Below are 72,089 nucleotides of genomic sequence, written 5' to 3'. Positions count from 1 at the left end.
AAAAGAATGTATCAATGGAATGAGAAAACAAGATTCAACGTATTACAAATATACATACAAATGTTTATTCAACTGAGACTGTCCTAAATACACTTTCTTTACGCACCATGCCATTCTAAAATAAATAAATAAACAAAATAAGATTCTTATTAAGTGTATAGCTGTGTTTATTTCAATGTTCTTCTAAAATGCAAAGACTGAATAATGTATTTTTGTGATGGATTAAAACCTCAGTGTGGATTTCCATTTCTCCACTAGCTGGCAGTGACACACCAGTTATTGAACCAGTCTGTTCTACAATGTAAGCAGTGAAAACATACTGTACTGTATATGATTGGGCTTATTATAATCAGTGTAAATTTCTATTTCTCCACTAGCTGGCAGTAACACACCAGTTATTGGACCAGTTTATTTCAATGATCTTAAACAGGGGTCTTTAAACTTTCTAAACAAAAAGCCAGTATAACTTTTTCATTGTGATCTCTCACATTATATTATTTATGGTTATAGAGCTGACAATATCTGCAAATGCTTTCCTAATCTTCACATGTCTTAATGACCTTTACTTTCTCATAACCTTGTGATGTCTCATCTTACATTACTCTGGCCTCTATGCATCTCTGTACATTTATTGGACATAGACATGAACTTTTACTGTTTAAACACCGAATAAAACTGTTTCAGCATAAACAAAGGGCAGTTTAATGTCCTTCAAATTTTAGGAGGGGCAGACTGTGGCCAGCAGGAGTAGAAATTGTCTTGGTGCCAGTGGTAGTAAACAATGTTTTCTTTTTGGTAATAGGGGGAGGAATAGTACTGCATTTTTGGTGTCAGTGGGAGGAATAGTGCCCCATCACTGGTATTAGTGGGAGGAATAGGGCCTCATTGATGGTGTCAGTAGGAGGAATAGTGCCTCATTGTTGGTGTCAGTGGGAGGAATAGTACTCCATTGTTGGTGTCAGTGGAAGGAATAGTGCCTCATTATTGGTATTAGTGGGAGCAATAGTGCCTCATCGATGGGGTCAGTGGGAGGAATAGTACCTTGTTGTATGTGTCAGGGGCAGGAACTAGTCCCCACTGTAGCTGACAGTGGGGGGTATAACGGCCCATGGGCTGGAAAAAAACAAGCAAAGGGTTGGATCCAACCCCTAGACCACAGTTTGGAGACCACTAAAATGAAAGGTGTGAAAAATACAGTATATAATTGTGATGAATTGCAACCTTAGTGTGAATTCTTATTCCTCCACTAGGTGCAGAAGTAACGCATTGTTTATTGAACCTATTTATTTAAATGTTCTAAAACAGAGGTCTCCAAATCTTCTAAACAAAGGGCCAGTTTACATGCCTTCAAACTTTAAGGGGGGGGGGGGAGCTACTGCGACCATTGGGAGTAGAAAAGGTTTCAATGTCAGTGTGAAAAAAAATGCCCCATCGTTGGGGTCAGTTGGAGAAATTGTGCCCTAAGGGCTGGATAAGGGCAATCAAAGGGCCGCATCTGGCCCCTGGGCCGCAGTTTAGAGACCACTGTTCTACTATGTAAGGCAGGGTTTCTCAACAAGGGGTTCCTTGCGCAATGAGTAGTTTCTGCCTCTCAGGTAAGTTCCCACTGACACCATTGATCTTTTTAGCTATCTGTAAGGGGGTAATTCTTCCTAATGGTATAGAGGTGGTCATCCTGTGCCCTACCTGCAATGACCCCAAAAAAAGTGGCCGCAAACACCTGACTATATTCCCAAATAGTGAAAACAAATAAAAGAATGAAAGGGTGCTGCGCTACTTAGTGTATGAACAATGCGCCATAAAAACATAAATAGAATATGTACTGAATACAGATATGCCCCTCATCCAAGTGTAAACATAACATATCCAAAAAGCATGTGAATGGGTGCAAACAATGACAAAAACGGCAGCACACTATAATGTGCTGGTGACAGGGGTGAACATAATAATAATGATGATGTGTATAATGGGATAAAAAATACCAAAAAATACCAATAAATAAAGTGACTCAGTCCCAAAAATATGACAGTCCCAAAACACAGAAAAAAAACACAGTAAATCTTCAGTGCACGCTGTGAAACATCCAGTGCTGCAAAACTATACAAAAATATCCTCCACTAAGTAGGGCAGCACCCTTTCACTCTTTTAACTCTTCCCAATGACCACAAGTGTAGGGAGCATTCTTACCTCTGACTATCACACTAATGTATCATGAATTGTAACTAAAGTCCTTTTTAGCAGGGGTTCCCTGAGACTGGAAAGTTATGTCAAGGGTTCCTCTGCATTGAAAAAGGTTGAAATAGGCTGATGTAAGGAGTGAAAAAACATAAAGATTGTGACATATTATTCCCTTAGTGTAATGTCCTATTCTTCCACTAGGTGGAAGTCTCATACCAGTTATTGAACTAGTTTAAATATTTCAATGATCTTATAAAGTAAAAAATACAGTACTGTATATGATTATGATCTGATGGGGGGCACAGTCTCTGATGGGGGTGCTGCTTCAGATCGAGTGCGGCTTAGAACGAGTGCATAGAAGAAGCAGTTAAACGCAGCAGTTGAACTAAAGCAGGAGAACTCAAGCAGCAGGAAGACACAACAACAGCAAGAAGCTCTACTGCATGCTGGAAGACTGCAAGCAATCACCCTGGGAAACCTCTTACATGCCTGAGACCCACTCCGTGTACCTTTATATAATACACCCCCTCTTCTCCTTATCATATTACTATCCTCTGTTCCCAAATCTCATTTCTTTACCCCTCTGCTCCACCCCACAACCTGTACATCTCCCCCTCACTGCTATCATCTCCCTACTATTGCTCTCTTCACCTCCCCAAAATGCCTCTTCCACTCCTCCTTCTCATTTTCCTCTCCTCCGTTCCCAAAATCCATTCACTATATCCCTCTGCCCCTCCCAAACAATTGTATATTGTGTCCTCACTGCTTCCTTCGCCCCTCTATGGCACCCACCACCTCCTCCTATTACTCCGCTCTCCCACTGACCCCAACACCTCCACTAGGAGTTTCTCATGCTCCTGCACATCCCGCTCCCATGCCACCTTTCTCACCCTTCTCCTCCTCCTAGCCGCGGGGGACATCTCCCTGAATCCTGGCCCTCCACCTCCCTCACCCGCTCAACACCCTCCCACGTCCACGTCCTACTGCAACCCCCGCAACTTAGTATCTGTCCCCCTGCTCCCTAAAATCTCCTTCCCCCCCGTTTTCATGTGCACTCCTGAACGCCCGTTCGGTGTGCAACAAGCTTACCGCCATCCACGACCTCTTTGTTTCCCGCTCCCTCAACCTCCTAGCGATCACGGAAACCTGGATCCAGCCCACTGACTCTACCTCCCCTGCTGCACTCTCCTACGGAGGTCTCACCTGGACCCACTCACCCAGGCCTAACGGTCGTAAAGGTGGTGGGGTTGGTCTGCTCCTGTCACCGCAGAGCACCTTCCGAGTCCTCCCAAACCCCCCCCTCCCTATCCTTCTCCTCCTTCGAGGCCCACTGCGTCCGACTATTCTCCCCAACCCCCCTGAAGATTGCTGTGATATACCGGCCTCCTGGATCCATACCCCGCTTCCTGGATGACTTCTCCTCCTGGCTACCCTTCTTCCTCTCCTCTGAGCTACCCACCATCATCCTTGGGGATTTCAACATCCCTGTCAACCTCGACAACCCAGACACAGCCCGTCTCCTCCACCTAACCTCCTCCTTTGCACTTGCACAGTGCATACAATCCACCACCCACTCCGACGGAAATATCCTGGACCTTGTCTTCTCCAACCGCTGCGCTCCCCACAACCTCACTAACACCCCCTTCCCTCTCTCTGACCACAACCTGATCACCTTCTCTATCTCCTCGTCCTCCAACGCCTACCCCTCCAAATGTCACACTACTACCAGCCGTAACCTCCGCAACCTTAACCCTGCCTCCCTCCACTCTGCAGCTGATCAACTCCACGACCGCATCCTCCCCCTGTCCTGCCCCGACTTGGCTTTGACCGCCTACAACAATGCGCTCTCAACAGCCCTTGACTCACTAGCGCCTTTAACCACACGCAACATCAGACCCCGACCGCTCCAGCCCTGGCAGACTGATCACACCAAAACCCTCAAACGACAAAGTCATGCCCTGGAGCGACTATGGCGCAAAACCAAATCCCAACAAGCCTTCACCAGCTATAAATCTGCCTTCCGCACCTACACCTCCTCCCTCCATGCTGCCAAACAGGCCTACTTCTTGACCCTCATCAAGGCCCTCTCCTCCAATCCTCGCCGACTCTTCTCTGCCTTCAACTCTCTACTCTCTCCACCCCCACCTCCACCCAGCACCTCACTCACTGCCCTTGAGATTGCCAATCACTTCAAAAACAAGATTGACACAATTCGCAAGGACATTGCCGCAACTCACACACCCTCTCAACCCGTCCCCTCTCACACAGCTACCCCCTTATCCCCCCTCCCCCTCGACATAACCCGCAGGGACTTCGTCGCTGCTCAAACTCTCTCCAGCCCCTTCACCCTCACTCAGCTACCCCCTCATCACCCCTCTCCCATGGCCCCACCACTGCTCTGACCTCCTCTTCCACCCCACCCTACATTCCTCATACTGAAGCTCCCCCCACACTCCGCACCTTTGACCTTACTACCATCGAGGAAGTCTCCAAGATCCTCTCTGATGCCCACCTCACCACCTGCCCCCTCGACCCTATCCCCTCACAACTCCTACAACCTTCCTCCTCCTCCATCCTACGCTCCCTCACCCACATCTTCAATCTCTCCCTCTCCTCAGGCACTTTCCCCTCCCCTCTGAAACATGCACACATCACCCCCATACTTAAAAAGCCCTCCCTGGACCCCAATGACCCGAACAACCTCAGACCCATCTCCCTGCTCCCATTTACATCTAAACTCCTCGAGCGCCTAGTCTACACCCGCCTATGCTCTCACCTCAACGACAACAACCTCCTCGATCCCCTACAGTCCGGCTTCCATCCCCTACACTCCACCGAAACCGCCTTACTCAAACTCTCCAACGACCTGCTAACCGCCAAAGCTAATGGCCACTATTCAGTGCTCCTACTCCTTGACCTCTCTGCGGCCTTCGACACAGCACCCCCTCCTCCTCAAAAAACTACACTCCCTCGGCCTCAGAGATTCTGCTCTCTCCTGGCTCTCATCCTACCTGTCACAACGCTCCTACAGCGTTACCTATAATGCTACCACCTCCCCCTCACTCCCCCTCTCTGTTGGGGTCCCTCAAGGCTCTGTCCTCGGGCCCCTTCTCTTCTCCATCTATACCTCCTCCCTTGGCCAACTCATACACTCTCACGGCTTCAACTACCACCTCTATGCCGACGACACACAAATCTATCTCTCAACCCCCCACCTCACCCCCTTGGTCTCAGCCCGAATCACACACCTACTGAGCGACATATCAATCAAACACAGATAATAAACAATAAAACAGTGACTGTGTGCTAATAGAGCCACTGGATGGTGGCTATGAAGTGAAGGAAGTGAAACAGTCCAATGGAGGAGTGCTCTTAAGATCCAGGATGATCCTCAGACGTCCAATATTAGGAACCGTCAGGTGATAAAAAATGTAAAGACTGCGCACTCACCAGATACGCAACCTTTATGCGCATTTGTGTATAATATCACTGGACCTCCTGTGTCATCATCCTGGTCTGGTCAAATCTGGTCAGCATATCCTCCCTTGCCTGATATCCGGATAGATGCAGCTATTCCATGGATCTGGCTGGCTCCCACCAGAACTCAAATAAACAGAAAAGGCCACATAGTGTGATATCCTCAGGTATCTTTATTGTAGGCAAAGGATAGCAGGAAAACCAACATGTAAAAAATTACTGACCCAGATGCAAAATCAAAGATGGCCGCCGGGGCCCCTCGTGGTGCCGGCGGTGAAGCGTCCAACCTGCTGTAGCTCTCCCTGACGCGTTTCGAGCGAAGGCTCGTACTCATAGGGGTGCAGCTTACAGTGGTGGACGCAAATGACAATTTTAAATACGAGCGATGGCGCATGCGCAGTACGCCGTGCGCCATCTTTCCTATGCTGAATGTCCGCGCGACGGGCGCCATTTTATTGTAGCCCAACCCGATGGCGCATGCGCAAACGCCCTGTCGTCGGGTACGCAGAGACAACCAGCAGAAACGAATGCTATGAGCACCAGGGATGACTCACTCATATGCTATAAGCGCCAGAGATGATCAAATCAATAATTTGACGCTATAGATCATCTATCTAGACACGGAAATTAATAAAGTACGAGAGAAACTCATTCCATTTAAAGATAGGAATGACTATCAATCAGAATCTGAGAAACTCAAACAATTTTTAGAACACACGGAAAAGGAACAAAAGACAAAAAAATGTAAGAAATACATACGTGATCATAGGGACTATGCCGAAAATAAAGTTTTTAAATGGCAAACAGACTTAGATGAACCCACGAATGAGCCTCCTATACCCATGGAGACTAATTCATATACATCTAAACCAAAGAAAAATAATAAAGGCGGGAGGGTCCCCAATCATTCTCGTCATACATATCATCACCAATCTCAGCCATCTGGGGAAACTAGGGTCACCTATAATAGTAATATACCCACGTCCAACCGTTTTGAACCACTGAGGTCTATGTCAGACAACAATATAGGCTCAAGAAACTATGATTGGTATCCCAATCAAGGTTATAGGGATAACCAATTCAAGAAACCATTTCAACAACAGGGTACTGGACCCCCCAACAATAATTATAACAGAGGGTATGGCAATTATAACTCCCCGAGAAGGAATTATGGAGCCTCATATAGACAGGATGAGTTCAGGACACCTACACCTAGAACACCTCAGCAGTCATTTAGGCAACCACCATATGCCCCACCATATAGAAATGATACTTACTATCCTCCTACAACTAACCATTCCACATATCAAAATGAGAATTGGAATCCCACTCCGGTTCATTTTTTAGACCAGGAAAGCTCACGCAAAAGAAACGTTCGAGCAGGGGAAAAAGGGGAGGCAAAAGGGTCAACAAACCCAAAAAAGAGGAAACTATAAAGGGTAAAGGGATTTTTAATCTTAGTGGGAAAATATTAACTTCCCAAGAGTTGGATTTATTAGATAGGGGATTAAAATTTGCACCAAATAACAAATTGGACAAATTCCATACATATATTGACATACATAGATTTGTAAGATCAATATCTTTGAAAAAATATTTTCACTCGAACCCTATCGCTAGAAATAACACTAGCATGAACACTTATTCTAACCTAAGGAATGCTTCCCTATTCAATCCTCCCCCACAAAATTATAGTTATATTAATGCCTTCAAAGAAACGGTACTGAAGGATTTAGCTGCTGTGAAGGTAAAGAACCATAAAAATCAGCATGGGACTTCCAAAGCTATTAACTCCCTCCTTGACCAGAAAGACCTAGTCATAAGGCCTGCGGATAAGGGAGGAGGAGTTGTACTAATGAATAAAGATAGCTACAATAAGGAAGTATATAATATTCTTGGAGATGTAGACACATACTGCCGTTTACCAAAGAATCCTTTGAGTACATATAAAAAATCACTTAAAAACATTATTGCCAAAGGCTATTCGGATAATGTTATAAATAAGAAAGAGAAGGAGTTTTTATGTCCATCGGCTCCTAGGATACCAGTTATGTACATTCTCCCTAAAATACATAAGAACCTAGAGAACCCTCCCGGTAGACCTATCATAAGCGGTATTGGATCTCTGTGCTCTCGAGTAGGACAATACATAGATTATTTCCTACAACCGCTAGTACGGAAAACGCCATCCTATCTGAGAGACACTAAACAAGTGTTACAAGACATCCAAGGTCTTTATGTTGATAAGGATACATTTCTAGTTACAGCTGATGTGGCTTCTCTGTACACGAGCATTGACCACACAGAGGGTATGCAAGCAGTGGATTTTTATCTTAATGAATCTACTTTGCCTCTTCTTCATAAAAAATTTATACTTACCCTTCTGGATTTCGCTATGACTAGAAACTATTTTTGGTATGACAGTAATTTTTACCTACAAACTAGGGGCGTGGCTATGGGAGCGAAATTCGCTCCAAGCCTGGCAAATCTGTTCATGGCTAGATGGGAGGAGGACATTATATATGCCAGGGATTGGCCAGAATTATACTTCTATAGACGATATATTGATGACATACTGCTTATCTGGAAAGGGGATGAACAAACATTGGTTAACTTTTTCGGTACCCTTAATAACAACACTTTAAATATTAAATTAACCTTTGACTACAGTAAGATTAGTGTGAATTTCTTGGATCTGACATTAATGAACCAAGAGGGCACCCTAATAACCTCCTCCTTCTTCAAAGGAACAGATCGGAATGGATACATTCCCATTAGCAGTTGCCATCATCCACTATGGCTTTCAAACATACCGAAAGGGCAATTCTTAAGGCTGAGAAGAAACTGTACCTCTGTTGATACCTTTTTGTCACAGGCATCTATATTAAAAAATAGATTCTTGGAAAAGGGATACGATGAGATATGTCTTACTCGCACTATGCATGAGATAGGAAATATGGATAGAGATTCTCTGCTTGTTAACAATACCTCACAAAAGTCACAAAAAATCTGCCCCTTTGTTACTACTTTTTCTAGACAATACAGGACGATTTCTAGAATCATTAATCAGAACTGGAAGATTTTGAAGGCGGATCCAGTGCTAACTAATATCCTTCCTGATAGACCTGAGATTACTTATAGAAGAGCACAATCTCTGAGAAATCTTATAGCCCCAAATATTATCGACCCTCCTAGGAACACTTCCTTTTTGAATAATATTACTGGTTTCTTCCCATGCAACAAGTGTATTATATGCACCTGTAATGGCAAAAGGAAAAAGAGGGTCGACAATTTTCTATCAACTAGTACTGGCAGGACATTTAAAATTAAAAACTTTATATCATGCTACAGCAAAAATGTCGTGTATCTTTTGCAATGTCCGTGCAAAAAACAGTACGTTGGGCGCACCATTAGAAGACTTAGGGATAGACTCCGTGAACACGTTAACAACATAAAAAAGGGCTTTAAAGATCATTCTTTATCATTACACTACAGGACCCATCATAACAGGGACCCATCTTCATTGCAGTTTGTGGGTATTGACACAGTGCAAGCCCATTGGAGAGGCATAAATAAGAAAAGAGCAGTCTCGCAAATGGAAACGAAATGGATATTCCAGATGGACTGTATGCGCCCCAATGGACTTAATATAGAATTGGATATCAATAGTTTCATTGATAACAGCTGATTGGGACTATCTAGATATCTTTCTATATACACATATGTATTTTTGCCATTGATCCTAGTGTGTATTTCACTTAATATTATATAACTTTATTTCTTTGTTATTCTGATGATATATTTTTGTTATTCAGGTAATTTTAATATTTAATGTTTTATTATTCTAACTTTCTACATGCACTAATGACCGATGGGTCTACAGATGTATGTATTATTTTATATTTGTATTGATTATATATACTGTGGATTTATGTATTTTTGGATTTTTAGTATTCAGGTATAACTTTATATATATGGGTACTTATGTTTGGCAGACTTTTTGCCAACGTTTACATATGTATGACCACCAGGTTCTCACATGAATATAATCTTTTAATTTTTTAACTTAATAATTTTTTAATTCATTTATGTGAATATAGTTTTTCATACGGAGTATCTATACATTTGCATTACTGTTGTTGTGATAAACACGGGCTATATAACATGAATTTGGATCTGTTCATTAAGATCCATCTTTGTTCTTGCCCATAATTATATTATCTTGGTTGGTTTCCACATAGGTGATCTATAGCGTCAAATTATTGATTTGATCATCTCTGGCGCTTATAGCATATGAGTGAGTCATCCCTGGTGCTCATAGCATTCGTTTCTGCTGGTTGTCTCTGCGTACCCGACGACAGGGCGTTTGCGCATGCGCCATCGGGTTGGGCTACAATAAAATGGCGCCCGTCGCGCGGACATTCAGCATAGGAAAGATGGCGCACGGCGTACTGCGCATGCGCCATCGCTCGTATTTAAAATTGTCATTTGCGTCCACCACTGTAAGCTGCACCCCTATGAGTACGAGCCTTCGCTCGAAACGCGTCAGGGAGAGCTACAGCAGGTTGGACGCTTCACCGCCGGCACCACGAGGGGCCCCGGCGGCCATCTTTGATTTTGCATCTGGGTCAGTAATTTTTTACATGTTGGTTTTCCTGCTATCCTTTGCCTACAATAAAGATACCTGAGGATATCACACTATGTGGCCTTTTCTGTTTATTTGAGTTCTGGTGGGAGCCAGCCAGATCCATGGAATAGCTGCATCTATCCGGATATCAGGCAAGGGAGGATATGCTGACCAGATTTGACCAGACCAGGATGATGACACAGGAGGTCCAGTGATATTATACACAAATGCGCATAAAGATTGCGTATCTGGTGAGTGCGCAGTCTTTACATTTTTTATCACCTGACGGTTCCTAATATTGGACGTCTGAGGATCATCCTGGATCTTAAGAGCACTCCTCCATTGGACTGTTTCACTTCCTTCACTTCATAGCCACCATCCAGTGGCTCTATTAGCACACAGTCACTGTTTTATTGTTTATTATCTGTGTTTGATTTATCATTTTGCTAAGATGTAGCGCTGCACCCCCCCCTTTTTATATTTATGTCCCTGAAGGTTTGATACGGTGCCTTTCTGGTGTACAGCCGCTGCTCATTATATCTATTTCAAGCGCTCGCTTATTTTCTGTTTTCTTGAGCGACATATCAGACTGGATATTCTGAAGGACCCTCTGCACACTGGTATATACCCTTTCAAGCAAACTATGCAACAAATAGGGATATTTGGTTCACACATATTGCAATACATGTTTAAGCTGGCCAACTGCGTCAAAGTAATCCCTCTATGGCCAGTCCTACTCTGCCCTGCCTACGCAAGTGCTACTGTGGACACAATGCTAGCATAGGGGAAAAGACACAATGGGGAGAGCTACAAGGTTCAGGTCTGGCTACTGACCCAACAATACAACAAACAAGAGATCCCTGTGCTCAAATCCATACAGCTAGTGCATGCATTTATCCATCAGGTGCTAAAGGGGTGTAACCACATTAACTCTAGAAATTCTGAAGGACCCTCTGCACACTGGTATATACCCTTTCAAGCAAACTATGCAACAAATAGGGATATTTGGTTCCAGTGGCTCTATTAGCACACAGTCACTGTTTTATTGTTTATTATCTGTGTTTGATTTATCATTTTGCTAAGATGTAGCGCTGCACCCCCCCCTTTTTATATTTATGTCCCTGAAGGTTTGATACGGTGCCTTTCTGGTGTACAGCCGCTGCTCATTATATCTATTTCAAGCGCTCGCTTATTTTCTGTTTTCTTGAGCGACATATCAGACTGGATGTCGCTCCACTTCCTTAAATTGAACCTCTCCAAAACCGAGTTTCTTTTCTTCCCCCCAGCCCGGACACCACCCCCCATTGATTTCTTCGTCACATGCAACAACGCTACCATCAAACCCGCCCTGCAGGCCAGAGTACTGGGTGTCATTCTGGACTCCAACCTATCCTTCCAGCCCCAAGTCCAATCTTTAACAAACTCGTGCAGACTCCACCTCCGCAACATCGCCAAAATCCGCACGTTCCTAACCCCAGAAACCACTAAACAGCTCATCCACTCCCTCATCATATCACGACTCGACTACTGCAACTCCCTCCTCACTGGCCTGCCTCGCCGCTGGCTATCCCCGCTTCAGTCCATCCTGAATACGGCTGCCAGACTCATTCACCTTTCCAACCGCTCTGTCTCCGCCACCCCCCTCTGCCAATCCCTCCACTGGCTTCCGATTGCGCAACGGATCAAATTCAAAATCCTAACGCTGACGTACAAAGCTGTCCACCATACTGCCCCGAACTACATCACTGACCTAATAACCAAGTACCGCCCAGAACGCACACTCCGCTCCTCACAAGACCTCCTTCTCTCTAGTTCCCTGGTCTCCTCCTCCCATGCCCGCCTCCAGGACTTCTCCAGGGTGTCACCCATCCTCTGGAACTCCCTGCCCCAACCCATCAGATTATCACCTACTCTCCTCTCCTTTAGGCGCACCCTGAAAACCCATCTCTTCAGGGAAGCCTACCCCACCCCCTGCTAACTTGCCGACCTCCTCCACTCTTCCTACCACTCCATCCCCCACAGCTATCTCCTCCTGTGCCACCACCCCCTCCCTCCTAGATTGTAAGCTCGAAAGAGCAGGGCCCTCGAACCCCTCGTGTATCACATTGTATTGGTATTGTTCTGTCACATGTTCTGTCCCCCTTTGTAATGTACAGCGCTGAGCGAACTATTGGCGCTTTATAAATACTGTATAATAATAATAATAATAGTAATGTTAGTGTAACTTCCCATTTTTCTATTAGGTGGCAGTAGCACACCTTTTATTGAACAAATTTCAGTATTATGACTTTAGTGTAACTTCCTATCTGACCACCAGGTGGCAGTAACACGCCGGTTATTGAACCAGTTTATTTCATGGTTCTGAAATGTAAGGAGTGAAAACCATAGCATTGTGATGTTTTCTATCGCTAGTGTAAATTCCTATTTGTCCACTAGATGGCAGTAACACACCAGGTTTTGTACTGCATAGAATATACTTTAGCTGTAGGAAGTCACAAGTCACAGTTTCTAGGGGGACAATTTACAAAGTTACGCCCGCAGGACACAGTCCATAGAGGTCATGCGTAGTTCTTATTTTGTCTCCATTTCGGAGCCATTTTGCGGAGGACATTGCAGCCAATATGAATGGTTCTTTGGTCCTCTTACATATGGCGGTCGCCTTGGATCCTGGAGAACTCGCTGCCCCGGCAGTGCAGACATGTTTGGTTAGCCATGTGCAGGTTTGTCTTTCCTCTGGTGTTCGGTGTGAGAGGTGTCCAGGTGGAGGGATGGTGAGTGTAGTGGCTCCGGGGTGTAGGACATACAGAGTACAGAGGGTTATGGTGATTCTTATAGGTTGTCTGGATTATACAGCTGAGAAGAAAGGCTGGTGTACATGTGATAGAGGAAAGCCAGGGGCTGCCATGGCTGACCTCCTCCTACAATACACATCTCCTGGCTCTGGCTGGCTGCAGTACTTCCCAGATGACTGAGCTGAGAGAAGGATGAGGATGTCAGTGCGGCCCGCTCTCCTGTACAGATGAGTCAGGTTCATGGAAGAAAGATTCCAGGTCCCCGGAAGTGATCTAATGTGAGCGCCATCCTGTGTACTGTGAGCTCAGGACTGGCAATGATGATGCACCCTAAGGGTGGTGTGTCCATGACAACCTGGGCTCACAGGAAGTGGGCTGTATAATGCCAGCTGTCAATAAGGTGGTATTATCCCCAAACATGAAATATATTGCAGCTTACAATTCACTAGATGTGCTAAATTAGTCTTTTTTCCCCCTCTGTTTTCACCAGGTGATCTGGCCAGTAACACACCTCCTGTATTAGAGTGCCCCCACTCTGGATGAAGGAGCATAGGGGGCACGTTTGGGCACTTCCACTAGTTTCTATTAGGGAGCCTATATATCTAAATGGAAGCATTTTATTTTCCTGTGATTTATATTCCTAGAAATAACTGGATTGTGTAAACATGGAAGGGCGACCCGTTCCATCGGAACCAGTTTCATGTGAAAGGACTGTGCTGAAGAACCCCTCTGAGTATCAGTACCTGAAGATCCAGCTGTGAGTTGCTCAGGCACAATACACTAAATATAATTATAGATGAACTTGGCCATATTTGGATCCTAGTCTGAACCCAAGGAGCGAGCCTGCCAGGAAGCTGTCGCCTGTACTGGTCCAATCATCGGTGGCCGAGTAATTCCCTGCAGCTGCACATATACCAGGGGCGTGTATACATCTGGCTGTGGAGTGGGGAATGCCTTAGCTGCAGATGATTAGCCCAGTACAGGTAACAGTTCCTGATGGGCTTGCTGACCTGGGTTCAGGCTAGGATCCCAGGTTTTATTTTGCATGTCCGGCGTCACTTCCGGTGAGTGGAGCGCACGCTGAGTGGTGCGTTCCAGCGGCCATCTTTGTGGGATTTATATATGTGTGGTCTCTGTGGAGCTTCTGCTGGAACCTGGGACTGTGATGTGAGATTCTGTGAGAGGTTACCTTGCATCTACTGTTCATCTGGAGAGAAGCTTGCCTTAATAAATATGCCTTTTTAAAGTGAAATTAATGTGAGTGGCCTTAATCCTTGATTTCACATATGAAATGGTGTCTTACAATATTACACTATTTGAGATTTTTTTCTCCCTGGTCGGATGGTGGAGCCCATGTTGGAGGAGAGGATTCCTATAGAGTGGATACGAAAGAGGGTGTAGGATCCCATAAAATTCCTAAAAGGCGTTTTATTCACCTATATCTGGTGAGTGCATTTGATATTGGTTTTCACGGGTGGAAGGTGGAAGTTTCTTTACAAGAAGAATGTGAAAAGATTTCTTTCTTTTTTTTTTTTTTTTTTTCCTTTTTTTGCACATATATTTTTGAATATTTTTGAACTTTAGTTTATTTTGATGGATTTCACTATTTATATAAGAATTTGATGGACTGCACCATTTAAATTGTATTTTGTTTTACAAAAAATTTTTTTGCACTTTTTTGATTTTATGTAGAGGTCTATGTTTTGCGCTGTTATTTTATTTTTTCATATATTTGTGTTGTTCACATTGCACAGCAGCAGGATAGTACCTGTAGTAGAGTGTCTCACTAGGCGCAGGAAGATATCTTATAATAGGATCCAACCACGCCCGTGTTCATCCCTAATTATAGGAGCTCTGTGTACTTACTGATATACTTGTGTTTGGTCTGCAGAGTATTTCAGCGTGAAGGTGTCAAGCTGACTGCAGCTCAGTACAAATCACTGATTGTGTCTGCTGTAAAGGAATTGCATGGAGAGGTAAGTACCGGTTGTGTCTGATCTTCATGGACTGTCCACTTTTATGGCTTCCAGTACCAGGATAGAAGACTGAGAATTTTTCTTCACATCCCTACATGACAAAATTGTTAATCTCCCATCACCATAACTTCCTATGCTCTTTAGTAAAAAAAAAGCACACAGCCGACTAGGCTGACACTGTTCACTGGTGTTCAGATGTAATTACATATAAAGCAGTCATGTGTGCAGGGATGGATCCGTGCCTATAGACACAGAGGGGTTGATTTACTGCAACTGAAGAGGACAAAATCTGGTGCAGCTCTGCATAGAGACCAATCGGCTTCCAGGGTTTTTGTCAAAGCTTAACTGAACAAGCTGAATTTAGAAGCTGATTGGCTACCGTGCACTGCTGCACCAGGTATTGCACTCTCCAGTTTTAGTAAATCAACCCCAGAATGTCCATGTCCTGGAGCGCACATCCATCCCGAACAGCAGATAACCACTCCATGTGCAATTACATGCAAACAGATACAGACCTTGTCAGCCTGTTATTGATTTATACAGGTTTCCTGCCCTTCCACTGCTGATTGGAACACCTGTGTTACCTCCGCAGAACTATGTTGGTCTGGGCAGTGTACGGCCCAAATCAGCTGTGTGCATGAGCCCATCATTGGAATTATTTTCACTTTTCTGATTTTAGTATTTTTTTTTAATTGATTTCAAGCATACAGCATAGCAGCCACGTTTCCATGGATCTAGTAGTGCATAGTCTCAGTGCAGTGTGTGTAGGGCTCTGTTCACGCCTATGCAGGTGTTTCTGTATTTTGGTGCATCACATTTAGGGTATACATTCATTTTGTTTGGCTTCTCATGTGCAAAAGTTGACTTTTTTTCCCCTTAATCCCACTGCACCAAAACACATCACACACATTTTAGCAAGGTGTGTTGGGGTGTCGCTATGTGCCTGCAAAAAGGATGCACGCTTTTTGTTCATTGCGGGAATTCATGTGATTTTTTTTCATGCATTACCACATCACACAAATGTGAACTTAGCTTTACAGTTGTATTCAGTGCAAGACTATCATTCAGTTGGAATGATTCACGACAACTGATTCTGTTTGTGAATAATTGTCTTTATCCCTTTGGTTCTTCAATGTGGATGCTAATCAGTAAACCACTCTATCAGAGGCCACCCTATCTGTACATGAAAAAAAAGCATAAAAATGTGGCACAGCAGGCACAACACATGTAAATATGTGAACTCATAGTAAAAATGGTCCTCTTAACAATTGAAGTGGTTGTAAACCCTTAGGGCCAGTTCACACTACATGCATTTCAGTTGCTTTTTTTCTGCCTCCACATTACACAGAAAGTAGGTTATATGGTTGTCAATGTCATAGTTCACATCAGTGCTTGCAGTTCCAGTTGCAGAAAAAAAGTAGAACAGATTGCATTTTTCCTGCACAGAACTGTATTGGAACGCAGTAAAACGCACTGGAATGCACCAAAAGTGCACTGAATTGCACATGTCCCTATTTAAATTGAAGAGAAAAAAGGGTGAAAAAGCGCATCTGGACTGCGTTTCTATGGTGTGAATTGGCCCTTTCACATACCCAGTGAAGTGACTAGCCTCAGGTGATACACAGAGATGAAACAAATCCTCCTTCATAAGTTGGACCTGTTTATCTACAGCTATCTGTCCTCTAAATCCATTCAAAGTGCAGAATTTACACAGGATCTCTCAGCTCTGAATTACAGGGGTCGGGGAGCTGAAGTTACACTCAGTGAGAAGCGTTTCCAAAGCCGATTAGAGGGAAGGGACACACACCCTCCTTCACACAGCACACAGGAACATTGCCAAGGCTGTCAGTTACAGGATGTGCCCTCTCCTGTCATCTTTTTTCTCTTGGGGTCAGGAAAACTTGTCACAAGTGACTGCAGATAGAGGAACAAGGCAGCAAAAAGAAATTACGCTTAGTGCCCTGGGTGATACAAATACACAATATAGAAGGATATATGTTGTTCATATTTCATGTCAGAGGTTTACAACCACTTTAACTCAAATTGAGAACTGCCTGAGGGTGCATTGTAGTTTCCTTTTTAACTGATTGTGACATGCAGAATACTCCATTGTTACCTGTGATTTTATCTTATTTTTCTGTGATTGGTTATAATTGCCTGTCTCATTATTAACTGGTGTAAAGAGCAACTAATAGACAGACACTAAGGACTCATTTTCTGTGCGTGAATCCACCTCAGAGCTGCATGTAGGCAGCTCATAGAAGTGGATTCACACGCAGTAGCTGCACGAACACAGAACCTGTGCATTCGGATCCATGCACCTGCTTGCATGTGAAATTATGACATGTGATTGTGTCTGTAAAGCCGCTGCACGTGCATCCACCTCTGTGGGCTGTCTGTATGAAGTTCCAAGTTGGATAACACGCAGCAGGCAGCAGCTTAGATCGGAGGATGGGTCTGATCTAGGGTTGCCACCTCATCCTTTTAAACCCGAACACTTATTAATTACACCGGTTCTGAGGCTTATTTAATGCAGACAAGGCACTATGTGAGTTTAATTGCCTCCTTAATCAGCCACAGAACCTGTGTAATTAATAAGTGTTTGGGTTTATACGGATGAGGTCTGATCACTCGTATGAATGAGCCCCTATGAATAAAATATTTCATCCCTGGCCATAATATGTAAAGCCAACACTTTTTGTTTTGGAAAGAGTATCAAGAGCTAAAACCCCTTTGCAGTTATTTTGCTGCATTTGCTCATCTGGGGACATTACTTCCTGTCCTGGAAATGCAACAGAAAGTGAGAGGAAATCCATTTCAGGGAACAGAAATTCCATTTAGAAATTTGCCACAGGAACAGCTGTCCCCATTGGAAGACTTTTCCTCACCTCTTTCTCTGGAGACAACACTTACATTTTGGATTTTTGCTCATTTATTGTCATGACAGAGGGGTGAATCTACCTATCATAGTCAGAGACCTCAATAAAAACATGACAGAGGTTTTAACTTTTCCCTACACTAGCTAAAAAAAATCCTTTATATACAGTTTAGTTCATGACAATTTCTGCTATTCAGTCCACTGAGTTATCCTTTTCTTTGTGTTTTTGTTTCTAGGTGGGAGCCTCTTGTCCCTTGGACTTGTTAAAATATGATGATAAGACGTTGTGTGCAATATTGAGAATCAACAGCAGGTATGTGAAGAACGTGTAAAGGAAGTGTGTGTGTATGTATGTATGTATGTGTAAGGTATTTGCTAAGAGGCATGGCGAGTGTTTTTCAGATCTAATTTGTTGCCACATGTTTCTGAAAAATGAAGAAAGAAAACAAAACATTTTCTTTTTTTTTCAAAACCCTGGTGACAAACATTTTATCTGTAAAATACTCCCCATGCCTCTTATCAAATTCCTTGGGTGTCTACTTTCCAAAAGGGGTCATTTGTACTATGAGGAAATATGCCCTTTGAAAGCCTGGAGGTGGTCATTGGTTTTTGGGGGCATGTATGTAGCTAGGCTGCCAAAATGTCTCTCACATGTGGTATGGCCATACTTGTAAGAAGTAGAATAATGTGTTTTGGGGTGTTATTCCACATATACCCATGGCATGTGCGAGCAATATATCATTAAAGTGACAACTTTGTGTACAAAAAAAAAGTCATATTAAAACCACTTCCAGTCCGGGCACTTTTACCCCCTTCCTGTCCAGGCCAATTTTCAGCTTTCAGCGCTATCACACTTTGAATGACAATTGTGCGGTCATGCAACACTGTACCCATATGAATTTTTTAGCATTTTTTTGAGACAGATAAAGCTTTATTTTGATGGTATTTATTCACCGCTCGGATTTTTATTTTTTTTGCTATGTAAATGAAAATGTCCAAAAATTTTGAAAAAAATTGTTTTTCTTATAAAATTTTGCAAATAAATATTTCATAATAAATCTTGACCAAAATTTATTCCATTATCTCTTTAGTAAAAAAAAAAAACCCAAATTAGTCTATAACCAAAAATTATAATGTTTAAACATTTTTTTTTTTACATTTTTATTTTATTTTCTTATATTTATTTTTATATACATACTGTCACCCTAGCAGTACAGTGTCAACATGGTGACACTGTACTACTTGTGTGTGGGGGGGGGGGTGATGAAGATTATTTATTTATTTTTTTATTTTACACTGATTGCTTTTACACCCATAAAGGCTGTAAAAGCAAACATTTCTCCTTCTCTCTGGCTGCATTGTTGCAGCCATTGAGAACTACTGTGTGAGCTGTGATTGATCACAGCTTGTCACATGGTACAAGGCTGTTGTGAATAGCCTTGTACCATGTGACCTCTGTGATCATTCATAGATTTCACACATAGTAAGCAGAGGTGTCAGAAATTACATCTTGCTTACTACTCTCCATGTGATTACTGATTGGCCAATCAGTGATCACATGATCGGGACCTTGCACAGAGGTCCCGTCTGACGATCGGTATTCCACTGTACCCGGAGGACACAGCGGGCACCGGGTTGCAGTGCTGCGCGCTCCCAGGGAGCGGGCACAAGCAGGGGGCAGGGAGGCTGTTTATAAATGGCCACCTGACCCTGCACTGCCACCGTCCAGACGTTTATATACAACAGCTGGACAGGAGGTGGTTATTATGGGAGGTAGAGGGCACTATTTTGGTTAGGCAATCTACAGCTGGCTGGAAATTTGGGAGGAGGGAGGCCATCACCCAGTGGTTGGGAACCACTTCCCAGGTGAGTCAAAGTACACGTAGTACTTTGTCCCATGTTTTAGGTGCTTTTTAACCTTAGTTATGAGGTCCGACCTACCCCTCCTTCTTTCCTGCCGCAGCCGAATAAACAAAAGCTAGAAAAGAGATGATTGATTCATTGCTGCAGCTTGTCTCGGCTATCAGTACTTTCCATTGGTTGAGAATTTCTGCCATAGGGGATAGATCTGTAAACTAAAATTCTAAAGATGGATGTTTTTTATAAAGCAAGCACATAGGATCATACATTTGCAATTTTTTTCAAAAGGTCTTATACTATTTGCAAAACTAAACACATACAGTGGGGAAAATAATTCTTTGATCCCCTGCAGATATTTGACGTTTGGCCACTTACAAAGAAATGGTCTATAATTTTTATTATGGGTGTGTTTTAAATGATAGAGACAGAATATCAATAAAAAAAACCCAGAAAAATCACATGATACAAATGTTATAAATTGAGCTGCAGTTCAGCGAGTAAAATAACTATTTGATCCCCAAGCAAAACATGACTTAGTACTTGGTGGAGAAACCCTTGTTGGCAAGCACATTGAGGTAAGATGTTTCTTTTAGTTGGTTACCAGGTTTGCACACATCTCGGGAGGAATTTTGATCCACTCTTCTTTACAGATCTTCTCTTCAGGTTTCATGGCTGTTGCTTGGCAACTTGAAGTTTCAGCTCCCTCCAAAAATGTTCTGTAGGATTGAGGTCTGGAGTCTGGCTAGGCCACTCCATGACCTTAATGTGCTTCTTCTTGAGCCACTTAATGCAGCAAAGTCAACCTGTATCTTTAGTAGAGAAATGTCCCCTAAAGCATAATGTTTCTACCTCTGTGCTTGACTGTAGGGACGGTGTTCTTGGGGTCACAGTCAGCATTTTTCTTCCTCCAAACACCGCAAATTGAGTTAATGGCAAAAGAGCTCAATTTTGGTCTCATCTGACCACAGTACTTTGTCCCAATCCTTCTCTGAATCATTTAGATGTTCATTGGCAAACTTCAGACAGGCCTGTACATGTGTCTTCTTAAGGAGGGGGACCTTGCGGGGACTGCAGGATTTCATTACGGCGTATTGTGTTACCAATGGTTTGTCTGGTGACTGTGGTCCCAACTGCCTTGAGATCATTCACAAGCTCCTCCCATATAGGTCTGGGCTGATCCCTCACTTTTTTCATGATCATCCTTACCCCATGAGGTGAAAGCTTGCATGGAGCTCCACACTGAGGGCGATTGATAGTTATTTTGTATTTCTTCCATTTGTGAATAATTGCTCCAACAGTAGTATCCTTCTCACCAAGCTTCTTGCTAATGGTCTTGTAGCCCATTCCAGCCTTGCGCAGCTCTACAATCTTTTCCCTGATGTCCTTTGACAGCTCTTTAGGTTTAATGGTGAGTTTGAATGGAAGAAAGAGATTCTGTGGACAGGTGTCTTTTATACACATAACAAGTTGTCGTTGGGAGTGCCTTCTTAAATTGACATGACTGGCTATGTGCTCATGTGGTACACAGATTAGTCTGTGGGATCCAGAATTATTGTTGGTCGGTAGGGGATCAAATACTTATTTTACTCACTGAATTGCAACTCAATTTATAACGTTTTGTATCATGTGTTTTTTCTGGAATTTTGGTTGATATTTTGCCTGTATCTTTTAAAACACACCTACGATAAAAGCTATAGACCCTTCATTTCTTTGTAAGTGGGCAAACCTAAAAATTCTGCAGAGGATCAAATACTTATTTTCCTCACTGTATGTAAACAAACCTCTAATTGCAGATGAGTAAGTTAGGAGACTGCTTTAATGCAAAGAGGTAGGATTAGAATCGTTTTCCCAACATTTAAAAATTGCACAATCCAAGGGGGTCTCGTCTTTCATTGAAAAGGAGTCTTTACATACTAAGCATGAGATCTTATCTATGGAGAATTGTGTGATTAGTTTAAAGTTCTGTACTTGCTAGCAGCACACTATTGTAAATGTATTTTCAGAACTCCATATTATGTATTGTCAATGGTTTATTGCATGTCTGATTAAGTTGACATTCTTTTCTTGCAGTGGATTTGTGAAGCAGAACCAGGAGTGCTCTTTGCGTGTTTTACAGGTAAACCTATCTGACAAGCTGTCACTGTACAGAACAATAACACTGGGTTTTCATGCAGGTCTGAGATCAGAAGCTCCTGCCAGTGAACTTTCTAACTGGACAGACTTGTTCTGTGATCCTTCTGAGCTTCTGGAATGGAAACAAAACCTAACACACCACAGATTTATTGTTACTGTTCAAGTTCATGTTTGCAAGAAAGCATACCTGGTATTTATATGCAGCTATAAAGTAGCATTTAAATATTAAGGGATCAGTCCATCACAAACATATCAGGTTTTTTTTTTTTTTTTCATCATAGAATGCCAGGGCTGAACAAATCCCAGGAACCAGGTAGACAATGTCTCTAACCTTTTGAGGTCCACTCTAGTTAGTGTATCTGGCTCCTGGGTTAGACAGACTGGAATTCATCTACATTTGTTCACCCCTGCAGTATGCATTATATTGCATCCTGGCATGACAGGTCTCAAAAGCATATAAAATTACATATAAAACTATAAACGCAAGCAGTGTTTATAAAATATACAAACATATTGATTCATGTTGATTATTAAATAAAGTATTATTTTTTCTCTATATATATAGGTTTCTCCCTTCTTGTTGGCACTGGCAGGTAACAGCAGAGAACTAGTCCTTGACTAGCTATTTTGAAAAATGTTCCGCAACTTGGTCACCCGAGGAACAATACTTGGTATTTCCAGCTGTCCATTATCATCATACAAATGGTACAACTTTGCATTGTGGCGGCCTTTACACCTGCGGGTTGGTGATAGTGCTGAGCTCCTTAGGATCTTCACTCAGAAGGACGTCGCCCTGTTCTCTGAACTTACTGGGGATACGAACCCACTGCACCTGGATGAGGAGTTTGCCAAGAAGACAAGATTTGGGAAACCTGTTGTTCATGGTGTTCTACTCAATGGCCTAGTGTCTGCGGTCCTGGGCACTAAACTACCTGGGGGAGGCTGTGTGCTTCTCTCCCAGGACATTCACTTTCCAGCTCCATTACATGCTGGGGAAGAGGTTGTAGCAAGAGCACAGATTACATCTCTAAAGAAATCCTTGGCTTTTATTAGAGTATCTTGTGTTGCAACGCAAAGCGGACAGACTGTAATGGAGGGGACAGTAAAAGCTCTTGTGCCTGAAGACTGATTCTGTAGTTCAACAGCAAAGAAGGAAAAAAGCTGAAATGTGTCCATTCTGTTCAAAACCATATCTTGCCTAGGCATAGAGTGTTGTGATGGCAGACTTTGCGTCAACATTTTGGAAACAATATTTTTTACTTTCTGCTCTAAACCATATCCAATAAAAAAAAAAAATTCACGTAAAAAAAAGTCAAGTTTGTTCAGAAATTTAGGCCAAAATGTATTCTGCTACATATTTTTGTAAAAATACCAATAAGTGTACAGTTGCAAGAAAAAGTATGTGAACCCCTTGGGATTACGTGGAGTTTTGCATGAGTTGGGCATAAAATGTGCTCTGAACGTCATCTAAGTCACAACAATAGAAGAACACAGTCTGCTGAACATAATACTACACAAACATTAGATGTTGCCATGGTTTAATTGCACATAACATTTATTTTATGTCCTGTCTTTTTAGCACACTACACTTTTTGTGAATGAGTATCGGTACTATGTACCTCATGCACATGGGGGGGCCGGGATCTGGGGGCCCCCTTGTTAAAGGGGGATTCCAGATTCCGATAAGCCCCCTGCCCGCAGGCCCCCACAACCATGCCCCTTTGACAGAAGCTGGTCGATTGGCTGGCTTCTGTCAGACGGGCTGCCATACACACAGGCCGAATGTCGGCCAGTTTCTATTGAACCGGCCAATGCCACCTGACATTCGGCCCGTGTGTACAAGGCTTTGCCTAGGTACAGTGGCTAAGAAATGAAGGTTCAGCACGGAGACAACTTTGGAATATGTAGTTCTTTAATTTCTTATAATTCTTGGCTGTGCTGATTTGTTTCAAGTTTCTGTAAATTGGATTTATTAGGCTCATGCACACTGGGTGTTTTAATAATGCTGGTATGTAAAGTCATGTTTAAAAACGTTTTTTAGCGTTTAGTGGCATTTTGCTGTATTTTTTCGTGTTTGCATTTTTTTTAGAGGTTTTTTTTACCGCGCAAAAAATTTTTTGTGGTAAAAAAAAAAGTCCAAAAACGCTGGTTTACCACGATTTACTATTTTTCAGCGTTAAAGCGTTTTTATAGCTAAAAAACTCTTCTAGAAACCAACTAGTTCTGAGGGGTTTTCCAGCCAAAAAACACCTCTGCCAGACAACATTGATTTACAGTCTATTCGTGCATGGACACATAGGATAACATGCTGGGGGTTTACTGGCTGTAGAAAAAAACCCTCAAAGCCAAAAACAGCCGCTGTAAAACGTCCAATGTGCATGAGGACTAAAAGATAACGATTCACAATACAATGTACAGTGAGGAACAGAAGTATTTGAACACCCTGCGATTTTGCAAGTTCTCCCACTTAGAAATCATGGAGGGGTCTGAAATTCACATTGTAGGTGCATTCCCACTCTGAGAGACAGAATTTAAAAAAAAATTCAGGAAATCGCATTGTATGATTTTTATGATTGTATGTGATTTTCTGAATTTTTTTTTTTTAAATTCTGTCTCTGAGTGGGAATGCACCTACAATGTAAATTTCAGACCCCTCCATGATTTCTAAGTGGTAGAACTTTCAAAATCGCAGGGTGTTCAAATATTTCTGTAAGTCAATAAAAATACAGAACAATTGGAAATTAAATGTGCCCAAGTAAGGAATATAAGAATAAATCTAGTGTGGAGTAATAGTGTTGTTTTTTTTAATGCTGGATGATTGCTCTGAGAATTAGCTGTTCATGATTCTTCTGTCATATAAATTATATGTCTGCCCATTCATTTCATGTTCTACAGAACTATAGACACCTGCGCTGATTCTCTGCACACAGATGTATGGATATTGGAAGAAGTGCTGTACTGTCACTGCTGAATTTCACACTAAAGTCTGTTTCCTCTCTTTCCGCACAAGGTCTAAGGACCATGGACCTGGATGTACTGAATATGTTCCTAATAGCTGGAGGTACTTTGCTGATCCCGATTTTGGCTTTTGTGACTTCCTTTTTCCTGTGGCCCGCCGCTCTCATCAAGATTTATTATTGGTAAGGCTGCGCTATTGAATGTGAGATGAAAATGCACGCACTGTAATATAGGACACTAGTATATGGTACCTGGAGCCCAAAAGTAGTGATTCTGATGATTACAAACGCCCACTGGTGACTGTTCTCTTAAAGGCTGAACTCCAGGAAACTTGAAATCATCCCTTGTAGCACACTGCAAAGGTTCAAGTAGAACTACAGGCAACACTATTTTACATTTTAGATAGAGTAAGGGAGGTTATTAACCCCTCTCAGTTTATTTTTTGCCATCTGTGTCCCATTGAGGAGATTTCCCTTCACTTCTTGTCCCATTGTCAGACAGGAAGTGATCGGAAATCCCTGCAAATTAAAGGAATTCCTTGGGGACGTCCAGGTCACCAGAACTAATGTCCCCATTGGAAGATTTCCCCTCTATTCCTTTTCTGGGGACAGCCCAAAATTAACCCCTCTCAGTTTATTTTATGCCATCTGTGTCCCATTGGGGAGATTTCCCTTCACTTCTTGTCCCATTGTCAAACAAGAAGTGATTGGAAATCCCTGCAAATTAAGGGAATTCCTTGGGGACTTCCAGGTCACCAGAACTAATGTCCCCATTGGAAGATTTCCCCTCTGTTACTTTTCTGGGGACAGCCCAAAATTTGAGATTTTCTTGTACTTTCACTGATAAACCGAACAAACAGAGAAGGTGAATCTCCCTAACTGGGACACAGACTTCAATAGAAAACTGACAGGGGTTCTAATCCCTCTCCACTCTATGCAAAAACTAAAAGAAGGTTTGCCTAGTTATACTTTAACTGTTTGTTTATGTCTAGGGGGTTGTTAAAGCAGTTTTACCTACCCGACCCTCTGCTCCTGCAGGCTCCTAAGCACTGCTAGACCAGTCCCCACAGCCTCTTCTCCCTGCACTCTTTTAACCTGGATCTCCTCCCTGTCTATGTACAATGATGTACTTGTCTGTTTTTTATACTATGCTTTCATTCTTAAATATATGAAAATCAAAACGTTAGCTGTTTGGAGTGCTGCCTACTATTTATTTATGGAAGTATGATTCCTGGGTCTTTCTTGAGGAAAACCAATCTGTGGTTCTATGGAATTAACCCTTTATGCACTGAGGTTGTGATTTGGATGTGCATTAGGTTACCTTTTGTTTTACACAACCACATGGTTGCCCTTTGCATGGTATAAACTAAGCTAAAGTTCCTGGGAGCCAGGACTCAGGATGTCGAGAACCACAATAAACATGGTCAGGGGGCTGACCCCAGGGATTGACTCCCCATACCTTGATCTGCACTGTGTCTCTATATCGAGGCATATGATGATTCTGTATACTATTCTTATGTTATTTCTGCCTGTCAATATTTTGCCATATGTTGTGCCCATTCTGAAGCCCATCACTCTGAAACAAACTGCCAAGAGACTAACCGGAATCTCCTTGATAATTAACTACCAAATGAGTATTTATTTTAACAGATTTAACAGTTTGACAAGATCAATGTACAGTCATAGGCATAGTTCTCATTATAGCTCAGCCCTAAAATTGATTTGATTTCATTAAAGTGTTACTAAACCCACAACAGTAAAATCAGTCTGTATATGCAGTAAAGCATGCTTGTTATACTCACTGTGGAACCTAAGGGGTTAATCCTCCGCATTGTGTAAAAAGGCCCTTTGACCCTTTCTTCTCTGTTCCTCCTCTTTTTCAAGCAACCTGCTCTTATCTCCTGAGAAGACAGACATTTTGCACATGCTCAATTTGGTGTGTATTGCTAGAGAGGTTTTTTTTTTTTTTTGGGAGAGTGCATGTGATCAGCACAGGGCCAATCAGCACAGGTCAGGGGTTTTGCATCCTCCTAGAGCAGAATGAAAACTCCTACAAGCTTTAACATGTGCTCGGCTGGACACTGCTGGAAGTCACAAGACTGCTGTAACTGCTGATGAGAAAAGGTATTTAGCAGTTTATATTCACTAAAATGGTTGCACTTCCATGTGATGTGTACTGTGGAAGACCAGAAATAGTGAATGCAGGGTCCTGGGTTTATTAACACTTACAGGAAACTGTGAATGAATGATGTGGCTATTTGGGCGGAGCCCCACATAGCCTTGCTAATTTTAAAAAGTGACAGCGGGTGCAGGGAGTGGATCCCCTGCCAGATGTCACATGGAGGGAGTGGATGGGGGGAAAGAAGGTGCAGGAGCTGGAACATGCTACATGTTCCACCCTAAAAACTTGACCTATACTAAACTTCTCCTACAAGCTTTAGCTAGTGCTTGGCTGGACACTGATAGAAGTCACAAGACTGCTCTCACTGCTGAGAAAAGGTATTTAGCAGTTTATATTTACTAAAATAATTGCATTTCCATGTTCTGTGTACTGTGGGAGACCGGATATAGTGGATGCGGGGTCCTGGGTTTAGTAACACTTTAATTTGTCTGATTGTGATTTCCAGTGCTGACACGTGTTCTTTGTTTCAGGTACTGGCGCAGGGCCTTGGGAATGCAAGTAAAATTTGCCAACTATGGAAACTACAGATTCTGCTACACATGTTGAGGTAGACCGGGGCCCAAACCATCCATCCTTATGTTACATGGATTTTCTGCCCATAAGGACATGTGGCTGGCTATAGCCAAGGTGAGAGAGGACATTAACCTTGTTTATTGGAATATTTAATTGCTCATAGCTATATATTGGAAGTGAGTTGATTGAAAAAAAAAAAAAACCTGATAAACCATATGTGAAGCAGAAGTGGACCAGTTCCCTATATTCAGGGCTTTATTCATCGTAATGGTACTTGCAGGCCAGTGCCTAGAGTAGCATGGTAAGGGGTGCAGAACCAATCCTCAAAATTAGGAGAGGAGTCCTAAGGCTCAATATAGTTCAAGAAACATTTTTTCCTTCTCCTATTTGGTGCCTAGCTATATGAAGTGCTGGTGACTATACAAAGTTCCAGCAGTTCCTAGTGGTGAAGGAGATTGCCAGCACCCTCATGTCTCTACCATATTTCTGCTGGCTGTCGAGCCAGATAATAGTAGGATTGGGTGTAGAGATGTTGTGTGAGGAAGGGGCCCAGCTCTGACACTACGTAGAGGTGTTGAAGCTCTTCCCTTTTAGAAGAGACCAATTCAGGTGTAGAGGGGTAAATGAAAGCTGCTGCAGTTATATTTCCTTGTGCATAGGACATGAAAACAAGGCTAAGTGACTCCACTATGCAAGAAAACATAGGAACTGGGTGCAGAAAAATGTCAGTCGGTGCTCTGGACTGATGAATCAAAATTTGAAATATTTGGCTGTAGCAGGCAGCAGTTTGCTTGTGAAGAGCTGGAGAGCAGTGCAATGAGTGTCTGCAGGCAACTGTGAAGCATGGTGGAGGATCCTTGCAAGTTTGGGGCTGCCTGTCTGCAAATAGAGTTGGAGAATTGGTCAGGACCAATGGTGTCCTTAATGCTGAAAAATACAAGCAGATACTTCTCTATCATGCCATACCATCGGGGATGCGTATGATTGGCCCCAAATGTATTCTACAGCAGGTCAACAACCCCAGACATACAGCTAATGTCATTAAGAACTACCATCAGTGTAAAGAAGAACAAAGTGTAAAGAGTCCTGGAAGTGATGGTTTGGCCCCCACAGAGCCCTGATCTCAACATCATGGAGTCTGTTTGGGATTACATGAAGAGACAGAAGGATTTGAGGCAGCCTACATCCACAGAAGATCTGAGGTTAGTTCTCCAAGATGTTTGGAACAACCTACCTGCCGAGGTCCTTCAAAAACAAGAGTACAAGTGCACCTATTACTATTATACAGGATTTCTAAAGCACCAACAGTTTTTGCAGCGCTTTGCAAAATTAAGGCAGACATTACAGTTCTAATACAATTTGGTACCAGAAGAAACAGAGGGCCCTTCTTGTTAGAGCGTACAACCTAGAAGAATTGATGCTGTTTTGAAGGCAAAGTGTGGTCACACCAAACTTTTGTTTGGTTTGGATTTCTCTTCTGCTCATTTACTTTCCATTTTGATAAGTGGAACTAACACTTTTTCTGAAATAATTCTTATTTTACAATATTTCTTACACCTGCCTATGACTTATGCACAGTACTGTATATATACTGTATATTGCTGATGTGAATATAGTCCGTTTAGAAATGCTGTTTATTTACAGTTCCTTCCTAAGAACTTGCATCTGATTTGTGTGGATCTACCCGGTCATGAAGGTACCACGCGCTCACCCTTCGATGACTACTCAGTCATCGGACAGGTGAACCGGATACACCAGGTACTTGCTTATACTATGTTATGTCTGTAAATGGAATAGGGTGAATTAACTAATAATGATTGGGGTGGATGGAGGGGGTGTTTCATGTTGTTTTAGGTTATAAGATTTTGGAACATTCTTATATTCTGAGATTATATTTTACTGTTCATCTTGAAAGTAAAAAGGCCATTGTACCCAAAACACATACCGTATTTTTCGCTCCACAAGACGCACTTTTTCCCCCTCAAAAATGGGGGGAAATGTGTGTGCGTCATATGGAGCGGCTGGCCTGGTATTCCCGCCGCTGCTGTGTCAGAATACCGGGCCGGCCGCTTGGCTCTACTGTGCAGAAGAACCCGCTCCTTGGTCCTACCTGTCCCGCGGTCCAGTGGTGTTCCGCTTTCACCGGCCGTCTTCTCTCCCTCACGCCGGCATCTTCAGTGCCGGCACCCGGCTGTAACAGCTTGCGCTTCACAGCCGGGTGCCCACTGTGCATGCGTGAGAAGCGCTGCACTTTCTGAATGGCCCCATAGTCTTCAGGGACCTATCGCATGTCCCACAATACTACGGGGAGGGAGGGGGGAGGACATCTACACGGAAGTAGTAGTGGGTACCTGTCAAATTCGGGTACCCGCCCCCCCCCCCCTCCCCAAAGGTCTGCAGTCTCTGGTCATCTCCTGTACTGTATCCACAGTCTCTGGTCATCTCCTGTACTGTGTCCGCAGTCTCTGGTCATCTCCTGTACTATGTCCGCAGTCTCTGGTCATCTCCTGTACTATGTCCGCAGTCTCTGGTCATCTCCTGTACTATGTCCGCAGTCTCTGGTCATCTCCTGTACTATGTCCACAGTCTCTGGTCATCTCCTGTACTATGTCCGCAGTCTCTGGTCATCTCCTGTACTATGTCCGCAGTCTCTGGTCATCTCCTGTAGTAGGTCCGCAGTCTCTGGTCATCCCCTGTAGTACGTCCGCAGTCTCTGGTCATCTCCTGTAGTACGTCCGCAGTCTTTGGTCATCTCCTGTAGTATATCCGCAGTCTCTGGTCATCTCCTGTAGTATGTCCGCATTCTCTGGTCATCTCCTGTAGTACGTCCGCAGTCTCTGGTCATCTCCTGTAGTACGTCCGCAGTCTCTGGTCATCTCCTGTAGTACGTCTGCAGTCTCTGGTCATCTCCTTTACTATGTTCACAGTCTCTAGTCATCTCCTGTAGTATGTCCGCAGTCTCTGGTCATCTCCTGTAGTATGTCCGCAGTCTCTGGTCATCTCCTTTTACTATGTCCGCAGTCTCTGATCATCTCCTGTACTGTGTCTGCAGTCTCTGGTCATCTCCTGTACTATGTCTGCAGTCCATTGGTTCAGAATATTTTTTTTCTTGTTTTCCTCCTCTGTTTTCCCTCTTCTATGCAAAAACCCATTCCTCTCATCTCAGAAGGTCACTATACTCTATGAGCTGTGAGTTTGTAGTGTATCGCTCCAAACTCTCACAGGACTCCTTTTAGAAATGCAGTCAAAACGCAGTGCAGTTTAATTGCATGTATGTGAACCACCTCCATAGGAACACCTACTATCTGGCCTGTCATGGGAATCTGTGTCCATGAAAATGCATCACTCTTTGTTTAAAAGTTACCATTCTCGGTGGATTGGATTGGTGAATTAAGATGGGCTAACATAAAGTTCTATCCAGGACAAAATGCTGTTCTGGGTATCCTCTTTTGCCTACTTTGGGGCCAGTTACCTAGTTATTTAGTAATGTGATTTCTGTTGAAACTATAACAATTAAATGAGATGATTTTCTCCTTCAACAATATTCACATGAACAAATGTCTAGGTAGGAGGCCCTTTTATTTTACTTTTGGATAGAAGGAGGAAGAGTTAATACCTATCTCAGGTTTATATTGCTGTCTCTGTGTTTTTATTGAAGACTTTTCTCTGGTGACTGCTATTCCAGAGACAAGGTATAATGAGAAAAGTGGTTGTACACTGCCGAAATAAAAAAATGAACAAAGCAAACCATTCTATAGTGTGTACATGCCTCAATCCAAAACACTTAGTGTGATTTCTGTCTCCTTTCTCCTTCCTCTGCTATCTGCACTTCTGACAGTTGATGCCGACTCCAAGGGATCCAGGGGGAAGGGAAGGATGCTCCAGGACACAGCCTGTGATAGACAGCCTCAGCTGTCCATGTTTCCTTATGAGACTGTGATGAGGGGGGTGTCCATTCCACAGCTGTTCCCTCTGTGCTGTGGAGCGTGACATCAAAGCCCCCCAACTTCTGACAATCAGAAATTCTGTGTAAAGTGTATACTTTAGAAGGCTGTACAAGACAGAGGGCTGCAGATAAACAGGTACAGCTTACATATCATCTCTGTGTATCATCTGAGGCTATTCTCTTCTCTGGGTATATGTAAGGGTTTACAACCATTTTCAACTTGAAAGAAGACAGCAGTAAAAAATCTGACATAGATTGTAATCCTTCTTCAGTCTATTTAAAACTAAAATGTAAGGCATGGACGAGAGCTACTCTTTAAGAGATGCAAACTTAGGCTTGAAATGCGAAACGTACTTCATACTGAACCCTACATGAGCTGAAGTTTATTTTGTAGGATTCATTTGAAGATCATCACATGCAATGCCTAACTAATGTAATTATTTGGTCAGAATTCTCCCCTGATGACAGCAGTGCTCACAGCTATGAATTAGTTTGTGGCTTTCTAAAATATTATCATCTGATGTGATATTTAAAAACAGAGGACTGGTGAGCCCCTAAGCTCTGCTCAACCTTGAAGCCAGCTTCAACACAACTACGTAACTGTTCCATAAATGTATTTGTGAATGTAAATCTGATGTGAGGAAGAACAACAAAATCACATTAACAGCACTCTGATAAATTGCTCTTGCTGATAAACACGTCACATTCTCTTCTACAGATCTGCCACTGCTCCCTAATTCTTCCCAGATTAAAATCTTCCCTGTCATGCCACGTCTAAGATGATTACATTCCATCTGCTTCATCTTTCACTTAATAGAATCAAAAAGCTCAGGCAAAGTTGTGATGAATTTAACAAAACACATCCTCGTGAATTAATGTCATAATTATCATTTCATCTTTGAATGTACTACCATTGTAACCTAATTACCTGAAAATGTTACTAATTCAAAGGTATGCTCCAAGCCATCAAGATTTACCTCTTAATTTAGAAAATACAGCTCAGAAGTACTTCTTTTATTGCCTACATTTGGCATTCATTTTGTCCAGCTAGCTACCATGTTTATGAAATCCCTTTGAATGTCAGTATTCATGTTTTGTTAAAAACCCAAAATCTGATCACTCAGAACATCAGGCCAAGTGTTTCCTGGCTCTGGGCACCACCCTCTGTAGTTCTAAAGCTTAATGAGAAAATTGGACGACCAAATGTCTGATTTTTCATAAAAGCGCAAATCATGATGTAGTCGGAATGGTATTGACTTGTGAGAAAATGCTAGCCTGACAAAGGAAAAAGTAGGCAAATGTAGCTACGTACTAGTAGAAGAGGAAGTGTAGGGTCCTTCTTTGCTTCTGATCACGCTCATTTTTTTTCTATTCAATTATTTCCATATGATTACTGTACACATTAAATGAAAATCGGACATTGTGTTTACGTACAATAAAAGTTTTATAGCTTGCACCCTCAGTTTTTGTTGTCCGAAAAGTCGGAATTGGCTATTGAAAGCACAATACTAACTATCAGATAATTGGCGATTGTTCCTCGTACGGAAATTGACACAAAATTTTCTTATCGTGTGCATGGGTCATTAGAAAAGGATTTCAAGGATTAATGTTATGCAACCAACTTCCAAAAAGAGAATAAAAATTTGGCTTCTAGATAGTGCTCACACAATCGACCACACTGTATTGTTTATGGGTAACGTAAGTAAAGCTGACAGGTACACTTTAAAGCAATTGTTGTTTGTCAATGGGAAATGGTGAATGAAAATGTTTCCAAAATCTTCATGGGTTATTCCTCTCTGACAGATCATTTTTAATGCACTTTTACATGTACTTAACATAAATTAAGAGCCTTGATCAGCTCCCACTCTGCCTTTTTTTCTTTACCTCCTATTCCATGAGCAGCAAACACTCTGCCTTCTCTCTCATCTCTTTCCTGATTCATAATCTGCTCCCATTTGGTCTATTTTCTTTTTCCTGATCCATGATCAGCTCCCACTTTGCCTTCCCTCCCCCCCCCCCCCCCCAGTCCATGATCAGCTCCCATCTTCCATCTTTGTCTTCCCCAGTCAAAGATTGACTCCAGCTCTTTCACCTTCCTCTTCCTCCCCAAATCTATAATCAGCTCCCACTCTGTTTCCTCTGCTTTCCTCAGAAAGTCCATGATCAGCTTCCACTTTGCCTCATTTCTTTTTTTCCCCATATTCCTTTCTTTACTCCTACCTCTGCCCTTTCTTCCTGGTCTATGAAAAGCTGCCACTCTGTCTCCCCTCTTTTTCCTGGCTCTGGAATGGCTTACGCACTTCGGCAATAAGCCTTAGTCATGGCTATGACTAAGGCTTATTGCCAAAATGCGTAAGCCATTTTATATGCACATTTTACTTGTTCAATAAAGTTTATTATTCGGGAAGACGAGTGCCAGCTATACCAATCTTAATCATTCAGTTGCATCTCTGCTGGGAAAACACACAGAGCCAGAGCACCGACATTCCACCTTTTGTGGGGATTATTTCTTGGCATAGCACCTACTTCTTAACATGCTCAGCTCTTACTCTGCCTCCTCTCATTTTTATCTAGTCCATAATGAGCTCTCACTCTGCCTCCTCTCATTTTTATCTAGTCCTTAATGAGCTCTCACTCTGCCTCCTCTCTTATTCCCATGGTCCACAGTAAGCTCCCACTCTGCCTCTCCACCGTCCTCAATAAGCTCCCAATCTGCCTCCAGCCATCCTCAATAAGCTCCCAATCTGCCTCCAGCCATCCTCAATAAGCTCCCACTCTGCCTCCTCTCTCTTTCCCTCTGTTCACAATAAGCTCTCACTCTGCTTCCGCTCTCTTTCCTGCTTCCTCAATAAGCTCCCACTCTTCCTCCTCTCTTTAGTCTCCAATCTATGATAAGCTCTTTCTCTTCCTCTTCATCTTTCCTCCTGGTTAAAGATCAGCTCCTACTCTGCCTTCTATCTCTTCTCCCCGTGTTCTGTGTTTGGCTACTCCTCTTTTCTACCTGTACCATTTGTCTGCCTCTTATAGAGTCTCATCCATGTTCTTCAACTGCTGCTACTTACAATTGTGTTGTTCTGTGGTGTCGGAGCCTCCCCCAGAAAACTACCGGCAAAACCGATTTGCATTAAGCTAATGTGTCATATTTAGGATAACACGTTTTCTTCCTTGACAGTTTGTTGAGAGCATAAACCTGAACAAGAGGCCTTTCCATCTTGTTGGTACATCGATGGGTGGTAGTGTGGCCGGGGTATACGCTGCTCAGTATCCAAAAGACATTGGCAGTTTGACTCTAATTTGTCCTGCAGGTAAGTCCCAATAATCACATGTTTACCACTTCTGGGCTGGATCAGTTGTGCTTTCCTGTGATGTATGAATGTAACCCTTAATCATGTTATTATGTAAAGTATCAATTGGAATGTCAGATACGTATATGACCTACAGGCTGACAGGCTATTGTCGACTTTGTAGGCACATGTTAATAAAAATAACAGGGTGTACTTAATAGAAAAGTATAAGTATTTCATAATTATTTAGCATTTCAAGTTGTTTTTCTAAATTATGAAATAAATATATAATTTTAAATCCCCCCCCCCCCCCCCCAACAAAAAAAAATAGTGTAGCTATATTACAAAAACTGTTAATTATGTTTTTACAGATCCTCATAGGCATAAAAATGATTATATAACCACCACTTGTTCCTAAATGTTATCTCACTGCTTGCTTTCTGATGCCTTTACTTTACCTTCACTATTCACCACCCAAATCCTAGAGGTACCAGCATTTCAACTCTGTAGATCAGAGCACTGTGACACGAAAAGGACTTTCTTATGTACTTAAGCATGCAGCCAAGCAAAGGGGTGTGTTTGCCTGCACAGGACTGTGCATCTGCATGCAGGCAGTCCCTTTCATGTCAACTGGGATGCAGCAGCTGAACAGACACAGCCACTGCGCCCAATTTGACATCCATGCGGGTGCAGATGTGTATGCCAGAATGCAGACAGTGTGAGTTCAGGGACACACACCCAAATGCACCAGCACCCACACTGATGTACAATAGGTATTAGTGGCTGTGTCCAGGCAGCCACTGCATCCCAATAGATATTATTTTATTTATTTATTTCAGATACTTGGATAGCGCCGTCAATTTATGCAGCGCTTTACATATATGTTGTACATTCACATCAGTCCCTAACCCTCAAGGGGTGTACAGTCTAAGGTCCCTAACTTACATTCATTCATACACATACTAGGGAAAATTTAGACAGGATCCAATTAACCTGCCAGGATGTCTTTGGAGTGTAGGAGGAAACCGGAGTACCCGAAAGAAACCCACGCAGGCACAGGGAGAACATGCAAACTCCAGGCAGGTGGTGACATGGTTGGGATTCAAACCAATGACCTTAGTACTGCCAGGCGGAAGTGCTAACTGTAGCAATCGTGCGCACAAATATGGACGCGGACGTCCATGTTGCTAAAGATCCTCCATCTTGTGTCATTCTCACTACAAAACCAGCCCCCTCCCTTTCTGTTGAGTGGCAGGTGGTCTGGTGTGGCTGAGTTCAGGAGTGCACAGGGCACAGCTGGATACCCTTCATGGTTGTAAACCCAATTAGCTGATGCCAGGGTGTCTGTCCCACTCCTTGCTCTGAAGCTGATCGTAAAGCTATAAACCCGTCAGTCACTGGACTTCAAAAGCATTCCGGGATAGCAGTAAAACATCTCATTTGGAGACCATACACTTTCATAATTTCTCGTAAGAAATACGTACAAGAATACAAAGCATATATTCAGAGAGGTCAAGTCACCTGATACCTTACACCCCTAGATTTCGTCTACCCGGGAGCAGAAAGCTATATCTCTTTAACCGTCACAGCCAGATATGTCATATCTGGTGTCTGGACGTTCAGAATATCATTCTGAATATTATCTTGCCAGTGGCTAGGCTGCTGCATGCACCTATAGAAGGTTATTGACCATGATATAAACTGAGAGGGATTTGGTCATAGCCTGAGTTCCCCGCCTAAACACCCCTCCCCAAATGAGGCAATTGGTTCTCTGCTTTAAGGAGACACCCTGCTGGGTTCCTAGAAAAAGGCTGGTATGCCTGGGGAAAAAGATGAAGAGATTTCTTCACATCAGGAACCAACTTTGGGAGAAACGGTACCCTCTTGCTCAGGACCCTTGAATCTGCTGAAACCCATTAGTCTGGCAAGTATTCTACCTCTCTAAACTTCTCTGCTGTGTTATTGCTCTCTGTATATATATATATATATATATATATATATATATATATATATATATATATATATATGCTACAGCTTTTTCTGTAAATATTTTTATTGCACCATTTTGACCTTTTTAGTAATAAATCCTATTTTCTGAAAAGTGTTTAACTGTTTCTAAAGCTCTTTAATGCAAACCAAGAATCCCTGTCTCTGAAGAGCGCTACTGTGTGATTTAAACTTCTGCATACATCTGCCTGCGGTGGCAGTGTGTATACAGATGCTTATTCAAACATCATAGTGTTACTACTAAGATTGGCCAGTTTCCTCCTACTCTGTACAAAAAGGCGGTGGTGGCAGTGTGAAGGATTAATTGCGTAATTAACCTGACCCAGTAACAATCGCTCTCAGGCTGCGGCACATGGATTGTGGTCCAGTGAGCTGGAAAATCTTTGTGCAGGTTGTAGCTGAGCGTGGCATTGTTACGCACGTGACAGCGCGGTTTTAGATTGGCTAGTCCTTCAGTCACAAGTTGGTGAGAAGGGCTGGGGGTCTGACGCCGCTGTGCTGCCCATAAATTGGGCTGCCTGCATACAGATGGACAGAACACCTATGCATCCCGTGTCCATAGCTTGTGTTATAAACTTTATTTATATTTGAAAATGAGCTACAGAATGCTTATGAGCAAGGAGTGTGTGTGGGGAATGGGGGACTGGGAAGAGGCAATATCGAGTGTTTTTTTTTTTTTTTTTTTTTTCTTTTGGAAGCCGGCTGAAGTTCAGCTTTAAGGATTTTTTAATGACTGCAGAATTTGATTTATTATGAGGTTTTTATATCTACCTGTAAATCTGCTTTTCAAATTATTCTTTAAAGTGACCTTGTCGACACAGGACTCATTTTATAGAATTCTAAACAAGCATGTTAATACAAGAGTCACTATACCTTTTCAGTGGCCCATTTGTTAAAACGCTGCCAGTTCCAGGTGTGTGAAATACCTGTTCCCTGACCGCATGCTGTGGATTTCCCGTCGTCTCATACATCACTACAGGACATATGAGTTGACAGGAAGAACCACAGCTTGTGGGGAACCAGGTATTCCACCCATCTGACCGGTCAAATACCTGCAGTGCCAAGTAACTAGCATAGAAACGGCTTTTCAACAAATGGGTCTACCCAAAGTACAGTGATTTCCTTCAGCAGGTATGTAATTCTATATAAGTGAGTCTGTGCTGATGGTGTCACTTTAACCCCCAAGTAAGCCAATATTAGTCAAATTAATGCACGTTTAACCAAAAAAAGTCAATACTGTATATGACAGTTTTTTGGTTATGAATCTCTGCGGGGTAATGAATCTCTGCGAGTTGGTGCTGACCGAACCTGATGAAATAAAAGGCTATCTAAGGCTGGCCATTCATTACTCAGAAAAAAACTGAGCTGGTTTCCCCATCCACACAGTCGAGGTGAATGGAAAAATCCTCCCCTTGTGTCTTTGTAATCTGACAGCTGACTCTCCCTTCATCAGAATACACTGATCAGTGCTGCAGCCCATTGGCAGCATGGCTGATCAAGCAGGGAATTTCCAACAATCTCGTTTATGAAAAGTCAATCGATAGATCGACTTCTCCTGAACAGGAATTGCCATACATGTATTGAAATGTGGCCATTTCTTGTTTATTTTTCTTGTCTTTTTTAATTCTCAATGATTAGGTCTACAGTATCCGACAGAAAGCAAATTCCTGAAACAGCTACAGGACTTAAAAGAATCTGGAGAAGAAAATCCAAAAATCCCCCTCATTCCATCCACTGCAGAAGAGATGGAGCAGATGATGAAACTGTGCTCGTATGTCCGCTTTAAGATTCCACAGCAGGTAAATGGTGCTGACTACACAGAACTGGGGGACATTTATTGAGTAAATTGGTGACACATATAATATTTATTTATTTATTTCAGGTACTTATATAGCGCCGTCAATTTACACAGCGCTTTACATACAAATATTGTACATTCACATCAGTCCCTAACCCTCAAGGGGTGTACAATCTAAGGTCCCTAACTTACATTCATACATACACATATTAGGGCCAATTTAGACAGGAGCCAATTAACCTACCAGCATGTCTTTTGGAGTGTGGGAGGAAACCGGAGTACCCGGAGGAAACCCACGCAGGCACAGGGAGAACATGCAAACTCCAGGCAGGTGGTGCCGTGGCTGGGATTTGAACCATTGACCCTAGTACTGCCAGGAGGAAGTGCTAACCATTTAGCCACTGTGCCCGTATAGCCCGTATAGACTCAGATCAGGTTGCCTCTCATTTAGCCTGTGCAATAGTTTTATTTGCGGACCTCCACTGCACCAATGAAACTGGGAAAACATCTGAGACAGATTTACAAATTCAGATTTATCACTGTAGACAAGACAGTTTTTTATTCTAAACAGACGCAACTTTGGGATAAGCAAATATTGTCTAAACACAAGTGATCAGGTCTATTGGGTCCCTCCTGCACACGTACAGCACAGCAGTGATGACACTGCTACTTTTAATAAGGTAATAACTGGGTTTGCAAAAGCATTTGAGGAACACAAAGTGCATTTATATTCTTTGTGACTATTGAGTACAATATTTAAAGCAATTCTAAAGGGTTTTTTTTTTTTGTAAAATAACAAACATGTCTGTACTTACCTGCTGTGTGCAGTGGTTTTGCACACAGCAGCCTGGATCCTCCTCATCTTGGGTCCCCTACAGGCTCTCATGGCTCCTCCTGTCTGTCGGGTGCCCCCACAGCAAGCAGCTTGCTATGGGGACACCCGCTGCTCCGTGTGTCCAATCACACACGGAGCTACCCTCTCCTCATTGGCTGACTTGCCGTGATTGACAGCAACAGGAGCCAATGGCTCCCGCTTGCTGTCTCAGCCAATAAGGAGGCAGAGACTCAGGACAGCCGAGGCTGTCATTCACATTGCTGGATTGCAAGGCTCAGGTAAGTATTGAGAGGGCTGGGGGGGGGGGCGGGGGGGGCTGCTGCACGAAAAACCTTCAGGTAAAAAAACCTTCAGCCTTTACAATCACTTTAAAGCTGAAGTTTAATCTAGTAGTTTTGGCCTTTTCTGGCACCTCCTTTTCCCCCCTCAGCAACATTTTTATTTGCACCATTTTGCACCGACGTAACACAAATATGTGGCCTCACAGAACTGGGCTTTTTAGGGTGGGGTCGCATATTTGCACACCTGTCTTTGTGCTGAGAGCGCACCGCACTGAGAGCACCGGGTCCCATTCTAATGATCGGGACTCGGGACTCTCGATTCTGGGTCACATGATCGCTGTGATAGCCTCTGATTGGCTATCACAGTGATCAGTCACTGTACAGCACGGCCCCCTTGTTTTTTCTCTCTCTATGAATGGAGGATAGAGATACATTGTATCTCTAACTCCTGGCATAGAGGGGAAAAAAATGTTTGTAAAATAAAAAAAAATATAAATAAATATTAAAAAATAAAAGAAAAAATACCTAGATCAAGGTTTGATCTAGTTCAGTGCCAGGGTTAGTGTTTGGGTCAAGGTCAGGGTCAAAGGTCAGGATTAGTGTTAATGTCAGTGTCTGTGTGTTTTAGGTAAAAAAAAAAAAGACAAAAACAAAATGTGCGCTATTGTTTCTTGGCTGTACTACGGCTACAAACAACAAATAACAAACACATATATGGTATCGCTGCGATCGTCAAGAGCTGTAGAATTTCTTTTGGGTTGTTCTTTGGTGGTAGGTTATGGTAGTAGCAAGAAACACACTGCTAAATAAAAAAAAAGTATTTTTTTTTTTTACTATTTTGGGCCAGTTTTCCTTTGATAATAAAAAAAAAATCAGGAGATCTCCATTACCATTTACCACCAAATGAAAGCCCAATTTGTCCTGAAAAAAACAAGGTATAATTCACCTGGATGTACAAAGTAGTTGTGATGATATGTACAGCTTTACTAACACATGTCAACGTTGCAAAATTGTGCTTAGGCATTTAGATTTGTTTTACCCTTAGGCGTGAAGGGGTTAAGAAACTCTTTTAAATAAAACATTTCTGTTTTCATTACATATCTTATTTTAGACCCAGTGACATGACTGGTCTCTGTGTATCTCTATGCAATCTGGCAGATCATGACAGGTGGGAGGGGCTGACAGGGTGCAGGCATAGCTTCCTGAAAACAGGAAGCGGTGCTAATGCCTGCATGTGATGCTGAGCCTCATTGACTGAAAAACTTGAAATCCAATAAGGGGTGGGCTAAGGACAGGCAGGCTGAGGAAAAAAGTGCTAGGTGATGCTTGATGTCCTCCAGCCAGAAAATGAAGCTGACTTGATACGACTTGCTGCAGCTTCTAGTGCACATGTGGAAAGCTCACAGTGTGCAGTAAAATCAGAATAAGTAATTCTCAGTACAGGAGAACCTGTTTACAATAGCTACATGAATCTGTTGCCCGCACCAACATTTGTGTGGAGTCACATCAGAATTTTAAAGAACACCTTAGACACTTTTATGAATTCCCCTAATAGACTTTGCAATGAGAACTTTATGTATTGCCCAGAGACAGTAATTGAACCATCCACTGTCCAAATGTAATGTTCCTGGTTTGAATCTGATTAGTTGTTCCCCAGACATAACAGACATATTGATAAATGAGACCCATCAAAGCACCTGGTGGCAAGAAAGTTTTTCAAGCATCATTTTTATTTATGACAGTCCAGGAAACGCTGTTGTTTGTTAGATTTGACCACGTGACGTTTTTTTCAGATCTGCTGCTGATAAAATCTCTCTTCGTATGGGTAGACCGAGCTAATGTTCATTTCATAATACAGCATAATCTGAGCTATTTTCAGCCTGGTCTGCACAGATGGCAGTGGGTAGCAGGGATTGACAGTGAGAACCATGTGTGCGTCTGGGGGCTCTCAGCTAGTGCCTCAGCCATAATACATAACTCTGGTCTATCTGAGTAGAAAGGAGGCAAAACTGTATCTAGGAAACCTGGTCATTTCCTTATCTGGAACTTTTCTGTATGGGAAATTCCTATAGGAAACATAGAAGTTACACCTTTTACATTTAGTGTTACTAAACCCACAACAGTAAAATCAGTCTGTATATGCAGTAAAGCATGCTTGTTATACTCACTGTGGAACCTAAGGGGTTAATCCTCTGCATTGTATAAAAACGCTGTTTGATCCTGACTTTGATCCTCCCCTTGATCCTCCCCTTCTTCCAGTCTCCCCCTCTTATCTCCTGATAAGACATATGGTGTGGAGACACTCTGCACATGTTCAGTTTGGTGCGTATTGCTAGAGAGGTTTTTATTTTTTCTTTTGAGAGTGCATGTGATCAGCACAGGGCCAATCAACACTGTCCAGACAGAGGTCAGGAGTTCTGCATCCTCCTAGAGCAAAATGAAAACTACAAGCTTTAACATGTGTTCGGCTGGACACTGCTAGAAGTTTGCTCTAACTGCTGATGAGAAAAGGTATTTAGCAGTTTATATTTACTAAAATAAATAATTGCACTTCCATGTTCTGTGTACTGTGGGAGACCAGAAATAGTGAATGCGGGGTCCTGGGTTTAGTAACATTTAAAGGGCCATTCCACTGAAATGTGATATTTTGGTTAGGGCTGGACCCAATGAGCCACTCTTTTCTAAAATGTCATGAAAATGATACTCCAGCAGTGAAACTTCCCTGTCATAATTCCGAACCTAAAGCAGAACTTAAACTGAAAATGTTTTTTAAAGGCTAAGTTCACCTTTACATAAAAATAATAAATGCAAATTTTTTTTGCAGGTAAAAAATGTGCATTATTTTTTTTTTAAATGGGACATGGTTTATAAAACTGGGAGCTGATCGCAGGTGCCGTGCCAGGCTGCTGCACACACTGTGCAGCTCTGTTGCCCGTACCTCTGTATGCAGTGTGAATGAACTATGGGCATGCTGATCAGCAAGCACACAGTTCATTTAAACTGCAAAGATGTCTGCCACAGTGGGTGACAGTACTTGTAGTTTATTCAGTCACAGGAAACTGTGAATGAATGATATGGTTGTGTGAGCGCAGCCCTGCACAGCCGTGCTACATTTAAAAAGTGACAGCAGGTGCAGGGAGTGGATCCTCTGTCTGATGTCACATGGAGGGAGAGGATCGGGGGAAAGAAGGTGCAGGAGATGGAACGTTCTACATGTTCCACCCTAAAAACTTGACCTATAATTAATTAATATTCATATAAAAGCAAACAACACCCATCCAACTATGTCTCCATGCTTTATTTTGTTGAGAAATTGCTCTGAAAAATACCCCCCAGCATTTCTAGCTGTAGCTATCATCAGTAAGGGCAGATGATTCATGGAGCAGCATTTAGTTCTTGGAATCCTTTGCTCAGGTGTGAATTCAGGAGGGTGTGCTTAGTTGAGAAATTCATTGCTTCCCTCCTCCAGATGAATAATATAATGGCAATGAAGACTCTTGGGATTCATGAAATGATTTTTGCCTAGGCCAGGAACCAGGAAGCAACTGAAGACGTTAAAAAAAAAAGTTTAAAATGAGTAAACATGATATACCTTCCTATCTATTTACTATTGCTAGCAGAAAAAGGATTAAAAATAGTTCATGTGGATTGAGAGAGTCTAGTTCCACTTTGAAGGTATAATCCACATCAGTGATATGTGTGGCACTACCCCATAAGGAGCCACTGAGTTTTCTGGTCCCCTATAGCTGCACAGCTAGGCAAAACACATTTTTCAACTTCCATTCAGAGTCCGTATCTAGTCCTTTGGGCTTGTTTTTGTTGTTTTATTTCACGTAAACAACTTGGATAATGTCTAGGGGTATATGGCAGGGCTCAAAACTACTAGCCAGGCCTTAAGAGTTACTCGCCACCAGTTGCCTTACCAAACCCCTACCTTGCCCCGCTCCTAATTCCGTCCCTAAACATGCCCCCATAAATTATCTCATGAAATTACACTGTTAAATGTTTTATGCAGAATTAAGGTACAAAAATAGGTGTCCCCCTTTACATAGGTGTCCCCATCAGAGTCTCCCTTTACATCGGGTGTCCCCATCAGAGCCCCCCGTTACATCAGGTGTCCCTATCAGTGTCCTCCTTTACATCAGGTGTCCCCCTTTACATCGGGTGTCCCCATCAGAGTCCCCCTTTACATCGGGTGTCCCCATCAGAGTCCCTCTTTACATTGGGTGTCCCATCAGAGCCCCCCTTTACATCAGGTGTCTCCAAATGGTAAGCATCCACTTACATGAGGGACGATTCTGATCTGCAGGCTCAGTTGTATTCCTGTTTGCTACCTTGCCAGCCCATTATTACACATCCAGCTGGCAGCTCTTTGTCTTGGCTTTCTCCTCTCCTGCTCTTGCTGCTGGGGGGAGACATAATAAAACAAGACTGGGCTGGGGATGGAGCAGAGTCTCAGAGGAGTGAAGTCCCTAGGCGGGGGAGAGCACTCTTTTCCCGCAGGGAGCCGCCACACAGCCAGTGCACAATCAGGAACCCACAAGAGCATTGAGTCCCGTACCGACATGCAGGAAATACAAGCAGATGGAGGGCTTAGGCGGAGTTGTGGGGGAGAAGGGAGAGAGAGCAAAACATTGGGGGAGGAAGAGGCACCGGAGGAATGTCAGCAGCCGCTCCTATCCTGGTGCCCTAAGTGGACACACTCGCCCCACATTATTTTCACTTGCCAAATGCGAGCAGGTGAGTGATAATTTTGGGCCCTGGTATATGGGACGCCAAATTTGACTTAAAAACAGCAACTCTGATGACAAACTTCCTATTTTATGTACAAAAAGGATGGATCCTGGACTCTACTCCCTCCAAAGTGACTTTTGTCTCTTAATGGATCAGTTACAAAGTCTCTTTAAAGGAGCACTTGGTTCCCTTTAAGTAAATCTCTTCAGACCCCAGCTGGAAACTACCCACCCACCTGGCTGCCTTGAAGAGTATCTCAGAGCAAGGAATTCCATGTATGGCACCTGGCAGCCCTCTCCCTTGTATCCTATGGTTTTGCATAAGACTGCTTGTTCAGGCCTTGTAACTGTGCTAGTCCTACATGCTGAACAAGGTACCCTCTGGATAGGACTTGTGGTGCAGGTCCCAGTTCCCTGTAGTCCCTTCCCAGGCTATACGAAAGCATCTCAACAATCCATCTTTCATCCAACTCCCAGACTCCTGCTGCTAGCAAGGCTCTTCCATACTTATGGGTCTGTCTGCCACACTGCCAGGCCTCCTGCCTGGGGTTGGCCAGACTCCCATGGATATGCAGATCTCAGTCTCCACCCCTCCGCCCAGTAGCTTGAAGAATATCCTGGAAGACTCCAGAACCTTGGGGATGTACTAGAGACCTGACCAGTAGAGTCCTCTAGCCTGACCTAAAGTAACACAATCAGACTTGCTTACTTCACTACTGTGAGCCAAACTGAATTTAATTCTCTAGCACCCATAGGGGGCACTACATATGTATTTTAGTTAGGGCCAGAACCTGATGGCGATATGTTTTGAATATTACAACAATGGAACCTCCATGCCTTAATTTCCAGCTCCCAGAAGTATAGTTGTACACCTGTAGCTGTTTGCTCTAATTTGAATACCTCCAAATATGTCACTGATGCCTGGTGCAGGGATGAGTTGTGAGGATGGCAAAGTAGCCCTGGATTTCTTTTAAAGGAACATTGAATTATGTTAAACTTGTCTGCTTAAAAGCAGGACTTTTATTTTGCACAGATACATAGCAAGCAGTTTCCCATGATATTAGGGCCCATTCACACTAGAGCAGTGATTTGACATTTTTCAAATTGGAAGAATGCCAGTCATCACTAGGGCACATAGAAAATATGTGGGTATTGTAGTCAACAATAGACATATTATTGGCATTCAGAAATAAATACATATATTATTAAACCATGAAAAGCCAATGGCATTATCTGTAGCCCTCAGAAAATAACCTTAATTGTTGTGAGATAAAAAGAGAATATTTCCAAGAAATTAATCCAGCTGAGAAAATGTGAAGATCACAGGATAATAGGATGTATTGCTGCGCCAAGTGTGTAGATCTATCCACCAATTATAGGGGAACAATATCAGATGTACACAAAGAGACTAAAATAAAGGTGAAGGATTTTGTTTCAAGGCTAGCATTCCAGCAATTCCAGAGTTAACTCACTGTGTTTATTTCAAAGCTTCCTACAAAATGCCCTCTATCAAGTATTTAGGAGAGACAGACAGTTTGTCCAATAATGTTACCTAGGTTTGTACCCCTGAGGAAGAGGCTTCTGGGTAAACATCATTGTTATATACTTGATCCACTGCATCAGACACTAGGAGTTTCATTATAGGTTAGTCCAGTGGTTCTTAACCTTGAGATCAGGGCCCAGTAAATGTAGCCAAAACTATGACTGGGAATACAAAACATGTATTGAAAGTCTGGAAGGGTCTGGATGGGGCTGGTTGTCACTGTGGATGGGAATTCTGGAGTTGGTAGGGGGACTCTTCAGCAGACTTGGTGGCCGTGATGGGGATGAGGTTTCGGGAGGAAGCTGGGGGGCACTGTGGGACACTGATGTGGTATGAGGGCACTCTGAAGGTCTGGAAGCTCTACAGCAGGCTGTGGGCACTGTGGGAGGCTAGTTGGCACTGTGGGAGGTTGGGGGGCACTGTGGAGGCTGAGGGCTCATAGTAGGCTTGAAGGCACTGTGGGCCACTATGGGCAGTTAGGTGGCACTATGGAAGCTGGGAGGCACTGTAGGAGGTTAAGGGATCCAAAGCTGACTGGAGGCTTGGGAGAAAGGAAGGAAGGGCCCAGCAGTGGGCCGCAGCCATGTCCTGTGGTTGAGAACAACTGAGTTAGACAGTATGTGAAAAAGATGACTGAAGGGTTTGGTGGTTTTCATATGTGCTTTGATTTTTAGCTTCTTAAAACAGATGCAGTTAATTTTGCTGGGGAGCATTGGCAGTCCTTGCAAACATTTCCGTCTCCTGAAATCTTTGTACAAATAAACTGTACCTTGCCACTATATATTTGGCACTACTGCTTATGATGCATGTGATTTTACCCCAAACCTCGTTGTGATCTATAATCTTCAGCAATTGACCTAACCTACGTTTTCATCTGAAAATCTAAACCTTTACCTAATCCTTATTCCAATTTTGCCAAAAGTTCTAATCCATCCTAATCCTTTTTTGTGCACAAAAAAGATGATAATTTTCCCAGGGCTGTGTTACCATACCTTTTTCTCTTGTGTCTTGTTGGAGGGGGCAATTGGTAGTAGAACAGGGCTTTGTTTCCCGCCATTTTGAGGGCTGTGATCTTATGACTGGTGTGGGATGGGGATATTCAGGAAGCAGCAACAGAGGTGGAGGAAGCACAGATCAGCAGAATGAGGGAAGCAGAAGCAGGGAGATCCTTGCACTGTAGATCCTCTGGTTTCCTACAGCTTTCTCTCCAGTAGGCCATCAGGTGAACAATGAGGGAGCAGTAGTGACATCACCAAACTCAATTCAAATATAATTACTAGATCAGTCATTAGAGGCAGGTGTCGGTAGGATATACCTTAAATATTCTCACATATGTGCAACAATGAGGCTGTAGATCCAGCAGTGCCTAGGCAGAGTCACATGTCAGGATGTGCACTATTTTGGAGAAGGAATTAAAAATGGTAGTATTTTCTAAGTGCTGCTTAGGCACAATTAACCTTTTCCTTTAAGATGGCAAATCTTTAATTTTTTACTTGTAATTTAAAGCGTTGCTTAACCCATGACCCTGCATTCACTATATCTGGTCTCCGACAGTACACACAACATGGAAATGCAATGATTTAAGTAAATATAAACTGATAAATACCTTTTCTCATCAGCAGTATATAGCAGTCTTGTGACTTTTATCAGTGTCTAGCTGAGCACTGGTTAAAGCTTGTAGAACGAGTTTTCATTCTGCTCGGACTGTCCTATGAGGCTGCATAACCCCTGACCCTCTGTCTATAACATTTTTTTCAACCCACTGTAGTGCAAGGTGGCACAGCCTACCTGAGAGTGGCAACTCAGCCCTGATTTCAGGAGCAATGCAGCATCATTGCCACACCATCACAGGAAGCTGCATTGGCTGATTTCACTGGTAGGTTCAACAGGTATTTGTGGGCCCTTGCAGGGGGACTGAGAGAAAACTGTAAGTGCAGATACAGATTATTATACAGGAATTATATAGCGCCAACAGTTTGCTCAGCGCTTTACAATATAACGGGAGACAATACAGTTCAATACAAGAGAGTTAGGAGGGCCCTGATCCTTGGAGCTTACAATCTAAGAATGCACATACAGTATAATTAATTGCTGTGATTTATATTCTTTAATGAAAGGTCCTAGTTCAACTACAAGGAAGTGCTATGAGAGTGTCTGTCTGCTACATTCATAGCCCCAGTGTTGTAAAAAGAGAAAAACTGCAGAGGAAAGCCATGAAACCAGTCTGCACTTAATTATTTCTAAGTTGAATTAGTAACACATCCTTAATGTTTAATCCAATTGAAACATTTTTATTCCTAGGTGCTTCAAGGACTCGTTGATGTTCGCATTCCTCATAATGAATTTTACAGAACGTGTAAGTGACAGTCTATCTGCTGTAAGAGATTAGAAAATTACTGTATTCGGCTAGGTTCACATGGCAGCAGTCTTTAAAAAGTGATCCATATTGGATAAATATGTACAGTCCTGAATGCCTTTTTTTTTTTATTTTTTTTCTTTTTTTTTTTTTTGCCAAATGTCAATTTTGCATGGAACGAACACACCAGAACTACAAGCCAAGCATTATTTGACTTGCAGGTGCAGCACTGTCCCATGAACTTTAATGGACAGGTTTGACAGGCAGCACCACCTGCCAATACAACAAGCCAAGTTAAATAGTGTGTATGATCCCCTCTTGCTGCCTTGTTAGGCTTTTGGGGGAACGGAAAAATGCACCAGAAGCGCCCATATTAACAGCCTGTTTGAATAAGGTCTAAAGACGTTGCTACTTTTTACCTCCAGGGAAGGTTTTATTTTCCGCAAACACAGTGATTTATAAAGAATAAAAACATATATTATTGTATGTAAACAATGAATGCAATTAACATATATATATATATAGTAAACAGACTTCATCTAAAATAAAGAAGGCTGGCCATGCATACATTTTCTTTCGTTCTATCAGCGGGTTAAACAAAAGAAAATAAATCAATTCCCCCATCCACAAAGGCATCCGCACCATCAGAATACACTCATCAGGACCTCTGGCGATAGCCAGCAACACTGATCAAGCAACAATTTGTCAACAGGCTTCCAAAAGAAGTTCATTGAGAGACAGGCTTCTGTACAGCAACCTGCCCATAGATGAATCAAAATTTGTCAGGTCCCTGCTGAACCAGTTGAATTTTGATCCATCTATGGCCCGCTTTACGCTAGTCCACAATCTTACAGATTTACACAGTGCTTAAACTCAACATGTTTCGTTATATGTGGTTGCTTCTTTGGGATAGGCACTAAAATATGGGCTTATTCATATTAATCCAATCAGAAGTCTGAATAATATGACTGCAAAAAATTATATCAAATCATTTTACATATATTACACATTAGAGTCACAAAAACATAAAAAAAATAGATTAGAAAGGTTGTCCACAAAATCCATGACGTATAAAAGAAAAAGGGAAAAAAAGGGGGGGGGGAATCCCATAGTGAAGCATGAGGACATTGATACTTTTAAGAGTACATAAAAAAGGGAGAGAGCTGAAAATAAAATAGAATAGAGTGGAAAATTGTTGGCCAATCAGCACCCACATCCAATTAGATGATGAAGATTCCTCCATCTGCACTGTATACAGTGGAGACTGTATCAGCTTTTTCCAATAGTGTATATCCAGCTTTACTCTACAAAAGGCCCCATTTAAATCATAACTAAGAACAAAAATGTAATATTTTACAGTTTACCAGTACTTCGACAAAGACCAAGAAAAATGCTATCTTTCATATGTAAACTACTAATGTAAACTACTAATCCCATCACCCCACTCAGGGATAGGAACTGTGCTATTTGCACGAATACCATATAAAAATAAAGTTAAAAAAATCTTGAAAAAAGGAAACTATCGCAGCCACCATCTAAGGTTTAGTAAGCTGCTAATTATTACATTTTTGTGTTTGAGTTTAGCTATGTTTTAATTGTGAGCATATTGTTGTTGAGTTGATAATGGTGACAACTAACAAGCAATATTTTGTTCAGTGTTTTTAGATTTGGTTGCTGAAAAATCACGTCACATTCTTCAAAAAAGCATGGACAAAATTACAGTTCCCACCCAGATCATCTGGGGTCGACAGGACCAGGTGGGTCTCTTTGCTCTATTTGTGACATATGTATAGTATATAGAAACATAGTTAAAAGTGTTCCTAAATCCAGGACCCTGAATTCACTATATCTGGTCTCCCACAGAACACAGAACATGGAAATGTTATTATTTTAGTAAATATAAACTACTAAATACCTTTTCTCATCAGCAGTATATAGCAGTCTTGTGACTTCTATCAGTGCCTAGTTGAGCACTGGTTAGAGCTTGAAGGAGGACTTTTCATTCTCCTCTGACTGTCCTATGAGGCTGCATAACCCCTAACCCTCTGTCTGGACAGTGCTGATTGGCCCCTTGCCGATCACATACACCCTCCCAAAGAAAAAAACTCTCTTGCAATACACACTAAACTGAGCATGTGCAGAGTGACTCCTAGGGCTCTGTACCATCAGCACATGGATTGGGGACAGTTGAAGAAGGGGAGGAACAGAGAATACAGGATCAAACAGCCTTTTTACACAATGTAGATTATTAGCCCCTTAGGTTCCACAGTGAATATAACACGCATGCTTTACTGCATATACAGACTGATTTTACTGTTACGGGTTTAGTAACACTTTAAGTGAGTTTTGTTTCATACCTGGGTGTACAGCATGTTAGATCATGTCGCAGGGTAAAATTCTATTTTATAATGTTCAACAATGCCCCCAAACTCTAAAGCTTCCTAAACTAACAGTAATTTTAGAATGTCCAACAATGTTCCCAAACTCCAAAGCATCCCAAACTAGTTCTACGTTCTATAACCAGTGCATAAGCTAACCACCGCTTCCAGTTTATGGATTTCCCTGCATCTTTAATATGTTTCATTCATTATTCCTCTGTCACAGGTCTTGGATGTTTCTGGAGCAGAAGTCTTGTCCAGTGCCATACCTGGAAGCCAGGTGGAGATCCTAGAGAACTGTGGTCACTCAGTAGTGATGGAAAGACCCAGAAAAACAGCCAAGCTCATGATGGACTTTTTATCCTCCCTTCAAACCACAGAGAACAATAAAAAACATGATTAACAATCAGGAAATGCCTGGGACAACTCTGCTCCTCTCTGTATACTGTACCACTCTGAGTTTCTCAGGGGATCTTGTAGAACTCTTAGGAAAGTAGTTTAGTTCCTTGTGAACACAAGACTGGGACTTCAGTATCTGCCTGTAAAGTCCACATGCAGATCCCTTCCAATGTGTCAGAGGCTTACGATAATGCATGTGACGGACATGGATGATTATGGTATGGTATGCTGATGGTGATTCCAAAGTCAACATGATCTTTTAAAATTTAAAGCGTGCAAACGGAAACCAGTCACAAATGTGATGCACCGAAACTCTCCACCCAACACTTTAAAACCACTATAAATGCAGGATGATCTTTTGAACCTGTTTATTATATGCAATGTACTGCTGTTGCAGAAATATTTGTTGATAGGGCCTCAAAGGTAGAAGACTTCCCTTACTGTGATGCTGGTGAGTCATTGTGCAATGGAAGTACCAGTCCTTCAAGCTGCTGAGATATACAAGTATGAGCACACTGCTTGGAATGTGTGCAATATACTATATGAATATTTTGGTACCGTGCCTTCAAAGCAGTATTGTGTAGACAACACAATACACCAATCAGCTTTGATAACATGCGCACTGTGATCTAAGGGACTGCATGATGTAAATGATCAGAAGCCACACCTGCTTCCATGAAATATCACACTCAGAGAAATACAAATTAATGTCCTTAACTGATATGCAAATTTTCATGTTCACATCAGCCACAAAAAGGACTGAACAATTTACAGAGCTGTATTTTAGTATTTGCCATTGAGACTGAAGATCTTGTATATGTCTCATAATATGGATATTATTTGTTATGTAGATATTACAATCGGATGTTCTTACCAAGACGTGGGATAAGAATATTGAGGTTGATTTACTAAAGGCAAATAGGCTGTTCACTTTGCAAAGGAAGTTTCACTTTGCAAAGAATACCCAATCTTGTACAAGGAAAATAAAAAACAAACAAACAGCTTTTTGTGCTTGCACATGATTGAATGATGGAAGTCCGGGACAAATTCCCTTGCAAAGTGAGCCATCTATTTGCCTTTAGTAAATCAACTCCATGGAGTTTAATTCAAATGACTGCCATGGTTCATAGAGAAAGCTAAAGTGGCCTATCAAGTTATAACACGTGTGCCTGAAAGGTGACTTTAGCATGCCTAATAGTACCATGGGCAAAATCAGAAAATACATATGTGATGCAGTATGTATTAGCATTAACACAGCTGTTTACGTATTTCTCAGCTACACCCCCCTCCCCCCCCCAACATAGAATTATTACCTATTGATCCTGGCAATAGCTGTTTTTTTTTTTCACTTCTTTTAACAGGCCAAGCTGTCCCGCACAGGTATCAGTTGTAGGGGTTGGAACAAGCTGTGTAAAATCGAGAGGGGTACTGATTCATATGATTTAGGCTGGGTTCACACTGTTGCACTGAGTTAGTGCATGTGTGTTGCTGCTTGTGATCCTGATCATTACATGCGTTGCATTCAGACAGTCTATTCATTTGAATGGCCTGCTTACTGCACCAAAAAAAGGTGCTTGTACTATTTTTGTATCATGAAATGCTGCACACCGCACAGTAGTATATTACTGTCCATTGTGCTGCGCTGCAATGTACATTTGTTTTTAAGGTGCGTTTCGGTGCCTTTAAGAATGAATGGCATCACAGTGCATCAAATCACAAAACACGTTTTTGCATGTTGCATTAATGTACACTTAAGCTAGGTTCACATCTGTGCAGGTGGTGCCTCTGCAGATCTGCACGAAAATCCATGCAGCCGCACCACCCGCACAGAGAAATGCGGACCCGTGGACGGGTGCCATTAGTTCTAATGGCACGCCGCCCGCACTGGAAAACGCAACCTTACTGGGACCCGAGGTTCCCGTGTGGGCTGCGCGTTCAGGAGAAGTGCAGGGATTTCTTCTCTGCGTGCTGTAGGGCAAGGGAATCCATTCAAATGAATGGGCTCTCGTGCCCGCGCAAAACGCGACACGCACGGCTGCATATATGTGAACCAGGGCTAATACGTGTTACCACAGTGCAAGAGTATGAACCCAGCCTAAACCATTTTTCCACAAGAAAAAAAAAACTGTTGTAATGGCCTTTTTAGTGTAATCACCAGTTTGGCTTTAATTTTGTTGACATTTCTTAAAGCCCAACTTCAAGCAGATAAAAAAATGATCCCTTGCAGTGGTGCTGTACACCCCAGACCCCCCCCTTTACAGCTCATTTTGTCTAGGGAAAAGGGGAAAGTTTTATTTACCTGATCCTCCAGCAGACAGTGCTCCCCTGCCATGGTGGACTGTCCTTCGGCATCCTCACGTCCAAAGCAGGTCTATGGACCCTACTCTGGTCTTCATGACCTCAGGGAATGTAGGGGTGCAGAAGCTGCAAGGACTAGTCTAGGGGGGGAAGGAGCAGAGGATCGAGTAAGTATATTTTCTGTTATTATTCCCCTAGACATAAATGAGCAATTAACCCTTGCAGTGTGGGCACAGCCCTGCTGCAAGGAACAGTTTTTTATGTGCCCGTGGTTGGACTTTACAGTCAATGTAGGATTACATGGTTTGAGACTACCCAATCGCAGGGTGACAACACTCTATGTGATTTAACTGCAGAGCGAACTGTGTTGTCCTATTATAGGAAGTGAAAATACAACAGATCTACTGCCATGATCAGGTAATAAAACTGTTACGGGGGGGACCCTGAATAACAAAACTGCTGCTAGTTGCTAGTGACATGTTCATCATATACAGTATGTAATTTATTATGTCACCCACTTTATCTACTTGATGGATCAGAGCCAGTGGTCGATTCCCAGGTCCCTGCATCCCCTGATGTCTACTGTAGCCACCTGGGTTATTGCTTGGAATGTTGGCAATGATGTGGGTTGGGGCTGTATGTATTACTGCCTAAAGCAATAAAGATGACCTGCCACTTTCTAATATGTTATTCATCTATCAGTTTGATGAAAATAAAGACAATTTGAAAGCAGTAAAACACTGGTTGTAGGTGGAGGAGAGCGGTGTTTGATCGGCGGCAGGGTTGATCCTTTTGTTTTTAAGAATTTTGAAGTCCCCTTAAGACTGCAATACATTAACAACCACTAATGAGTTATTACCAGCCGCTCAACAGCATAACTTATGAGTGTGTCACAATTTCTGGGGACCATCACCCTACGTGAATGAATGTATGGAACAATAAACTACCTTTTGCATTAAAAAGCAGAACAATTCCACCTGTCAGCCTTATTTATGAACAGTGTAATTCTTATTGAGACTGAACACAAGACCCAACAAATTGTCTGGCATTTAAGTCCTGGCACTGTGCACATTTTCCCACAATTGACGTTCGGTATGAAATTATGATCTCCACACAACGCCTACCCAAATTTGTTCAATAAACAGCAGGTTGCTTAGTAACTAGGCATTTCTTACCATCAGAAATTAAACCGTAAGATAGAAATACATCAATCATGCTATAATAATTAGCACTGACATAGAAAATACTGTTATCTAATGTACTTTATATGCCAAGTGATTTCTTCCAATCTTCCTTCTAACCGCTTTCATCCCTCCTAACAAGGCCATGTCCTCCAGTCCTACCTAGTCTGGAATTATTGTGTTTAATGTCAAAGCAGACACTTTTCGAATTTGAGAAAACCCCACTATATGTTTGTTATATGTTCCCATTCACACAGCATACCTAAAAATATATACATTTTACCCTTTAGATCAGTCATTTTCAGCTAGGGTTCCGCCAGAAGTTGTTAGGGGCTCCTTGAGCTGTGGTTAATTGGTCTCCCATCTGATGGTGCCTACAAAGTTCCAGGTCCATCATCACTTGACAGAGCCAGGTAGAATGACACCAATGATCTTTAAAGCTGACTTCAAGGGTGGCATTCTAACCACCACTATAAGGGGGACATTCATCCACGGACCACCAATGTAAGATAAATGTTTTCAATTACCATAGTAATGAAAGTGCCATGTGTACATAAATGTCTATGCAGAACAGCAAAAAAGTTCATAGGAGTCAAATTTTTCGAGTTACCTGCAATGGACTAACCTTAGCAGGGGTTCCCTGAGATGTGACAATTATTTCAAGGGTTCCTCTTGGTTAAAAAAGGTAGAGAAAGGCTGGTTTAGATGTTCCCCAGGAGAAGGCCTCATGACAGACTGCAAACATTTTTGAACAATTTCAGAATGACTCTGCTCCAAAGGATCTATTTATAAAACATTTGTTGGACAAATGCCCACCCATTTGTGCAGGTCACATGAATTTTGGCTGTAAATTCTGAAATAGATTTATTCCTATAATAGTCACCTCCGTCTAGTAGCCTGGATGTGGTATATTTTCTCATTATTTCAGAAAACTATGTTGCATTTTGGCCACTACATGGAGATGAAGATAATATAAATGAATCTATTACAGCAATTATGGCTAAAATTTGAAATCTGTGATATTCATGCAACAAATGTTTTTAAACCTTTTCCCGTCCGTACTATAGGCATTGCTCCCCAGTTCTGGGAGGACATCAATGGACATGTGCGCCTCCCCCTGGAGCATGCATTGAGTGCACTCTGTGACCGCTGTGTCTTTTGGACAAATGTCCAAATGTCTTTTGGGGAAATCACAGCAGCCCTATACAATGAGATCAGCTGTGTCCAATCACAGCTAGTCACATGTAAACAGGCTTGTCTGACAGGATACAGTGAGTACATTGCTTATACTGATAATCAGGGCATAATCGTCTGATAAACAAAAGATCTGTCATTGCTGGCAGCGATGCTGCCACCAATGTCCACAAAAAACAATAAAAATAAATGTGGAGATCCGCAAAAAACGGCCGACGGGCTGGAGTGCTTATTGACCGATTTTTCGTGCGGACGAAAATTCGGCCGATAAATGACCCGTCTATGACTTGCCTTAATAATATGTAATAATGGTAAATAAACAAGACACCTAAAGAAGTGTCACCTTAAAAACATGCTGGGTAATGGTTAGCTTCTACTTCCTCTTCCTTATCCGTCAGATAAAGGAAGGATTTAGATATGGGACAAGCATTGAAAGGTCTTGTGTCCTGTTATCACCAGGTTCAGATTTATACTTTCTTCCGTTCCGGGTGAACAGTCTTGTGCCATCCACCTCATGCCTAACCATCAGTGCCACCCAAGGCACACTGAAGCTGGAGGCGGAGAGGCTGACGATTAGAAGAGAGGTGCAAGGTGTTGCCTGTACTGCTCACATTGCACACTGTTCTTCAAAGCATCAACAATAAACATTTAACAAGCTTAGAACCACTTGTTCAGAACCAATCTGAACACAGATTGTAGAAGGGTGCAGGCTGTAGCTTTAACCTCCCTGGCGGTATGATTATTTCAGATTTTTGGTGCTGAAAGCGGTACCATTTTTTTGCATGGAAATATGTATTTTTTTTATTGTAGGCTGTAATTTTTAGGAAAAACTCACTGAAATCTGTCCGAACAAGAGTCTAGTAAACATCCCGGGTATGATAAAATTTGAAACACAAAATCATAAATTATAATTTAATAATCATAAAAATAATATAAAAATAATAAAAAATTTAATTCAATAATATAATCAAACCAAAAACACTGAAATGTGAAATAGAGCGCCAAGTTCGCACATTGCTGAGCTCAGTCGCAAAATCGTTTTCAGTTTCTGATGACGAATTTCCCCCACGAATCATTATCACTCAATTCTGCAAGTGGTTCTGATTTACTATCGCTGTTCTCTAGCTGATCTAAACCGCTTTTGACCTAAAGGGACACTTTTTGGACGCCATGGACATTTCTCAGTTTCCAGGCAGAAAGAACAGACAAAATGCAGGCAGGGCGCAGGACAAAGCACTAGGGACAATATGTATGTGAAATAGGTTGAAACAGCAATGTTTTACTGTGTAAAATGTAAAAAAAAAAAAGTGACATTTTTTAAAATTTTTAAATTTCCCGCCGGCGGCGGCGGCGGCGCCTGTACGTCCCGACGTCACAGGGACAGGACACAGAAGCTGGATGCCGGCATCGGCCGGAGGAGATGGCCGGGGACGCTGCAGGGGACACATCGTGGGAGCGCAGGGTAAGGTAAGTGAAGAACACATGCCGGAGCAGTGCCGCAGGGTAAGCCCGAGTGTAGCTCGGGGTTACCGCTTTTGGTACTGAAATGTTACCCCGAGCTACACTCGGGAATACCGTCAGGGAGGTTAAACCAGATTTTAGCAAGCCAAAAGTCTTGTAAATGCTTGTGTAAAGCTAAAGTCAGTACATTTAGCTGGATTCACACAGGGGCTTGATAAAAAAAAAAGCAACTAGCTCCTGTAAGCACAGTATAATAAAGTATGTATTGGAGGACCAATGGCCTTCGGCGTGTATGAGAATCAGTGGTCCAAAGTTAGGTCTTGAAAGGCAGCTGTCTGTTGACAGAGGTATGACAATGATATCTCGGGGGTAGTCTGTGGGGTATGTGAAAGATGAGAGCATCACAAAAGTTTGATAAGTCCAGTGAGAAATTTTATTTGGCATGAAAAGGAAGAGGTCAACACATTTCCAAGGCTCAAAACTCCTCTCCCTTCATCAGGGCTGGGAAATGACATCTTAGTTGCTGGTGAAGGGAGCGTTTTAAACCTCTAACATTTGTTGGGTTGTGGCACTCTCATTTTTCAAATATTCCACATTTATTTACACAAGGATATTGGAAGTTTTTTTTCTGGGACAAAAAGACACACCAATCAGCCATAACATTTTGTCCACTGACAAGAAAAGTGAACAATGATTATCTTGTCACAATAGCACCTGAAAGTGTGTGAGATATATTAGGCAACAAGTGTACATATTGTCCCTGAAGCTGATGTGTCAAAAGTGGAAAAAACCCAGCAAAGCATGATCCAATTTGCTCCTGCAGGGAAAAAACATCCTTCCTGATCCCTCGAGAGCCAATCGGATATTCCCTGGATCAAGTTAACATGTTAGTAACCAGTTATATTCTGTGTATCTAAGAAAAAATACAGGCCTTTTTTAAAGCAATCCACTGAGCTGACCAGAACCAACACTTGAGTCCATTTCACATTTTCACAGCTCTTACTGTAAAGAAACCTTTCTGTATTTGGAGATTAATTTTCCCCCAGATGTAAAGAGTGCCTCCTTGTCCTCTGCGATGACCTCAGGGTAAAAAAATCTACACCGAATTCACTATATGAACCACTGATGTATTTATACATGGTGATCATATCCCCCCCTTAAATTAAATTCCTTTAATATTTTAAATTGGATCATGCTTTGCTGGTTTTTTTTGCCTTTCTCTGGATCAATTGTGGGTATAGGATTATAACTTTTTTTTTTGAACTGGATGGTCTTTTGTCTTTTTTTCAGCCAGGCTAACTATGCAACTATGTAACTTTCCTCATAACTGAGCTCCTCCATGCCTCTTTCCAGTTTGGTTGGCCTTCTCTGCACTTTCTCCAGTTCCCCAATGTTCTTTTTGTGAATTGGTGCCCAAAACTGAACTGCATATTCCAGATGAGGTATTACTAATGATTTGTACAGGGGTAAAATGATATCCCTCTCTCTGGAGTCTATACCTCTCCTAATACAAGAGAGGATTTTGCTCACTTTAGAAACCGCAGCTTGGTATGTGAGCATCAAACTGGACAGATACCACAGCATCCCTACAGAGGTCCAGTGGAGTCAATGCCTCCATAGGTCAGGGTTTTTTTGGGGTCAAAAGGGGGACTTCCTCAACATTAGGTTGGTGTTCATAATTTTCCAGCTGATCAGTGTAGGTATATTTTAGAGATCTCTTCCAGCAAGACTGGCAGGACTCTGCATTGAACCCTGCACACATCTCATAACCTTTATCCCAGTGTAGAGAGAATTATAATCTGGCTACATTCCTGACCTATAGTCTAGATCACTGTGCTCTGTGCCATTATCTTATCGCTCGTGTAAAAAGTCCGACCTCTAAGGCCATAACATGTATGAAATATACAGAATACATTGTAATACAGACTTCATATTAATAAACATTCTCACGGCACAGCCTGTCCAAGACTAGGGCCTTGGCATTGTCAGTAATTATTATGTGCCAGGCCCAGCCATAGACAGCAATGGGTTTCTCATGGCATGTGCCTGGGATGACCAAAACTCTCTGTAGCCAGGCCTAGTGCATGCATAAAAGGTACAGGGAATGTCAGACTCCATGGAAGGCTGCATTCACACTGGAGCATTTTGTGAACGCTTGCAAAAGCGCATTTTTGCACGCAGGGAAAACATGTCACACTCATGATGCCATTCATTGTTAATAGCACCCCAAAAACAGCAAGCAGATGTGCATTTTCATATGTGATAAAACATATGTCAAAGTGCATGGTTTAAAAACGCATGAAGTTCAACTCCCAAAAGGGTACATGAGTTACTCTGGCGTGTCTGCAGCATGTAGGGGAGTCCATTGAAATGAATGGGCTGCCTTATACGTGTAGCATAAAAATGTGCCACAAAAAAACCCGCACATTTACAAAATGCCAGGTGTGAACCTAGCCAGATGTTGGCCAATAGGAGGGAAGAATTCAATGCTGTCGCTGGGGATGGAAGAGTGGCTGATCGGACAGACAGCTGGAGCGGCCGAGGGGAGGGACCCTGTAGGAGATTGTTTCATGTTAGCTCCTGTCCACAGGGTGACAACGATGCTGTGCATTTTCAGTGCAGAATGAACAGTGTGGGCACCTGGTGAAGGAAATGGAAAAATAACAGATCTACTGGCAGGTGATATGACTGTTTCTGGGGAAGGGGGTGTAGAAAAAAGAATGTTGCATTAGTAGTAGAACTGTATTTAAAAAACTAAAAACAGGTCGGCTTTTTATTGCAGAGTACATGCAATATCTCTTCTACAGTAAAGTACACTTACCTGTCTATTCGCAATCCTCTGCAGAATGTACACTGTGCTGTGCGTGTCCAGGCAGCGTGCCGGGCTGACTGTATTCCTGAGCCAACCACTCATAATGGCTGTAGACTGGCACCCAGAAGGACCAAGGGGGAAGATGCCAGGAACAATGCCAACGGGCTTGGACCATTGGAACCAACTGATGGAAACTGACAAGCAGATTTCACTTGCAGAGACATCAGTTTACATCAGTTTTCATGCGCTCTGCAATGAGTATTATACACGTTGCAGATTTCTGCACAGTAAAAATCTGCACGTGATACTAGTGTGGTGTGAACAGGGCACATAGAGAACAATGAATTCTGTTGTGCCCTTGCAGAACGCTTGCAGAAAACCTGACGTCTCTACACCATAGTGTGAATGACCCCTTAAGGCTTGGTTCACATATGCATTTTGCGTTTGACGCTCTCTCCAGTGTTTTTTGCAGTTGGTTTTGCGTTTTTCTACATGCATTTTTGACGTGTTTTTACAGAGTTTTGCGTTTTGTTTAGCTTTTTTTTTTTGTTGAAGTGGAATTTTTTTTGTTGCTGGGCAGAATAAAAATGCAAAATGCGGCAAAAAAGCACTACCATGCATTTCAGCAGCTTCTCCATTGAACTCTATTGCAGCAAAAATGCTGCTTTTTGCTTTTAAAAAAGTCCCTGACCCTTTACAAAAATGCAGCAGCTCAAAAAAGCGTAGATGTGAACATGTTCCATAGGAAACCATGTTGAATGGACTGCAGTGCGTTTCTGCAAAAAGCACTAAAAAACACATTGGTGTGAACAGAGCCTAATGCTAGACTGCAGCATGCGTCATTTTTTAATTTGCCTATAGTTCCACTAACCTCAACTGACAGACTCTTTACAAGAGATCACTGAGGAACAGGGGCGTACTGACCATTTGGAAACTCGGGCACTGCCCAAGGGCCCAGGGTCAGCAGGGGGCCGCGTGAGATGCCCCTGGTACCTTTTTCATAGGCTTTTTTGAGTTTGGGCAAGGACTAGTGGTGTATTTAAGTTTTGTGCTGCCCTAGGCAACACAACCCCCATGGAGAGACCTTGACACCAGCAAACACCCCCCTTCCCCACGAAGAGAGCCTGACATTGACCAACAACACCCCAGTCCCCCGCCCATCCCCAGGTGAGAGAGCCTTCCACTACCACCGCCCCCCATACACTGGCAAACCCCCCCCCCACCTTGGCAAGAGATAAGACACCCACCTTCACAGCTCCCTGGGAACAAGAGTCGGGCTCTGCATACACCATCAAGCAGCCCGCAGCCTCTCTCAGATCCCACATGGTCCCCATGCTGCGCGTGTCCCTTCTTCCTTTCCTTCTTTCAGGGGATGGCACTGCCCCCCTGAAAAATGCCACGGCCCCCTGAAAAATGCCGCTGCCCCCCTGAAAAATGCCACCCTAGACAACTGCCTTGTTTGCCTTGTGGTAAATACACCCCTGGCAAGGACACAGGGGCCCCATGATCCCCTATTGCCCGAGGGCCCCATGAGTTGTCAGTCCGCCCCTGCTGAGGAAATAAAGTCAACTGACAGTTATAGCAGACTCTGTGCAGCCTTACATTGAGGGAAATTAAATCAAATGACAGTTGACTCTTTGCAGTAGTTCAATGACAGATGTTTAAGGGCAAATTATTTTGTACTATATAAAGCGGGTCATCTTAAAGGGTCTACTATTTGTCAGTCAATAAAACAAGGTGGAAACTATGCAAAACTGTACATAAATTAAAAGACAGCAGCGAACACATAAGAGCATATCCTCTCTAATTACATGCAATACAATAATACGTTTTGCGCTGATAAAACTAATAAAATGATCAAAATTGTTTACAGAAATATTTTAAAAAAATTGTGCATAAAGGAAAGTCCACAGAAAATGAAAAGGATGTAAGCCTCCTCTGAAAAAAAACAAATATAGTATTATAAACTATTATAAACAAATTTAGTCCACATTGAGTGAATCAAAAGTATTAGTTCTCCACAACATCTCTCTTCATCCGCTAACATCATTGTCACCCACCACCACAGTGAGGATTAGATAGAAACATATGTTTGTCCCAAGCATGTTTGAAGCTATTTACTGTTGACTGGCTCACTCCATCTGCTGGAAGTTTATTCCAAGCCTCAACTATTCTTTCAGTAAAATATTACTTTCTGAGATTAGTTTTGAACTTTCCTCCAGTTAGTTTAGGGTCATGTCCCCGTGTTCTTGATTTTGATTTCCTGGTGAAAATGCTGCCCTCTGGACTTGTTCTCTTGATTTTATCAATATATTTATGTAAGTGAGGTCTCCACAACTGGACACAGCATTCTAAATGAGGTCTAATTAAAGAGCTATGTAGGGGAATCAGGACCTCTTTCCTCCTGCTGGTGACCCCTCTAGTGATGAATTCTAGCATTCTATTTGCTTTCCCCACTGCCTGGCCACACTGTTTGCTCATTTTGCAATCATCTGAAATAAGTACCCCCAAGTCCTTTTCCTCTGTAGTGCTGGCCCATGTTGTACTCTCTCTAGGGATTCTTTCTCCCTAGGTGCATTATTTTACATTTAGAAACATTGATCTGCAATTTCCACTTTTTTGATTAATCTTCCAGCAATGCTAAATCATGTTCCATGTTAAACACCTCCAGGGATATCAACCCTATCACACACCTTTGTGTCATCAGCAAAAAGACAAACGTTACCCAACAAACCTTTAGTTCTATCACTATACAATTTTCTTACAATTTTCTTACAATTTCCTTTAGATTTACCTTCAACTATGTAATGCAAGGGCCTGTCTAATTGCATACAATTGAAAGTGTCATTTAGGTTTGACCTCATATTATATGGTTTTTGGCTCAAGAAAATTGTATAATGTATGGCCAGTCTTACATATAGATTAAATAGAACAGGATTGTCAAGGTCCTACCTTTTCCCAGAGGTTATGTTACTCCATGTGCTGGCATCCATCTTGGATTTCTGCTGAGCATGATGGGAATCTTTCATGCCTTCAGGTCTCTGAGGTCCATCCCCCAGAGGGGTGTGGCTGAGTACATATAAGCCTGGGATCTGCACATGCTCTTTGCACTTGTGTCTTGTGTCTTGGTCTTGCTACAGCTCTGTGTATATGCTTGTGACTCTTCTGGTATTCTGACTCGGCTTGTTACTAAGACCATTCTCTGTGTTTTCCTTCGATCTGACCTTCCGTTGCTGAACCCGACCCGTGACCTGTGATTCTCTGTCTACTGTTCTGTACTGTTTTGTCCCGTTGTTGTTGACCCGGCTTGCCTGACTACGCTATTGTCATTCTCACCAGCTACACGCCATTGGCGGCGGCCATTACCGCAGCTGGGGTGTCTCGGGGGCCGCGACCTGGTTCCTGGCTGCGTCAAGTCCATCCCCACCATCAGGGGCCCTGGTGAAGGGCAGCCTGGGACTTAGACTCCGCGCCCTGAGGGACTTCGGTCTGTTGCTGGTGGTTGTCGTCAGCCAGTGCGTTACCCTGCCACTAGGCCTACCTGTCCGTTCCACAGCCCTGCCCTGACAAGGACTTAGTACGGAGCCTTGATATAGACCACTAGTGACTGGTCTTTGTTCCGAGTGAACCCCATTTACAGCCACACTCTGGTATCTATGCTTTAGTAAACTGCATATCCACTGAACCACCCAAGGGCTAAGTCCAAGTTTGTCCAATGTTTGTATTAGATGCGGCCTTACCAGATGTAAAGACCCCCATATTCAGAGTGGTTTTAAGCCCTCTATACGTTCAACCTCAAAGGCAACTCTCCACATCAGTCCCAGCACTATTCACCAGTACTGCTCTTCAGATGTATGGTAAGCTCAACATAGGTAAGTATAGTCATCCAAATATGCATACCCATCACGTTTACTGACCAAAGATATTTTTTTATAACCTTCTACCCATCCAGTCCTGAGATTTGTTCCCATCATACAACAAACTCCTGTCTGCCAGGGCGGGAGACCTGATTTCCCTCCGCTAAAGTTCAGTAACACTTCCTGGTCTTGTCCCTCCCCCAGCCTATAATTGGACAGTGAAAGGAGAAGTGGAAAACTGGTGAGCTCATCTCTCTATCTCTCTCATAAGGTCTACAGCACAACTGATTGGTTTCTTGTGCTGCGTCTCCCTCTACCAGTCTTAGCTATACTGTACAGGGGATTTTATGAGAATGATACTGACTCAAATTCAAATACTTACCCCACCTGCATATAAAATAATAACATGGTAATGAATACAGAGTTGCATTAATTTGTGTCTTTTTTTTTTATTAACCACTTGCCGACAGCAGATAGCTGAATGACGGCTTCGCTGCGGCCAGCCAGTTCTGGGAGGGTGTCATATGACGTCCTCCTAGAACGTGCCCACCCGGCAATCTCTTTGAATGCTGTGTCCTATGGACACAGTTGATCATGTGAGGTGGTAAACGGCCAATCACAGCGGCCTTTCACCACGTGATCAGCCATGTCCAATGACACAGCAGATCACCGGTAAATGCAGTTGCCAGTTCTCGGCTGCACTTTCTTCACACTGTCACAGCATGAGGAAAGTACTGCCAATAACCGACAATTGTCAGGGGAGGGATCAGCACCGATCATCAGGGCACTGATGATCAGTGCCCTGATGATCGGTGCCCGGCAGTGCCACCCACCAGTGCCGCCTATCTGTGCCCAGCAGTGCCACCCACAAGTGCCCAGCAGTGCCACCCATTAGTGCCCATCAGTGATGCCCAGCAGTGCTGCCAGTCAGTGCCCAGCAGTGCTGCTAGTCAGTGCCCAGCAGTGCCGCCAGTCAGTGCCATCAGTCAATGCCACCTATCAGTGCTGCCTATCAGTGCCCATCATTGTTGCATATCAGTGCCAGCTCATAAATTGTGCCTTTCAGTGCCACCTCATCAGTGCCGCCTATCAGTGCCCGTCAGTGCTGCCTATCAGTGCCCGTCAGTGCTGCCTATCAGTGCAGCCTCATCAACGCACATCAGTGAAGGAGAAAAATTACCTGTTTGCAAAATTTTATAATAGAAAAAAAGAGAAACTTTTTTTTTTTAAATTTTTGCTCTTTTTTTGTTTATAGTGCAAAAAATAAAACACCCAGCGGTGAGTACATACCACCAAAAGAAAGCGCTATTTGTGTGAAAAAAATGATAAACATTTCATATGGGTACAGTGTTGCATGACTGGGCAATTGTCACTCAAAGTGCGACAGTGCCAAAAGCTGAAAATTGGCCTGGGCAGGAAGGGGGTAGAAGTGCCCGGTAGTCAAGTGGTTATTTGTTTCATATGCAAAAAATATGCACAGGGCCTTTGTTATAATTCCAATCATTTTTCCAGATAGCCTACGTTTTCTGCCCATCATGGTGCTATAGGTAGGGGGTGGAGGGGGATGGAGGGTCTTCCTGTTAGAGCCCCAGGGAGCAGAGAAGACCTCCACAGAATTTGTTCTTTGAATCCTACACAGACTGTGCAAATGATTAATTTTTTAAATAACTTTTGTAACTTCCCATACTGGAGATTGGGATCTCATGCTGCAATAACTACTACAAGAATAGCTTTGTGGGACATGTTGACCAATATTACAGAGTGTGCAGCCAAGACAAGTGTTTATTACACATATATTGTTAGCGGGTTAAAGGTGGCATTACAATTTTGTTTTTCTGTCATGCAATAACAATATTTCATAATATCCAAAGAAAACCTTTTATTCAATTATATGTTAAAATCACTTTTCTTTTTACAAAACACACAATAATCATCTTGATTTAAAGCTGAAATCCTGAACACTTTCCATGTAAATAAATTCATCAATAGCCATAAAGGTTATATACTTTTTGTGCACTAAATGCCTTTACAAACCCAGGTATTACCTTGTAAATGTAGCGGTGCCATTATCACTGTGCTGTACATAGCTTGTGCAGAGAACAGAGCTATGGGTGGGGTTCAGCACAACCCATCCACTACAGGCTGCCTGCGGAAAACTACAGGAGGGGGCGGAGACAAGACCAGACACCCTGCACAAGGAAAGAGCAGCAGTGACTGGTCTTTATTACAGGAAGGTCCTGCACAGAGGTAAAGTGTCACACTGAATTACTGCACAGATCCGGAAGAAATACACAAAACACACCACGATTCAAGTAATAATACACATGTATTTCATATTTAGACAATATTTTCTTATTCTGGAGTTATGCAATGCAATCCAGTGTTCCTCAACTGGGCTGCCATGGCACCCTGGGGTGCTGTTTACGTTCCCTTGGGTGCCGTAAGCAGTTTGCCCTGGAGCAGTGGAATGAGTTGCCATGTTGCAGACGGGGCCCACCACCAGCACCATAGCAACCAATGATGATCTAGGACAGTACACACAGTGTTATATGGTGCTAAGGTGACCAACCCACCCGCTCCATGGCTACTCATGACACTCATCCAGAGCAGGCGGCATACAGGACCAACTCCCAGCACTCAGGAGAGGATAGAAGTCTGGTTCCCCCAGACCTATTCCACCTTCTGCCCTCTGCTTGCCCTGCTGGAGCCAAATGGTAGTGCTCTGATGGGGAGAGGGGATTGTGTGATGGGGGGACTCTGATGTGATGAGAAGACTCAATGATGAGGTGAATCTGATGTGATGCGGGGCTCTGACGTATAGGGAGAACTCTGATGAGATCGGAAGACTCTGAAGCTATGGGGGTACTCTGACATGATGGGGATACTCTGTCATGGTGGGGGTACTCAGAAGTGATGGGGGAATCTGACATGAAGGGGCAAATTTGAAGTATACAAAAACTCTGTTGAGATGGGGGACACAGATGTTATGGGGGTACTATGACATTATAGGGGACTCTAAACATATAGGGGGGACTGTGATATATAGGGAAAACTCTGATGAGATGGGGGACTCTGACTTATAGGGTGAAGTCTAATCAGATGGGGGTACACTGACTTTGTTGGATTTTTAGACACATATAATACTTCTAGTGTCTTGAGGCGATAATGAATGAAAGAGCCATTGAAATAAAAATGAAGTGTGATTTTATTCTATCACACAATGGTGTAAAATAAACAATGTAAAGCGTATTATGAACAGTTCCATGTAGATAAAACTACTGTAGAAATAAAAGGCAACCGTTTAAAGATAAAGTCACCATTATCTGTCATGGCTGTCCTTGCCATGTGCGATTCTCCATGTCCTTGTCCAACACAGAGTCCGAGAAAGAAGAAGCCGGACGTGACGATAATGATGATCTCTTGTCTTGCAGCACCTGTTCCAGCATCTCAGAAAGTTCTTATGAACAGCCATGTGTGTGTGTGTTATGTATGAAAGAGTGTCGTGTTAGCGTGAGTGTGAGCGAGTTCCTTCTTGTCTTTTATGAGGCAAATGTACGTCATAGTTAGTGATCTTAATACCTTCTATGGAAATTATTACTGCTTAGCAAAGCCATTTCATATAAGGAAGGGATGCTATACATATGATGTTTGATGGACAGGAACATATGTATGCTGATGTACTAATGATGTAACCCTCAGCTATATATTTAAAGAATAATATAGCTTAAGAACATATCAATGTATAATCACTAAACTATATATGTATCAATGTTAGAAACGTATACTAAATACACACAGATACTATTAAAATACATAATGTAATAGTAAGTCACTTCTAATAACCTTGACATACTGTAACTACCAGATACTTTATGCCTAAATATAGTATACTCAACCTTCAACTGATTTAGCTAGTTCAGCTTAACTTATTCATATCTTTTTCAGTCTCAGTTTAATTGAAGAATACTAATACTACCATTTGTCAAAAGACCATTTACACATATTAATATTAATTATGACTAATCATAAAAACCAAATATTTTGCAAGCTTGCCATCAATATAAGTGCCGAATCATAATTTAGATTTATTACAGACTTTATGGAGGTACTCTGATGTATAGGGGGACTCTGACATATGGAGGACTCTAAACATATAGGGGGGACTCTGATATATAGGGAGAACTCTGATGAGATGTGGGGACTCTGGCATGATGTGGGGGACTCTGATGTATAGGGTGAACTCTGACGTATAAGGTGGACTTTGACTAATAGGGAGGACTCTGATGAGATGGGGAGACTCTGGTGTTATGGGGGTACACTAATATATAGGGGGATTTGGACATATAGGGAGGACTCTGACAAATAGGGAGAACTCTGATGAGACGTGGCACTCTTATGTTATGGGGGTAAACTCTGATATGACTGGGGACTCTGGCGTTTTATGGGGGTATTCTGATGTGATGGAGGGACGCTGACATATAGGGGGGACTCTGACAAATAGGGAAAGCTCTGATGAGATGAGGGGATTGATGGCGGGACTCTGATTTATAGGGGGGGCTCTGATATATGGGGATAACACTGATGAGATGGGGGACTCTGACGTTATGGGAGTACGCTGACATGATGGGGGAACTCTGAGATGCAGAGTACTCTCATATGATGGGGGGGACACTAACATTTAAGGGTTACTCTAATACATATGGAGAACACTGATGATATGATGGGGGGGGGGCTCTGATGTGATTGGTGAATCACCATGATGGGGCTTCTGATGTGAAGGTACTTTCATCGAGGTGGTTGTGTGCATTGTTCCAGGCTCAGGTTACCCTTTGATTGGTAACATTTATTTTTTTTACATTTTAGACTGGGGTGCTGCGGCATTTTGCATACTACAAGTATGCAAAATGCCGCAGCACCCCAGTCTAAAATGTAAAAAAAATAAATGTTACCAATCAAAGGGTAACCTGAGCCTGGAACAATGCACACAACCACCTCGAAAGGGTGCCCTGACTGAGAAAAGGATGAGAAACGCTGGTCCAATCAGGTGCAATATGTGAACAGGGATATGCTGAAGAGAAAATTCACTTGATTTGTTGTGTGAATATTCTCAACTCCTTTTGTACAGCAGTCATTGAGTAAGAGATATAGAGTTATGCAGGCCATAGATGGGTTGAAAATCGGCCAATTTTTGCACCGTTAATGGGTTAATTGGTCGGCTGTTTTTCTGGATTTTGTCAGATTTTTTTGATTGGTTAATTTGGAAAAAAATTTTGCCGATTTTTTTTTGGAAAAAAATTTTGCCGATCGGCCGATTTTCGCAGCAATGATGGGCAAATCGGCCGATCTTTTTACCGATAAAAAATTTGATCATGAGCCATGACCTGCAAGAAAAAGAAGAAGAAAATTAAAAGAGAAAGAAGAAAAAGAAGAAGAAAAAAAATAATAATAAGAAAAAAAATAATAAGAAGAAAAAAAATAAGAAGAAGAGGAAGAGAAAGAAGAAGAGAAAGAGAGAAGAAAGAAGAAGAAGAAGAAGAAGAGAGAAGAAGAAGAAGATAAAGAAGAAGAATTCCAGTCCCCTATGTGGGAGCTCGCTTCAAGTGGTAGAGCTCTTCTTCAAAACACAGCAACTCGCATCTGTTTAAGGGCCTTTTTGCCCAATTTTATTTACAAGAAAGTTCAAATAAACAAGAATGCTTCCCACGCAGGGGTATCCATCATCAAGCAAATTAATAGTATTCAGCCTCCTGGCTTGCAAGCAGTTTTAAGTCTGCCTCCTGCAGACTCTTCCCAAAAGGTTCTTTTGGCACCCAGCGAACCTTTAGCACACAGCTATTCTGTAGCAGCCCCTTGCTGCTTTTGGCTTCCACCTCTCCTAGGTGTAGCCCACCTGACTCCACGGCAGAGACCTCCTGTCTGCCGGGGTGGAGCCCGCCTGACTCCTATCTGCCGGGGTGGAGCCCAGAACTATGGTCAGGACTCTATAAAAAGGCCTGCACACACCTGTGCAATCACTGTGCTAGGGGTTCTCAAAACCCGGACCCCGGATTGGAGATTTCATCCCTCCCAGATCTCTTTGAAATCTCCAGGCTCCAGATCCCAAAACAAACTTAATGGATAAATGAGGAAACGGAAAAGCCAGTTTCCTCTGCAATACATTAACTCTCTGGAGCCCCTCAACCTGCCTGGTTGAGAATCCAGGGTTTTCAACGTGAGTTTGACCGTGGCAGGACACCGCACTGCCACACCTATTATATTTGACATCAAAAAGTATTGCGGTTGCAACAATGTGTCTATTTGTATCCGGGGAAAAAACCCCATCTGTATCCGAAATGGATATAAATAGATACAATGTTGCAACCACAATACTTTTTAATGTCAAATATAATAGCGGGGCTCTCTTCAGGGACAGAAGTAATTAAATGCCGGCTGTAGACGGGAAGAAAATCGGCCGATTTTTTTTTTACTGTTGGTGGTAACGTCGGCCTATAGAACGACCGATTTTTCATTTTTTTTGTTAAAAAAAGTCCGGTTTTCTCCCCGTCTATGGCCTGCATTAGGCTCCGTTCACACCAATGCGTTTTTTAGTGCTTTTTGCAGAAATGCACTGCAGTCCATTTAACATAGTTTCCTATGGAACATGTTCACATCTACGTTTTTTTGAGCTTCTGCGTTTTTGGAAAGGGTCAGGGACTTTTTCAAAAGCAAAAAGCAGCATTTTTGCTACAGTAGAGTTCAATGGAGAATCTTCTGAAATGCATGGTAGTGCTTTTTTGCCACGTTTTGCATTTTGCATTTATATGGGCAGCTCAGTGGCTAAATGGTTAGCACATCCGCCTGGCAGTACTAGGGTTGTTGGTTTGAATCCCAACCACGGCACCACCTGCCTGGAGTTTGCATGTTCTCCCTGTGCCTGCGTGGGTTTCCTCCGGGTACTCCTGTTTCCTCCCACACTCCGAAGACATGCTAGTAGGTTAATTGGCTCCTGTCTAAATTGGCCCTAGTATGTGTATGTATGAATGTAAGTTAGGGACCTTAGATTGTACACCCCTTGAGGGTTAGGGACTGATGTGAATGTACAATATATATGTAAAGCGCTGCGTAAATTTACAGCGCTATATAAGTACCTGAAATAAATAAATATTCTGCCCAGCTAAACAAAAAATCCACTTTAAAAAGCAGAGAAAAAAATGCAAAATGCTGTAAAAACACATCAAAAAAGCGTGTAGAAAAATGCAAAACAAGCTTCGAAAAGCACTGCAAAATGGACAAAAAGCAAACTGCATAGGTGTGAACGGAGCCTTACACAGCACTGATTCACCCAGCAGACCCACCCACCCTACATATGAGGTTCTCTCTGGAATGTGGATGAAGTGACTTTCTCCCGTTAGCACTTTTGCAATGTTTTCAGCACAGCCTTGGTATCTCACTGAGCAATCTAATTGTACTATACCTGGTGATACAGAGGAGACAAGAAGCTTCCAGGACCAAGTTGGTTATCACTCCACCTTGTATAGGTGTTATAAATCTGTATATAGCCCTACAGAACAGACAGTGCACATGTGCTTTTGTGCTTCACTGCAACAAGGAAGCAGGAAACTTTATTCAGAGAAAAGACATAGAGTATACCATAGATGCAGCTACAAACATATAAACACTGCCACCTGCTGGTTGAAGAGCATATCTCTACTGAATACTGATGTAGTTATTGCACAAAATACATGAACTCTGTATTCCAACAATAAGCATCTTGTATGGAGCATCTACACAAAACTGAAATATCAGTTCTGGACAGACTGACCCAAGAATTAAACCTTCTTTTTATGAGAACACTAAACCATCAGCTTCTGCCTTCTTATCATACCAACCATTCATAATCCTTGAAGATTAAATATTTTGTGAAAATAATCTTCCAATCTTCTAAATGAAATAGCAGTCGCTGGGAGGTGACTCAAAGAGTGACCATTATTCTCTGCAGCCATGGGCTGTGGGCCCTCTGTGGATGCTGGTAATGTAGACCTTCAATTATTACAAATACAAATGTATTATTATTTCTAGTCTAGTAACATTCCTAAGGGTTGGATTCTTGCAAAACCTTCTGCAGGCAATAATGCTGGGCTGGGTATGGCCAGGAAGTGAGGGAAAATCTCCCC

General features: G+C 42.5%; 3 protein-coding genes and 1 long non-coding RNA gene across 6 annotated transcripts in view; all 4 read left to right on the top strand.

Moving 5' to 3' along the window:
- LOC149436386 (uncharacterized) overlaps positions 1 to 149 on the top strand; it is a 3,559-nt gene extending 3,410 nt beyond the window's left edge. Inside the window, exon 2 of the long non-coding RNA XR_016308298.1 lies at positions 1 to 149. This exon is cut by the window's left edge and continues 46 nt beyond it. This is a non-coding gene — a long non-coding RNA (uncharacterized LOC149436386).
- Positions 150 to 12,868: 12,719 nt separating this feature from the next.
- On the top strand, positions 12,869 to 22,625 carry LOC149436385 (ribonuclease P protein subunit p14-like). 3 transcript variants are annotated; one of them, XM_089661678.1, is made up of 6 exons: positions 12,869 to 13,002; positions 13,719 to 13,831; positions 14,966 to 15,050; positions 18,165 to 18,241; positions 21,859 to 21,904; positions 22,487 to 22,625. In XM_089661678.1, exons 2-6 carry the CDS (start codon positions 13,740 to 13,742, stop codon positions 22,541 to 22,543), a joined length of 357 nt encoding a protein of 118 aa, XP_089517804.1. In that variant the 5' UTR covers positions 12,869 to 13,002; positions 13,719 to 13,739; the 3' UTR covers positions 22,544 to 22,625. The 3 variants fall into 3 exon arrangements, with proteins under 3 accessions (XP_089517804.1, XP_089517802.1, XP_089517803.1); XM_089661676.1 differs by having other exon boundaries at positions 12,989 to 13,053; XM_089661677.1 differs by lacking the exon at positions 12,869 to 13,002 and adding an exon at positions 13,065 to 13,352.
- LOC149436384 (hydroxyacyl-thioester dehydratase type 2, mitochondrial-like) lies at positions 22,556 to 23,232 on the top strand. Its single transcript, XM_089661675.1, has one exon. The coding sequence runs from the start codon at positions 22,556 to 22,558 to the stop codon at positions 23,048 to 23,050; it is 495 nt and encodes a 164-aa protein (XP_089517801.1). The 3' UTR covers positions 23,051 to 23,232.
- A 1,343-nt stretch (positions 23,233 to 24,575) lies between these two features.
- LOC149436383 (monoacylglycerol lipase abhd6-A-like) lies at positions 24,576 to 54,407 on the top strand. Its single transcript, XM_089661674.1, is given in 8 exon segments — positions 24,576 to 25,061; positions 27,531 to 27,687; positions 29,218 to 29,331; positions 34,692 to 34,824; positions 38,449 to 38,609; positions 48,302 to 48,356; positions 50,013 to 50,113; positions 50,961 to 54,407. Coding segments are annotated over 8 exon segments (1,104 nt in total). The 5' UTR covers positions 24,576 to 24,855; the 3' UTR covers positions 51,138 to 54,407.
- The last annotated feature ends 17,682 nt before the right edge of the window (positions 54,408 to 72,089 follow it).

Source organism: Staurois parvus, unplaced genomic scaffold (genome assembly GCF_062004578.1).
Source record: "Staurois parvus isolate SC_StPar_1 unplaced genomic scaffold, SC_StPar_1.0 ptg001365l, whole genome shotgun sequence".
Lineage (NCBI taxonomy): Eukaryota > Metazoa > Chordata > Amphibia > Anura > Ranidae > Staurois > Staurois parvus.
The sequence above is the reverse complement of the archived record's forward strand: the minus strand, read 5'-3'. Positions and strand labels throughout refer to the sequence as shown.

Excerpts from the sequence above, each read along its gene's own strand:
- LOC149436384 (XM_089661675.1), top strand. The coding sequence starts at position 22,556 with ATGTTCCGCAACTTGGTCACCCGAGGAACAATACTTGGTATTTCCAGC.
- LOC149436385 (XM_089661678.1), top strand. The coding sequence starts at position 13,740 with ATGGAAGGGCGACCCGTTCCATCGGAACCAGTTTCATGTGAAAGGACT. Across the intron at positions 15,051-18,164 it reads TAAAGGAATTGCATGGAGAG|GTGGGAGCCTCTTGTCCCTT; the intron begins GTAAGTACCGGT and ends TTTTGTTTCTAG. Across the intron at positions 21,905-22,486 it reads GCTCTTTGCGTGTTTTACAG|GTTTCTCCCTTCTTGTTGGC; the intron begins GTAAACCTATCT and ends CTATATATATAG.